Here is a 72,089-nt window from a genome sequence, read left to right on the forward strand (position 1 = left end):
TTTTCTGGGTCATGCCCAGCCTCGAAGATCAACACGTCGCAGCCCTACCTAGGCACAACAGAGAGGTTAGCACGCCGGTCTAAATCCTATGGCGCAGGGGTCTGGGCCCATCGCCCATTGCACACCTGCACGTTGCGTACGCGGCCGGTGAGCAGACCTAGCCTTCCTTATACAAGAGTAGGCGTTCCAGTCCAACCCGGCGCGCGCCGCTCAGTCGCTGACGTCACGAAGGCTTCGGCTGATACCACGACGTCGAGTGCCCATAACTGTCCCATCGTAGATGGTTAGTGCGTATAGGCCAGTGGCCAGACTCAGATCAAATACCAAGATCTCGTTAAACGTGTTATCTTGAAATAACCGCGAACGCCGACCAAGGCCAGGCCCACCTCTCTCCTAGGTGGTCTCAACCTGCCATGTCGCTTCGCCACAAAGATCCACACAGAGGGCTGTCGAGAAAGTATGTCCTTCCAGCCCCCAATTCGTGAATCAACCGCGGGTACTCCTCGAGCCAACCCGACTTTAGTCATCACATGTATCGTGTATAAAGTATATAGTATATACCCATGATCACCTCCCGAGTGATCACGGCCCGATAGTATAGCATGGCAGACGGACAAGAATGTATGGCCACTGATGACAAACTAGCATCCTATACTAAGCATTAGGATTGCAGGTAAAGGTAACAACAGTAGTAGCAAGGACAGGCTATGCATCAGGATAGGATTAACGGAAAGCAGTAACATGCTACACTACTCTAATGCAAGCAGTATAGAGAAGAGTAGGTGATATCTGGTGATCAAGGGGGGGCTTGCCTGGAAGCTTTTTTGTACAGGAAGAAGGGTCGTCGGTGACGTAGTCGTACTCAGTGCCATCAGCAATGGTCTCGGGGTCTACCGGAGAAGAAAAGGGGGAAGAAACAGTAAATACGGAGCAAACAAAGCATCACAAAACATAACGAGGTAATATGTGGTGCCAGGGGTGATCTAACGCAGGGATAGGTGATACCGGCGAAGGGAGGAAACATCCGGGAAAGTATTCCCAGTGTTACACGTTTTTGGATAGATGAACCGGAGGAGGAAAGTTGCATGTTCGCTATGCTGGGGACGTGTGGCTGACAAACGGACTGCGTATACGGATTCGTCTCGTCGTTCTGAGCAACTTTCATGTACAAAACTTTTTCATCTGAATTACGGATTATTTTATATGATTTTCTAAAGTTTTAGCAATATTTTGAAATTACATTTAATTCGAAAATAAAGACTAAATTGCTACATGCACAAACAAAGTGTACACAGTAGAGTAGTACAGAGGCTGGCAGTGGGCCCTGTTGACTGCTGAGTCAGCAGTCATCAGTTAACTGTTGACCGGTTAAAATGTTTGACTAGGGTCCACCTGTCATTGCCCCAACTTAATTAAACAGATCTAGTTAGTTAACCTAGTTAATTAGGGTAGTTAAACGGAGTTAATTACGTTAAATAATTAATTAATAACTAATTAATTTGTTAATTAATTAATTATTTTTATTAATATATTTTAAAACGTCTTTTTCTTTTTTTTGGACAGGGGCGTGGGGCCCCTGGGCAGTGGCCCGGAGCCACCGGGCGGTTATCGGGCGCGGGTGCCAGTCGAGGCTGGGTGCCAGCCGGCCGGGAGCCGCGGCGGGACGCACGCGGGCATCGAGGGGGAGGCGAGGCCGGCCAGTCGGGGCTGTTCCCGGCGGCGGCGAGGGCACGGCGGGGCGGCGCCGGGGAACGGCGCGGGCGAGCGTCGGGGAGCGGGTCGCGGGCGCCGGTGGGTGGGAGCGGCGGCCGACGATGGGGACGCTGTCGGTGTCAAAACCGGCGGATCTCGGGTAGGGGGTCCTGAACTGTGCGTCTAAGGTGGATGGTAACAGGAGGCAGGGAACACGATGTTTTACCCAGGTTCGGCCCCTCTTGATGGAGGTAAAACCCTACGTCCTTCTTGATTTATTCTTCATGATATGAGTATTACAAGAGTTGATCTACCACGAGATCGGAGAGGCTAAACCCTAGAAGCTAGCCTATGGTATGATTGTTGTTGTCCTACGGACTAAAACCCTCAGGTTTATATAGACACCAGAGAGGGTTAGTGTTACACAAGGTCGGTTACAAAGGAGGAGATATCCATATCCGTACTGCCTAACTTGTCTTCCACGCCAAGTAGAGTCCCATCCGGACACGAGACGAAGTCTTCAATCGTGTATCTTCATAGTCCAATAGTCCGGCCAAAGGATATAGTCCGGCTGTCTGGAGACCCCCTAATCCAGGACTCCCTCAGTAGCCCCTGAACCAGGCTTCAATGACGATGAGTCCGGCGCGCAGTGTTGTCTTCGGCATTGCAAGGCGGGTTCCTCCTCCGAACACATCACAAAAGAGTTTGAATACCAGGATAGTGTCCGGCCCTGCAAAATAAATTCCACATACCACCGTAGAGAGAATAATATTTCCACAAATCTTAATCTGCTGACACACTTCGGCAACATGACATCAGGCCATGACTCGGTGATTATTCGAACCGTTTTTCTTCGACCAGCTCCACACATAACGCGAGACGGTTTCTTGACACGTCATGTCAAAGCAGGGATCGTGTCCCCCTTATTACAGGATTCTCATCAATACGGGCGTGGGTAACCCAACCGCGCCATCGATTGCGGCGCTTGGGGAATAAGCGAGTTTTACTAGGCTAGTGGGGCCGCATGGCTTCGGCCGCCCTTATAAAGGGATAAGGTTTAACCTTTTTCTACCCACGCCTTCTTCCTCCTTGCTTATCCGTTCTTGCGCACTCGAGCTCCAACGCCCAAGTCCACATCCTTCCCCTCAACCTTCTCCAAACATGACCGGAGCGGGGGGGCAAATGGATGGCTTCCTCCGTTACGGAGGGGCACATCAAAAGGCTGTGCGGTGCCGGATACTTAGCCGCGAATATCGCGCATCGGCTGCCCGCTGCGGGGCAGATCGTTCCTACCCTGGAACCTCATGAGAGGGTAGTTTTCCTCCACCACTTCCTCCGTGGACTGGGGTTTCCCCTTCATCCATTCGTCCGTGGTCTCATCTTCTACTACGGGCTGGACTTTCATGATCTGGCCCCGAACTTCATCCTCAACATTCAGCGTTCATCGCCGTCTGTGAGGCTTTCCTCCGTGTCCGGCCCCACTTCGGCCTATGGCTGAAGACCTTTAACATCAAGCCGAAGGTGGTGGGAGGCCAACAAGAAGAATGCGGCGGAGCCATGGTGGGCAAGATGCCCAATGTCACATGGCTTGAGGGCTCCTTCCTGGAGACCATAAAGGGGTGGCAATCGGCCTGGTTCTACATCACCGAGTCGCGCGACACCAAATGGGCGGCGGCCCCCGAGTTTCGATCCGGATTCCCTACACGGCTCACTTCTTGGAAAGAGAAGGGCTTGTCGTGGGGTTCATCGGTGGAGCTGGATGGACTCCAGAAATGTATCCGGAGTATGGCAAGCAAGAAGCTCAATGTCGGTGTCAAAACCGGCGGATCTCAGGTAGGGGGTCCCGAACTGTGCGTCTAGGCCGGATGGTAACAGGAGGCAAGGGACACGAAGTTTTACCCAGGTTCGGTCCCTCTCGATGGAGGTAAAACCCTACGTCCTGCTTGATTAATATTGATGATATGGGTAGTACAAGAGTAGATCTACCACGAGATCAGAGAGGCTAAACCCTAGAAGCTAGCCTATGGTATGATTGTTGATGTGTATGTTGTCCTACGGACTAAAACCCCCCGGTTTATATAGACACCGGAGAGGGTTAGGGTTACATAGAGTCGGTTACAATGGTAGGAGATCTGAACATCCGTATCGCCAAGCTTTCCTTCCACGCCAAGGAAAGTCCCTTCCGGACACGGGACGGAGTCTTCAATCTTGTATCTTCATAGTCCAGGAGTCCGGCTGAAGGTATAGTCCGGCCATCCGGACACCCCCTAATCCAAGACTCCCTCAGTAGCCCCTGAACCAGGCTTCAATGACGACGAGTCCGGCGCGCAGATTGTCTTCAGCATTGCAAGGCGGGTTCCTCCTCCAAGTACTTTATAGAAGATTTTAAACACAAAGATAGTGTCCGGCTCTGCAAAATAAGTTTTCCACATATTGCCATAGAGAGAACAATATTTACACAAATCTAATCTGCTGACGTATTCCGTAGCGTGACACACCACGGCCAAGCCTTTATCCGAGTCGTTTCATTATCCCACCTCAGCGCGTTATGCGAGGTGGTTTCCTTGGCACGTCTTGTCAAAGAAGAGATTGTGTCCCCTTATTCCGGGATTCTCATCAATACGGGCGTGGGTAACCCAACCGCTTCTAGGACTCCTAGATCATAGGCAAGTCCAAACGGACACGGAGAGGACGCTCGATATCCACCCTCTTTATAAAGGGACGAGGCCTTTTATTTTTCCCTCCCGTGCTCAACCGAATCCTTCCCCCACCTCAAGCTCAAACGCCCAAAGTTCAGGTCAGGTGCTCCGAACCTTCAGTCATGTCCGGATCTAGCCTTCAAGGCCAATGGGTGCCTTCTTCCGTCATGGAAGAAGACGTCAAAAAGTTGAGGGAGGCCAGATATCTGACCGCCGAGATTCTGCATCGGCTGCCTCCCCGGGGGCAGGCCGTCCCCTCTCCCGAACCCAACGAGAGCGTCGTGTTCGTCTCCCACTTCCTCCGAGATCTAGGCCTTGCATTGGATCCTTTTGTCAAGGGCTTGATGTTTTACTACGGGCTAGATTTCCATGATCTAGCTCCGGACTCCTTTCTTCATATCACGACATTTATTGTTGTGTGTGAGGCCTTCCTCCGGGTTACCCCTCACTTTGGCCTATGGCTCAAGACCTTTGAAGTAAAACCGAAGATGATCAAGGGGCAACATGCGGAGTGTGGAGGCGCCTCAATACACAAGATGACGGGAGCTGCATGGCCCAAAGGTTTCATTCCGGAGGTGTCCGAATTATGGCAACAGGAGTGGTTCTACATCACGGCTCCTAGAAGTGCCAAGTGGGCGGCTGCCCCTGTCTTCCGCCCGGGCCCTCCACCACCGCTGATGTCATGGATTAGCAGAGGATTGAGCTAGGGTCCGGCCAAGGACGTGCCTATACTGCAAAGCCGCATTCAAGATCTCTTTAATGGAGATTTCAGTTTGGTTGCGGTAACACAAGTTATGCTGGTTCGTCAAGTCCAGCCTTGCAAACGCCGGCCTCTTCGCTTGTGGGAGTTCAATCCCGAGGGACCGCGCGCCATTCAAAATTTCCTTGGCCTAACGCACGAGGAGATGTACAAGTCATTCTTCGGACCTCAAGTGGAGTGTCCCGAAATCACCGAGGACGCGGGCCTGAGTAGCAACCGCGCCGCCGAACAGGTAAGGCGACTTCCGACCGAGCGCACTACCTCTCCTTTGATGCGAAGTTATTTCTGAGAGTTCGCTTTTTGACCAGGACTGGCTAACGAAGGCGAAGTTGATTCGGTGCTCGGCCCCCCTCCCTGAGGGTTTGAAAAATCCGATATTGGAAAAGATGCTCCAGACCGCACCCTGCCCGGAGCCCTTGAAGGAAAATGCGGGCGGTCGCGGGCCCCCAGCGTTGGCCGCTGTAGCCGAGGGAGCGAGCGTCTCCATGAAGGAAGATGATCAGAAGAGGAAAATGATTGCGTCCGGGGATTCGGAAGCCGAAGCTTCCAAATGGGAGAAGAAGTCTCCCACAGAGGGTCCTACCACGGGGGGTGCGGTTGCTGCACAAAGTCCGGGGGGGATCAATTCTCCCTCGAGTCGTAAGTGACCCAAAGTACTTTAATAGTACAGATATGCCGTCTTTTCTTCTGAGAAAATAACCACTGCATATATCTTTGCAGTTCGGGCCTTAGCCCCTCTCAGATGAGCTCGTCTTCGGGGGATCTTCTTCTGGAGATGATGGAGAGCGAAACGCCTCCTCCGGATTCCTCCGCTCCGGAAGCGGGCGATCCTGAAGTGTCGTCGCGGAGGGCCTCTCCGGGTCTGGCGAGGCCAGAAGATAATTCCCTCGACCCCCAAAGCTTCCCGTGTCCGGCTCCCGAAGAGAGCAGGCAAACGAGTCCGGCACCGTCTAGTGTACGGTCGGATGTTCTGAGGGAGTTGGTGGGGCGAGCGGCCATCTCAGATGAACACTGTGTGCTGATGAATACGGTGATGGAGAGAATCTCGTCCGCCGAAAGTGGATTGCATAAAGCTTTTATGAGTCTACTAACAGGTTTTGAGGTCTCGCGGAAGTAAAACCATGCCTCTCGCAGAAGCAAACCGTGCATCTCGCGAAAGAAAAAAGGAAAGAGAAAACGTGTTTTTTCATTCCCGAGAGGCACGGCCGTGTCTCTCGTGGAAGCAAAATCATGCCTCTAATGAAAAGAAAAAAAGAAAAGAAAATGTGTTTTTTCATATAAAAAAATAAAAAATTGGTCCGAAAGCTAAGGAAGATCGGTGAAAAGCCGAAAAGCCGAGAAAACCATTTAAAAAGCCAAAAACACATGCAAAAAATAAAGAAAACAAAATTCGGACGAAACGCTCTGCCCATCCCCAAGTGACCCTGGGGGGGGGGGGGGGGGGGGGGTTGGGAACGAGTGCTCTTTAGTTAGTTATACTCCCCTTGGCATCTCCTATTTGGCGCTTCAGACGCCCGTAATATATAAAAGCATAGGAGGCATTTTATAAACTGTCAGCAGCAGGCATATGAAGGCGCTCTAGAGGAAAAATGCCTCAATTTCTCAATAAGATTTACGAAACGTATGAAATATTTTGTTTAGGACCTTCCACCTTTGGAACCCTTCTGATCCTGATCGGTAGTGCGTTAAGTGAAACGTTAGATCGCTGGATCGAATCATATGGTGCATGTTTTTGTTTCTTTATGCGTTAACGTTCAACGCTCGAAGCAGTTTATTTAGTCCCGTGCCGCTTAGCGAAATGAAGTTTCTCCAGTTCAAAAGGAGAGCTGTATCCCCGCAAAAAAAAGGAGAGCTTTTTTTTTTGGTAAAAAAGAAAGAAAGAAACGAGAGCTCTATCATACTACATCTTGTAGGAAATTGTTTTTCTTTAGGAAATCTTGTGGGAAATTGCTGAGATTCACTTTGAAATACGACGCGTGCGATCCAAGTTAGTCCTGGCCCATATTGTCGAGCATTACAATACATCACATGCTTGAGTTGTCTCAAAAAAAATCACATGCTTGAGATTGAAACCTATCAAGTGTGGAGTATGACGGGCCTTGATTTGCAAATTATGCTTGGGTGCAGTTTTGGAGCCGTTTTCAAAAATCGCCTCCACGAACTGAGCATCGGATAACTTGGCATCCGAAATCACTAATTGATCCATCTTCCCGATTACAAAAAGTGACGCGCTGTATATATGTCACTCGTCGTAATATGTGAGTTTTCCTATTTTTCGTAGATCCTTTTATTCAAAACGTGTTATCTCTTATACCGTGCCTCTAAATCTCGAATCGTTTTTATCGTTGGATTCCTCACGTCGAGATCTTCAAAACTAGATAGGTTTTGACGAACTTTTTTTAAGAAAAAAGATGGACGAAAGAATCAAATTGGGAGCATGTTTTTTTTCAAAAGCGGTTTCCGAGAGGTATGCTCGTGCCTCTTGCGGAAGCAAAATCATGCTTCTTGCGGAAGAAAAAAATATGTTTTTTTATTTCCGAGAGGTACGACGGTGCCTCTCGCGGAAGCAAACCAAAAGGCATTTTTTTCGCTTCCGTGTCTGCCTCTCGCGGAAGCAAAACCTTACCTCTCGCAGAAGCAAAATCGTGACTCTCGTGGAAGAAAAAAAAATATGTTTTTTCGTTTCGAGAGGCAGGGCCGTGTCTCTCACGGAAGCAAAATCATGCCTCTCATGAAAAAAAAAAGAAAAGAAAACGTGTTTTTTCGTGTAAAAAAATAAAAATGTTTTGGTCCAAAAGCTAAAGAAGACCGGTGAAAAGCCGAAAACCCGAAAAAAAACATTTAAAGAGACAAAAATGCGTGAGGAAAAAATAAAGAAAACAAAATTCAGACAAAGCGCCCAGAGAGCGACGCATGGCGATGGTGACGCACTCTCAGTCCATCCCCAAATGACCCTTGGGGGGTTGAGAACGAGCGCTTTTTAGTTAGTTACTCCCCTTGGCATCTCCTATTTGGCATTTCAGGTCCCCGTCACAGGAGAATCGAACCCGGGATCTCACGTACCCGATAATCAGCACAAACCACCCGACCACAAAGCCTGACATGATGTGGGCCGGCCCGTTTCGCTTCTTTTTATTTTCTTTTTCTTTTTCCTTTTTTTCGTTTCCTTTTCTTTTTCCTCTTCTCATATTTTTCTTTTTCTTTTATTAAATTTCTTGATCATTTTTCCAAAATCAATGAACTTGCTTCAAATTTGTGAACTTTTCAGAACTGATGAACTATTTGTCAAATCCGGCGAAATTTTTCATAATCGTTGAACTTTTTTTAAAATTCGAAGAACATTTTTTAAAATCAATGAATTTTTTAAATTTCTAAAAAAATTGCATAATTGATGAACATTTTTTCACAATCAATGTACTTTTATTCAAATTCAATGAATTTATTACAAAAATCAATGGACTTATTGCAAATTTGTGATTTTTTTTCAAAATTGATGAACTTCTTTTCAAAATTGATGAACATTTTTCAAACTCACGAACTTTTTCCAATTTGTTTTGTTTTTTCAAAAATTTCATGAATTCTTTCGAGTTTGTGAATTTTTTAAGTATGAACTTTTTTTGCATGTTTGAAATCTGTGAACTATCAAATTTTTGGTTCACATTTAAAAAAACATTTTTTGCGCAATAAATAGCGCGTATGCTATTGTTCTTAAAAGGTCCACGATGTAAATAGTCTTTTTAGTTAGCCTCGTGCTACTGGAGGTCGACAGCATGAGATCGAGTCCTCGTGAGTTACCATTTTATGCGGTGTTTATTAGCGTTGCGATGCGCATTTATGGTTCGGCCTAGAATACGCTACCGCGAGCGTTTGTTGCGTTTCGTGGTGCCAAATAGGAGTTCCCAGAGGCCTTTCCCTTCGCGAATATCTATAACGTCTCTTTAAAAAAAAAATCAAACCCCTTTTATTAAGTGGTAATCAAAGTAGCATCATTTACAAGCATAGGGGCAATGGCACTAGGTGCCTAATCAAACCAAGTACCAGGTGGAGAAAATCTAGCAATCCTCACCAGTTCATGCGCTACAGAATTTCCTTCTCTATGACAATGCTCTTAGTAGATTTGTGATAGATCGCGAGCCATATGATAACAATCGTCGAAAATAGCAGCAGCCAATCCCGAGAAAGTACCACCATCTTGCATTGCAGCGATCACATCATAATTGATGATTAACCTGGAGCATCCGAATGACTGGGCAAGATTCAGACCAGAGCGAAGAACAGTAGCTTAAGCCATAAGAGGATACACATAGCCCCCTGCAACATTATTCCCTATGACTAAGAACATCCCTGAACCATCATGTATAGTAATACAGCACCTACAGTGGCTTGAAGTGGATCACTACCATAAGCAACATCCACGTTAAGTTTTACAAAGCCAACACTAGTGTGAGTCCATAGGATCCTTTTCACCTTCGTCGTAAGCTGATATGCTGCTGAAATTTTTTCCATGAAAGCTCGGATAGCAGAAATTATTTGTGTAGGTTGTTGCGTTTGCTCGCCATGAACCATCTTTCTTCTTTCCCACCATAAGTACCAGACCACAACAGGCATCAGATGGTCTGATCTAACTTGCCCGAGGACACATGTTTCGTTTACAGGAAGACGGAGGAGATATTCAAGCACCGCCTCGCTCGCATGGTCTACTTTACAAGCTCGCTCAATGACATCTTCCAACCCAAACCTCAACCAGGCCTGTCTTGCTTTCTGACATTGGAAAAGTGTATGTTTGACGCTCTTAGGCAACTCGCATGCTGGGCATTTTGTACTTACTTTCATATGTCAATCAGCTAGGGTTACACGACATGGCAAGGTATCATGAAGAGCTCTCCAAAGGAAAATTTTAACCTTGGCCGGGCAACCCAATTTCCACACAACATCCCAAATTGGGTTTATATTCGCCGCACTAGGACAATCTGTTGCAACCCTTGATCCATATTTATCCTTTCAGAACGCATAGTAATCCGACCTAACTGAAAAAGCTCCGGTTTTGGTCAAGTTCCAAGCCACAAAATCTTCCATATCATATGATGGTAGCGGGATAGAAAGTATACGAATCACATCCACTGACCAAAAAGTCTACTCAACTAGTTGTATATCCCATTGGCCCGTGGTCTCTTATAAACGCCCCGTGACACTTTTAAAGACATTTTCTGGTCTTTCAAAGGTGTTTTTAATGCCTTCTACTGTAAATAATACCGTGCTCTTGGGAGTCAGGACGCCACAAGCAGCTGATGCATGCGTACTCGTTTCCGATCCCTGCTCACTCCATGCCAATCCGGATGTTGGCGCCATTTGGACCCTGGAATTGCTACGGCTCTTTCGGCCAAAAGAAAAAGGGAAACATTTATACCTGGCGCGCTGGCCGCTCGGTTCAACTGAATCGTGGGTCGGGCACATTCTGTCGCAGGTCATCCTACGCCCGCGCGCATCCTGCCGCAGGTCATCCCATGGCCGCACGCCGTCCCCGCCTTGCAGGTTCCACCACCCCGCGCCTTCACCGCCGACGGCCACCCTCATAGCCGTGCGTCGTCCCCACACCTCATGTGCTCCATCCCGCACCCCTGCTTTCCCCAGAGCACCATTTTTCCTGCAAGCAACCGGCCTTGGATTTTGCTGGCATCGGCTACGCAGCGAGCTATAACCACGTCGGCGACCTCGACCATGGGTGACGACCTCCATCGGGGGGGGGGGGGGGGGGGCAACGACGAAATGCTTCAAGGGGACAAACCGCTGATGTTGCAATCCACGTTCTTGGAAGCTACAACGATGTGGCAAAAACGCTTCAAACAACGACAACAGATGCTAGAACCGGCCACTGCCGCAACGAAAAGCTTCGAACGGTGTTGCAAAAAGTTTCAACCGCCATCACAAAAAGTTCAACCGACCACAAAAAAGCTTCAAACGTTGATAATGAAGATTCATTTATAGTTGGATTTTGCTACTAACGGCGAAGTCTTTTGCTACATCCACCAGGCGGAGTTGCGACCTCGCGACGACAGCGACAACGATTTGCTGCATCCACTGTCTTTTTTTGCTCTGACCGGTGATGTGTTTTGTTACGTCCATTCAACGGCGGTGACTGACTGTTCCGTGTAGGGAGCATCAATGGCGAGGGGTGGCGGCGGAGCTATGGCCGGAGCTACACTCATCGCTGCTGAAAGCTGCAACTGCAGGTGCAGCTGTTGCACTGGTCGAGGCGGTGACGAGAACATCCGGCGAGGGTGGGGACCGGCGACGAGGACGACCGCCGAGGGTAGAGATCGGCGACGAGGACGGCCACCAATGGGGACATACCGACGAGGGATAGGGACCGGCGACGAGGACGGCCACCGAAGAGGACAGGAGACACGGCGCCACGCACCCTAGCGGGGGAGAGATGACACCGGGGGCGAGCAGGGTTTTATTTTTGACTGGATCTAACGGCTACACGGCTCGCATCCAACGGTTGAGGCGTGTCCGGCCGAAACTTTAGGCGGACGCGCCGGCGCCTATCGGCGCCCAAAGAAAAAGCGGGGCGAGACGCAACGCAGAACGCGTGAAGCTATAGCCCCTGCATACCCGGCTCTCACCAGCACAGAACCGCGTTGCCAGCGAACGCACGGAAGGGCAATGCAACATAGGCACGTACTCCCCGCCTAGGTCCTCCCTGCTTCACGTCTCAAGTTACCTGTGCGATGGATGAATCCGGCAACCGACGCACAAGTCCAGGCGGGCGGGTAATTTCCTTTCTGAAACGGTTGCATATACAATTGCACAAGCCCGGCGTGAAGCGAGGGATAGAGCCCAAGGAAAACGCCACGGCGATCCGGCGGGCGCCGCGTCGGTACTGCCAAGCCGGCCGGCCGGCCGGCCAGGAATTGATGCGCGGGGACCGCCGTAGTAGGGTAGGGTTGGGTACAAGCTAGCATGCAGCAGCGAGCGCTACCCGCGGCGTGGGACGCGGTCCGAGGCTCCGAGTGCTCATCAGTGGTTCCAAAGTCCGCCGGCCGGGCGAGTGCGTGACAGACAGCCAGCCTGACCCCGTAGAGGCACTACGCCACGTCCTTTGCTTGCTCGCTGGTGTGCCGCCGGTGGCGCGACGCAGACGGACGGAGAGGAGAGGACCACGCACGCACGTGAAAGCCGGACCGGACGGCCCGGCCGCGCGCGAGATCGGAGCAGGCGTTTCACCTCACCCACCGCCACCGGCGCACTGCTCCGTCGGTCCTGGACTCGACGCGACTCGACGCTCCGACTGACCTCCAGGCACGCCACGCACGGCAGCGCGCGAGGGATTTATGGACCGCAGTAGAGTAGGTATCCGTATTCTCCCACCCACCGGCGCACGGCTCCGTCGATCGTGGACTCGACGCGAGCACGTAAGCACGGACGTACTGTCTCTGCGCGGTCGCTGCTTAAACGGTTTATTTCTCGGTGAAATCGTGCGCCGACGGCGACGCTGGAAGACGAACAGATAAACAGATGACGTTGGAATCCAACAACGAGATGATCAGTGAGTGTGTGGGTCCCCAAATTCAATCGAGCCGTCGGTGCGCCGGCCGGCAGCTCACCCTTGTCCGATAGAGGCGACCCTGCGCCGGTACGTGCGCGCCCGGTGGTTCCGAGGTCCGGCCGGCCGAGCGCGTGACAGCGTGACCTCGCCTGTGGGCTACGCGCGCTCCGGCTCGATGTGGACGGACGGCTCGCGTTTCCTCCCCGATGGCCGCCGGTGGCACGAGGCAGATGGAGAGGACCACGCACTACGCGAAAGCCGGGGCGCGCGGTTGCACCCACCGGCGCACGGGTCCATCGGTCGTGGATTGGAGGCGAGCACGTACTGTTTCCGCGATGTGCACGGTGGTGGCCGCTCCTCCGCCACTTCAACCGTATTTTCTCGCAGCGAACTTGGCTACGCACTGACGACCACGTTCCAATTCCAACGCCCGGACCGCGAATCAATCTGTGGTTGAGATGGTTAGATGGACAGTGGTATCTTCAACCCACCAGGATTCAAATTCTGATGCTCGTATTATTCCTGAATTTATTTCAGGATTTCCGGCGATGCGCTTTCAGTGAGAGGAGACGTTCCCGTCGACGACGAGGCGCCTAAGGTGACTTCGTAAATCTCAAGATGATATGCCGGCTCAGTCTCTCGGAGATGCTCATAGGGATAGGATGTGCGTGTGTGCGTTCATAGGGATGAGTGTATGCGCGTGTATATGAGCGCTTGTCTCTGTACTAATGCTAAAAAAAAAATCCAACGCCCGGACCATTTTGTCCACGTGTGTTGTGTTCGTCTAGATTCGCGCAGACGAAAAAGAGCACCCAACACAGTCCGAGTGTGTTCGTTTAGGTTCGCGCAGACAAAAGCCAGCACCAAATGATGTGACCAGTTTCGTCGTTTATGTCTGTTTATGACTCATTTTTTCCTAACTTTGAGTTTTAGGTCCGAAGTGGACACAAACTGGATGTCCATTCTATCTGCTATGTCCGTCCGTGTCCACCGTTGACCCACATGAAAACCAAATAAATCACCCATGTCCAACTTTTCTCTCTCACTCTCTCTCTCTCCCATGCACTGCCGTCATGAGCGACCTCCTCCAACCTCACGCCACCGCCGAAACCGAGTGCCTCCAACCTTGCAATGCCGTCCACCGCGCCTCCTCGTCGGAGCACACGCAACGCCGCCGTTCTCTCTACGCCGTCACTTGCCTCTGCAGAGTCGCCCTGCCATGTCTAACCTGGAGATCTGCCGCCACCTCGAGTTTTTCTTTTGAAAGGAAAGAAGGGTTTCCTCCTTCCGATGTCCATTAAGGGAAACCAATAATATGAGCTACAAGCAGAACCACAACCAAACTCCCAAACATCTCACTCCCCCTACTCTCAGGCAGCACACACGCACAAGAGTAACATATGGGAGTTAACGTATCACAAGTCTTAGCAAAAAAAAAAAAAAAAAAAAAAAAACAGGAACATGAACCAAACAAAGGCACTCGACGTAACCTAGACCACTACTACTAGAGAAGAAGCACGCCATCTCCCACAGCTAGCATCACACGAGGCCTTCGAGATCCTCACCCTCCCAGCCTTGGCACGTTGTACCTCCACCCATGTGAAGCTTTATACACATCACTTGCTACATGTTCTAGTAGCCTTGTTCCCAACTCCAACACGATTTTGTTTTGTTTCTTTGTCTGCAAAATAGACCAAGCCATCATCTGATAGTTCATCAGTTTAATCAGTGTCATTGGATCATTGTACGCTTTGTTATAAAAAATAATCCCATTTCTACATTTTCAAATAGTCCAAAACATAGCAGCCACCCTAATCAGGACTAACTTTTTGTACACCTTTCTAAAGGTTTTAATCCATCTCCCAAAGCAATCTTTAATGGAAGAGGGGATAGGTCTTAAACCAAAGGTACATTTAAGTAAGCTCCAGATCAATGAAGCGGCAAAACAAGAGAAAAATAAATGATCGACAGTTTCATCTTTGCCATACGACACACATTCCTTGGGACCTATCCAGCCCCTTTTCATCAGTGAAATCTTTGGTTAGGATACTTTTCCTTAACCAACCACAAAAACACTTTTATTTTGGCAGGTATTTTCATCTTCCAAAGGAATTTTGTGGGAAATTATAGTCCTTGGTGATCATTTTCTTATATAAGGATTTTACTGGAAAATTTTCCATCTCCAGTTAAAACCCACTCCACCTTATCCTTATCACTTCCCATTTCAATCTCTTCACATATGTTTTTTGGACTATTCCACAACTCCAGGTTTCCCCCTGCAAAGTTCTTCTGAATCTGAAACCCAGCCACCTTTTCTGGATAGCCTCAGCTACTATAATGTCATGATCAAAACACAAATCATATAGCCTATGATACTTATCTTTCAATGTCTTATCATCCACCCAAACATCTTCCCAAAATCTAGTGTTTTTTCCATCGCCCAAGTTTTTCTTAGCATTCAATAAACTAGACCAAAACTGGGAATCTCCAGTCCTTCTTTAACTGTAGAAATTCAGCCATCGGGTACATATTTCCATAATAAGATAGATTACAAAAGCCCTTCCTCAGTTTCCATTTTCCAAAACCATCAACTAACAGAGTTTTGTTCATAGTATCTAGATTAAGATTCCCAAACCCCCCAAAATCTTTAGGAAGGCAACATTGCTTCCAATTAACTAAATGGTATTTCTTTTTATCTTCATCTTCTTGCCAAACCAGCCTAGCCCTAAAAAAATTGTGTTTTTTCATTGTACCCACTGGCATGGGATAGAAAGACATCATAAAGAGAGGTATGTTGGTCAAGCAAGCTTCCACCAAAGTTATCCTCCCATCAATGGATCCCAAAAGTCTCCCCTACCAGCAGCTATATCTTTTCTCAGTTTTCTCCACCACCCCTTTCTAGTGCTTATTTGTGATCCTAATGTCAGAAACAAGCATACCCAAATATTTCATGGGCAACTCTCGCATCTTACATGTGAAAATTTTCTGATATATGTCCTTTTTCTTAGTAGCTCTCCCAAAAAGACGTAGCTCACTTTTATGAAAATTAATTTTCAGCCCTGACATTTGTTCAAAAGCACATAAAACGAATTTAAGATTTTTTTGCACTCTCAACATCATCTTGCAACAAAAACGGTGTCTTCAGCATAATGCAACATATTAATCCCTTTAGTACTATTGTTTCCCAACATTCCTTTAACTATGTCATTTTCTCTGGAATTGTTCATAATAACAGCAAGAACATCATCTGCTAAATCAAATAGTACAAGGGGCATAGCATCTCCAAGTATAATTCCATTATAGGTTTTAAAGTAGGCAAATTTTAACATGCTCCCTCTTATCCCCTCTTTTTACTTATGAGATAAGAAGGTAAGAGTTAATCTGACCACTAATTAATGTGATCAGCAGCTCAAATCTACTACATACTCTTACCTCTCATGTGAAAAGAGGGGGTAAGAGAGAGCATGCTAAAACTGCTCTTTAAAGTAAGGCCCAATCATATCATTTACTTTGACCCCTACTTGTCCACCTCTCATGGTCATCATCACCCAGTCACACCATTTGTTAGGGCTTCCCTTCAGTTTTAACATTTTGATTAGAAAAGGCCACTTAACTTTGTCATATGCCTTCTCAAAATCTACTTTTAAGATGAGTGCGGTATGTTTTTTAACTGAATAGAATTTAAAGCTTCATGCAAAACAACCAATTCCTCCATGATATATCATCCCTTCACAAAAGTTGTTTGGGTGGGAGAAATCACTAGGGACACACAATTGCTTAATCTATTCGTGAGGACCCTAGAAATAATTTTAAAACTAACATTCAACAAACAAATGAGCCTGAATTTCTGTATTTGTTTAGCATCAACAGTTTTAGGAACCAAAGTAATAATTCCATAGTTTAATGTAGAACTATCTAGGGTTTCTTTGGCAAAATCATCAATCAAAGACTTCAGGTACCATTTGACCAGATCCTAGAGATCATGATGAAAATCAGCAGGGAAACCATCTGGGCATGGGCTCTTATTTATTCTCATTCCTAATACCACTTCCTTAATTTCTTGAAGTGAAAAAGGCTTAGTAAGCTTTTTAACATCCTCTTCAGAAATTTTAGTAAGATTCTGCTCAGTCAACGAAATGTTGGTCACATCAGGATGACCAAAGAGATTTTTATAAAAATCAGTGTTGTAATTCATTAATTGTTCCTCTCCCTTTATAATCCCTTCTTCTTGTTCTAAAGAGGTAATTATATTTTTCTTCTTATCCCATTTACTTTAGCATGATAACATCTAGTATTCCCATCCCCATCAGTAATTTCTTTGTCTTTATATCTCTGAAGCCATTTAACTTCTCCTTGTTTCAGGAGCCTATCCAATTTTTCTCCAAGATCTTTTTGATCATGTATATCACAAGCAATGAGCCCTTGTCTTTATGCCATCTTATCAATCCCATCAAGTTTTCAATAATCTCAATCTGAATTTTTCTATACCAAGCATCTACATTCTTGTTCCACCCTTTAGCCTTCTTCCTAAAATTCATAAATCTAAGTTTCCATCTCCCCAAATGACCCCCATTTGTATTGTGCATTCCAAATTTTATAAACAAAATCCCTGAAACCTTCTCTCATATTCCAATAGTTTTCATATCTAAAAAAGGGCTCGCTTCTACTATGTTCCCTAGAATCAATGAACATAGGGGTATGATCAGAAATTTCCCTAGGAAAAGCCTGTACAATAGTAAGAGGATATTTTTCTTCCCAATCGGGATAACACAACAATCTATCTAATTTCTTATATGTAGGGTCAGGCAAGTTATTTGCCAAAGTAATTTTTCTCCCACTTAGAGGGAATTCCCTAAGCCCAACATTTTCTATAATAGCATTGAACACAAAACTTCAATGTTCATTACTCACTGGTTTGTTTTTTTAGCCTCTTTCCGAATTATGTTGAAATCACCCCCACTAAAAAAGGGATATTATTATCATTATAAAACCCTAGCCAATTCTGCTAGGAAACCAACTTTTCTGTCAGATTGGGCATCTCCATGTTCAGCAATCAAATTCCAATGGAACTTAGAATTTTTATCATTGTTGAGAAAATCGTTAACTGGTAGCTACTCGGTTGGCTAGCGAGTAGGGGATTAATCGGCTAATCGGCAAGTTAATCGGCCATCTAATCAATTAATCGGATGATTTTTCGGTTTATCGGCTACTCGGTGACCCTATGAGTAGGGATTAATCGGCAAGTTAACTGGTTAATCGGATGAATTCTTGAACATGGATTTTTATCAAAAACAACTATTCTATTAAAGTATTACCCATGTTCATTATGTAACACATCAAAATAGTCTTTATTAACCACAACCAGAATCCCACCAAAGTGACCTCTTGGAAGGTTCCAATACAAAATCAAAATTCTTACCATTACACAAATTGTACAACTCATTCTTAGTGAAATTTTGTTTAATAGACTCCAAAATCCCAATAAAATCCCAATATGATCCATGACCATTTCTCTATTGTATCTTTTCTTGGGATCTTTTCCCATACCTCTAGCATTCCAGAAAACTCCTTTCATTTTGTCACAAAAAAAACAAAATAAGTTTTTAGCAGATAAAATAGAAACAAAGAGGGAAGTCTCACTAATTAGGAGATTTTTTTTTCTTTCTCCCCCTTCTTTTCAAAGGACCAAGAGACACAGAGTGCTTCATACAGTTCGGAACTTGTGAGCAATCTCTATTCCCCCCCCCAAATTCCCCCCTTAATTGCTCAAATTCATCCTCTTCTAATTCAACATCTGAATGCTCCAAATCAGAGCACAGTTCCTCTAAAGTAGTATCTCTAGTATCAATATACGTTGGTGTGCTGGGAACTGTATCAGAAGCTTTAGTTTGTCTGGCTAATTTTTTTAGATAAAACTCTTTTCAGGAAAATCCCATTTCCTGAATAACTTCCAAATTCTTATCGAACATCTAAATAGAACATCATAAATCAATCCCCACCGGAGAAGTCATGTGAAGCAAAGAACTATTAACTGCATAAGGGTCAACATTCTTATCATAATTATCTCTTTCTTCAGCTCTAGTCCTAGCAAGGTCTTCAACCTTTTGGTATTATTTTCCTTTGTATCAAAAGATTCTTCTAAGTTCTTCCTCTCTGTCTTCCTCGTTCCCTTCAATCATTTTCTCTCCATGGATAGTTGTCATCCTTTCTGCAAAGTTTTCTAACTATTGACTAGCATTGTAATCAGTAGGTTCAATGTAGCGTCCTGTCTCAGATCCACTCTTTTTGCTCTCTTTCCTTTTTTTTCAATCTCCTCCAACTACATATTAGCCAACTCCAGTTCACACTGTTCTCTATTGGCAACCTACTGGACTAACTGGTGTAATGCACCATATTGTTTGGCTAATTCTTCTTTCAACTGCAACTTATCAGCCTCAATCTCAGCAACCCTTTTTTCTTCTCTGGCCCATAAAGCAGTATGACTACTTTTTTTTCCTCCTCAATAGTTTGGTTTTTTCCTGTACATGGATATCCTTCTACATCTTGGGCCTCTCAGTTGTTGCCTCCTTTGCCATAGCTCCCATTGTGTTTTCAACAAAAAATTTAACCAACTCATTTCTCATTGATTTTCAATTTGAGCCAGAGACAAGCTTACCACATATATCTGATTTCTATTATTCTCATCCATTCTACTCCCTCCTTCCATCTATATAGGGCCTAATGCATTTTTCAAGGCTAACTTTGACCAAATATTAGAGCAATAATATATGACATGCAACTTACACAAAGCACACCGTTAAATTCGTGTGTGAAAGGAGCTTTCAATGATATAATTTTCACATTGTGCATGTCATGTATTATTAATCTTGTCAATAGTCAAAGGAGGTCTTAGAAAACGCATTAGGCCCTATATAGATGGAAGGAGGGAGTAGCTTTTTTCCTAGCTTCACTCACTTCTTCCTTGTCTTCCAGCTCATTGTTGCTCAACTCCTTTCTTTTATCTTTTTTATACCACCCTAGTTCCACCAGCAGCTCTAACTCAAACTCAATTCTAAACATTTCCCCACATCCACGAGGCTTGCGGGTCAGGATGCGAGGTCCTCCTCGACCAGCACGTGGAGCCGTTGGAGATCCGGGGTGGATGCGCACGACAACTCAACCAGCACATGGGGCCGGTGGAGATAATTGACGCATCTCTCGTGCACCTTGCAACTGCTTGTTCCCGCTCGATTGCGAGTAGGTGCGACCAGGAGGTGGAGTTGGCCTCTGTCGTGTTCTTCATAGCATGACTAGGCCGTCACCGGGAGCATGAGCGGCGTTCTGCCTTGGCCACTACATGGGCAGCGCCATCTTCTAAAAGAGAGGACAACAACATGGTACGATCAGTCTGCATCGTGCAGGTCGTGCTCGCCGACAAGCCTTCCGTGCTCCGCTTCAAGAGAGCCTCACCTTCGATCCAATGAGCAGGCCGTGCCCTCTTCCGTGCTGCTCGTGACGGCAGCTACATGTGCACGGTGCTCATGACGACGTCATCTACATCCGCCCTCGGTAACTGCATACTCGTGACGCCAGGTTGCGTGCTCGTTGTCGACGCCAGCGGCGGCCGCCCCTGCGAGGTGTTTGACGAAATGATGGAGACGGACATCTCACCAAATGGGCAGCACCGTTTGGGTGCATCGCCCGTGTTTGGCTGTCTGTCCGCGTTCGTCTGTCCGCTCGGAGACCCAAACAGACAAGTTTGGGTCTCATTGTAGTTGGCCTTATTGTTTTGAGCCTGACGGCGATGTTGAATGAGTTGAAAGGTGAAGAACAAGAAGAGAACAGACGACCGTATCATTTTTAATCTTGGATTTGGCATGGAACAAGACGATTAGTGAGCGAGTGGATCCCCAGCTCAAATCACCCAAGGACAAGCGATGCCGGCCTGCAGCAGCTGCTGCCGCCGATCCGCCCACGCCGTGTCCGTCCGTGCGTCCACCCGTCCTCTTTTCGAGGGTGGTCATCACGTCACGGCATGTCCAGAGGCGACATTACTCTCTTCATTTTAAAATGTAGTGCGTGTAGATTTTATTAAAAAGTCATATTTTATAAATTTTGATCAAGTTTATAGATAAAATATTTATATATAAAAAACTAAATATATGAGAGATAAAACTAGATCTTACTGTGAATCTAACAATATATGTTTGGCATTCTAGATATAAATATCTTTGTCCACAAGCTTGGTTAAAGTATCTAATGTTTGATTCAATTTTTCGAAAAATGTACTCCCTTTGTTTCTTAATATAAGTCTTTTAAAAGATTTTCAATATGAACCGCACATAGATGTATATAGATGTAGTCCCTCCGTTTCATAATGTAAAACGTTTTTCACACTAGACATTCATTACGAGACGGAGGAAATAGTTTAGAGTGTAGATTCACTTATTTTGTTTCGTATATAGTCCATAATGAGATTTTTAAAAAGACTTATATTTAAGAAGCGAGGGAGTATATGCACAACATTATAAAATGGCGGGAGTATTGCGCGCCTCCAAACCAGCGCGGGCCCACCACCCCGCACCCCATTCTCACCCACCGCAAACCCGCCCTCATCACTCCAGCAGCGCAGTCTTCCCTCCCCTCGTCGGCGCGTTTCCCTCGCCCTCACTCTCACTCTCTCCTCCTCACCTCAAAACGCAAGCCGAGCCGACCAACGGCGACCACGCCCGCCGCCCGCCCGCCGCCCCCTCCTGAAATCCCGGCCCTGCCCCTGCCGCCGGGCGCCCCGCCCGAGGGCACCGCGGTAATTTCCCGCCGCCACCGTACCCCGTCCGGTCTCCGGACCGACCCCGGCTGGCTGTCGGTCGCCGCGCCTGGCTGTCATTATCCACGCAACCTCTCCCCGTCCGTCCGTAACACGGAAGTAATCGCCGGTTACCCGGTCAAACCCATCACGCGGCACGGCGGCACGCGCGGCTCCGATCCGGCCCGGCCATGCCTGCTTATCCCACCTCGCCGTCTGTCACGTGCCGCGCGCGTGGCCCCCTCGGCCGGCGCCCCACCCCCGCCCCCGGCGTGCCCTTTTATTCCAACGCCCCCGACCCGACCCTCACCGCCCGTTCCCAATTCACCCCACCGTCCGTCCGTCCGTCACGCGCACCCCGCGACTTTCTTCCCCTAGGGTTAGGGTTCGTCGCCAGATCTGAGCGATGGAGCTGAGGGAGATGGCCGCGGCGGCGGCGGCGGCTGCGTCGGCGGGAGGAGGAGGAGGAGGCGGCGGGGGCGGGGGCGGCAGGCTGCCGCCGCCCAACCCCAACCTGCCCTACCGCGAGGACTGCTGGAGCGAGGGCGAGACGGCGGCGCTCGTCGGCGCCTGGGGCAGCCGCTACGTCGACCTCAACCGCGGCAACCTGCGCCAGAAGCAGTGGCAGGAGGTCGCCGGCGCCGTCAACTCGCGCCGCGGGGCCGCCGCGCGCCGCCGCCCGCCGCGCACCGACGTCCAGTGCAAGAACCGCGTCGACACGCTCAAGAAGAAGTACAAAGCGGAGCGCGCCCGCGGCGGGCCCTCCGCCTGGAACTTCTACGGCGAGCTCGACCGCCTCGTCGGCCCCACCCTCGCCGCCGCCGCCGCCACCAAGAAGCACCCCTCCTCCGGGCCGCCGGGCCCTCACTTCGCCCTGCCTCTCCACCCTTCCGCCGCCAGGAGGCACCCGTCGCCCTCCTCTTCGCCGTCCCCGCCTCCGCCCATGGCTCTGCCGCTGCCCAACTACCGCCGCGGGGCGCCGCTCCCTGCCGCCGCGTTTATCCAGCAGGCCGCCGCCGCCGCTGCCGCGATTTCTGATTCAGACGACTCCGGTGATCTCGGTGACAACAACAGCAACAACTCGCGGCGGTCACCGTCCCGCTCCGTTTCATCGCACTCCGGTGGTAACAACAAGCGCCGCCGCCGCAGCGAAAGCAGCAGTGGTGGCGATGGTGGTGTCGGCGAGCTGGCGAGGGCGATTGAGGCATTTGCAGAGATGTACGAGCGCGTCGAGAGTGCCAAGCAGAAGCAGTCCCTGGAGATGGAGCGAGAAAGGATCAACTTCATGAAGCAGCTGGAGGTGAAGCGCATGGAGAACTTCGTCGATGCACATGTGAAGCTCGCAAGAATGAAGCATGCCAAGAAGAATGGAGGTTCTGCAGCCAATGGTACCATTGGAGTGGAGCTGGCTTCCTCCGTGGCTGCGCTGCCTTTCCTCTCCAACCCTGCATACCTCTGATGTTGAGGAAGCCTCTAGGTGAAGTTGATTGGTCATTTCAGTTTAGATGAACATTGCTCTAGGTTATTGTTCGTTTCCTTGATCTGTGGCTACTGCAAAGTTTGTAAATCAGTGTTGATGTGCTAGTCTTAACCAATATGTGGCATGAGGATGCTGTTCGTTAATGTTTGGGAATTGTTATCCTTGAAGTATGTAGAGGCGTAATTTTAAATGTGAAACCCATATACAATGACATTTTGATTTAGTCCTGAGTTTTGTCCATAAGAGTGAGAAGGTTGGTACTTTATTTGTCTTGTGTTCTGAATCTGTTACTTCGTGCTTATATTTTTGTGGATTAGGGGAACTTTCAGTTTGCTTGGAAGTGCTGATGTCCTGATAATGTGTTGTGATATACTACCTCTGTTTTCTGAATACAAGACGTTTTGACAGTTAAGATTGAACTGCCAAAACATCTTATATTTAGGAACTGAGTGTAATAGTTTGTTTCACATTTTTCTGTTGGGATACTGATGTCCTGATAATGCATTGTGATGTACTCCCTCTGTAAAGAAATATAAGAGTGTTTAGAACACTAAATTAAACACTCTTATATTTAGTGTTCTAAACACTTATATTTCTGTACAGTATTTAGTGTTCTAAACACTCTTATATTTCTTTATAGAGGGAGTAGTTTTTTCATATTTTTCTGCTGGGATACTGATGCATTAGGTGGTGTAGTCAATCGACTTCTGTTTCTTTTGTCACTAGTCATTGTCTCCCCTGCATTGTACATTTTTTTTCTTCGAATTGAAGAGCATAGCTCCCAATTTTCATTCATCATGAAAGCTGATAATACAGCTGCTGCGAGATCGACCTCCAAGGTTCGATCAAGTTCCTTACATAGCAAACAAGAACATAAAACTTCAACAGCAGCATCTGCGCTAGACCTACATGCACACATGCCTCAACAGCTAAAACAGAGTGAAACTTCTCTTATTACATCAAACAAAAGCCACTCCAGGAGACTAAAATGCACAGTCCACTGCATCACTGGTACCGCCTTTGTCTTTATATTCCAAAAGCACAACTAAACACGCCCCATGCAAAGTGTAAACAATGTTCAATTGTTCCCTCATGATCATAGAACCCCCCCCCCCCCCCCCCCCCCACACGCCAAAACAAGTTGTCCCTGGTTAGATTACTGTTCTTAAACATGAGGCAGAGAAAAAAATATTATCCAAAGGAGCTTTTACAAACCATAAGTTCATAAAGGGTCATTTCACCTGTAAAGCTTTAAGCAATAAATACAGGGACTTAGTAGAAAACATACTAGAAGATGTTAAAGTCCATATACATCTACCTCTATCATAGTATCATCAGTTAAAACTATCCCAACACACAAATATTGTAATTGTTGACAAGCCACAGCTAAATCTCCTCTCAAGCTCCTTCTGAAATGAATACTGCCCAATCCCTCCTCAATCATTCTTGCTACAGTAATATTAAAACTTACATTTACACTATATAAACTACGGAATTTAATGCACAGAGCAGTACCTCCTAACTTTTGTCCTATCAAAATCTACAATTACCCACTTTTATCTTTACAAACTTGTAAAAAATATTCCAACTCAAAACTCCATGAATGGGACCCCACTGGATTACTTTTAACATGAACCAACATATTTACTACAATATTTTTTTCTAACTAAATCCTGCCATAATCCATACTCAATTTTCAGCTTCCACAACCACTTGCTAATTAAGCAGATATTCATTTACTTTGTGCAAATGCCCTTTTGGAATAATAAACATAGGCATCATGAGATATAAGGTACATTACTTAAGCAAAAACGTAGTAAAACCAATTTATCCCCATAAGACATCATCCTTCCTGCCAAGTCCCCAATTTACCTCCATCTTATCCTCTACCTTCAACTCGCGCCGCGGGGCCACCGCGCGCCGTCGGCGGCCGCGCACCGACATCCAGTGCAAGAATCGCGTCGACACGCTCAAGAAGAAGTACAAGGCCGAGCGCGCCCGCGGTGGGCCCTCCGCCTGGAACTTCTACGGCGAGCTCGACCGCCTCGTCGGCCCCACCCTCTCCGCCTCCGCCGCCACCAAGAAGCACCCCTCCTTCGGGCTGCCGGCCCCTCACTTCGCCCTGCCACTCCATCCTTCCGCCGCAAGGAGGCACCCGTCGCCCTCGTCTTCGCCATCCCCGCCTCCGCCCATGGCTCTGCCGCTGTCCAACTACCGCCACAGGGCACCTCTCCTTGCCACCGCGTTTATCCAGCAGGCTGCCACCGCCGCTGCCGCGATTTCTGATTCAGACGACTCTAGTGATCTCGGTGACAATAACAACAACAACTCACATCAGTCACCGTCCCACTTCGTTTCATCGCACTCCGGGGGTAACAACAAGCGCCGCCGCAGTAGCGAAAGCAGCGGTGGTGGCGATGGTGGTGTCGGCGAGCTAGCGAGAGCGATCGAGGCATTTGCAGAGATGTACGAGCGCGTCGAGAGTGCCAAGCAGAAGCAGTCCCTGGAGATGGAGCGAGAAAGGATTGCCTTCATGAAGCAGCTGGAGGTGAAGCGCATGGAGAACTTCGTCGATGCACATGTGAAGCTCGCAAGAATGAAGCATGCCAAGAAGAACGGAGGTTATGCAGCCAATGGTACCATTGGAGTCGAGTTGGCTTCCTCCATGGCTGCGCTGCCTTTCCTCTCCAACCCTGCATACCTCTAATGTTGAGGAAGCCTCTAGGTAAAGTTGATTGGTCATTTCAGTTTAGATGAACATTGCTCTAGGTTATTGTTTGTTTCCTTGATTTGTGGCTACCGCAAAGTTTGTAATATCAGTGTTGATGTGCTAATGTTAACCAATATGTGGCATGAGGATGTTGTTCATTAATGTTTAGGAATTTGTATCCTTGAAGTATGTAGAGGCGTAATTTTAAATGTGAAACCCATATACAATGACATTTTGGTTTACTCCTGAGTTTTGGCCTTAAGAGTGAGAAGGTTGGTACTTTATTTGTCTTGTGTTCTGAATCTGTTACTTCATGCTTATATTGTCGTGGATTAGGGGAACTTTCAGTTTGCTTGGAAGTGCTGATGTCCTGATAATGTATTGTGATATACTACCTTAAATATAAGACGTTTTGACAGTTAAGATTGATCTGCCAAAACATCTTATATTCAGGAACAGAGGGTGTACTAGTTTGTTTCACATTTTTCTGATGAGATACTGATGTCCTGATAATGCATTGTGATGTACTCCCTCCGTAGAGAAATATAAGAGTGTTTAGAACACTAAATAAATGCTCTTATATTTAGTGTTCTAAACACTCTTATATTTCTTTACAATATTTAGTGTTCTAAACACTCTTATAACATCACACAAAAGCCACTCTAGGAGACTAAAATGCACAATCCACTGCATCATTGGTACCGCCTTTGTCTTTATATCCAAAAGCACAACTAACCACGCCCCATGCAATGTCAACGAGCAAAGTGTAAACAAATGCTCAATTGTTTCCTCATGATCATAGAACCTGCATTTACCTACCCACCCAAAGCCCCATTTAACAAGTTGTCCTTAGTTCGATTACTGTTCTTAAACATGAGCCAGAGAAAAACTTTTATTATCCAAAGGAAATCTTACAAACCATAAGTGGTCATTTAACTTTTAAAGCTTTAAATACAGGGACTTAGCAGAAAACATACTACAAGATGTTGAAGTCCATATACATCTACCTCTATCATAGTATCATCAGTTAAAACTATCCCAACACGCAAATATTGTAATTGTTGACAAGCCACGGCTAAATCTCCTCTCAAGCTCCTGAAATGAATACTACCCCATCCCTCAAACACTCTTGCTACAGTAATATTAAAACTTACATTTACACTATATAATCTACGTAATTGAATGCACAGAGCGGTACCTTCTAACCTTTTGTCCTATTAGAATCTACAATTACCCACTTTTATCTTTGTAAACTTGTAAAAATTATTCCAACTCAAAACTCCATGAAATAATGGGACTGCACTGGATTACTTTTAACATGAACCAACATATTTCCTGCAATATTTTTTTCTAACTAGATCATGCCATATTCCATACTCAATTTTCAGCTTCCACAACCACTTGCTAATTAAGCAGATATTCATTTACTCTGTGCAGGCCCTTTTGGAATAATAAACATAGGCATCATGAGATATAAGGTACATTGCTTAAGCAAAAACGTAGTAAAACCAATTTAGCCCCATAAAACACCATCCATCCTGCCAAGTCCTCAATTTACCTCCATCCTATCCTCTACCATCTTCTAGTCCCTATTTCTTAGTTTGACATTATCCGCTGGTATTCCATCGTGAGACATAGAAAGAACTCCAGCAGCACAAATAAAAATCTCCCTATAAATTGTTTTTTAGCCGAGACAATGTTCATAATACATAAGACACTCTTCAAGTTTGTAGCATCTTCACCACTAGCTCTTGAATTGAAATTGAAAAGAAATGTAGCCCCGGTTCCTTCGGAAATGACAAGATCTTTTTATCACAAAGTTGTGTCATCAACATACTGTCATGTGCGGATTCCACCTTCAACTAAATGTGACACTACACCTCTAATCAAATAGCTTGTTTAGCTCTTTGTATGAGTTCCTGTAGCACATCTACCGCAAAAAATTGAAAAGAATGGATGAGAGGGGTAACAATTGAAAAGAATGGGTGAGAGAGGAACCCCTGCCTCAACACCTTTCATGTTTTGGAATATGGACCTATCTGTCCATAAACATTGGTTGCAACATTACCCCCCCCCCCCCCCCGAACAATTTTATTAATCCAACATATGTACTTCTCTGGAAAACCTTTCATACTAAGAACGGAGAAAAGGACTTGACAACTTATTTTATCATAAGCTTTCTCAAAATCTACCTTAAACATCAATGCACTTTATCCCCCTATAAACCTCATGTAATGTTTCAAGAACCACTCCATTCAATATGGAAATGTCCTTCAATGAAAGCATTCTGCAATGGAGCTATTATTTTAGATGCCAAGCTAACTGTTCTATTGTTAACCAGCCTAGTCAACCACTTGAACAACACATTAATCAAGCATATGGGCCTCAACATCTGAATTTTGTCAGCTTCTAGGGTTTTATGTAAAAAAGAATCAATAGCATAATTCAACCTACTAACACCTAATCTACCATGAGAAAATGAACTAACAACTATAAACACAATACTTTGTCAACTTCCATTAATGCTGGTAAAAATTTGCAGGCAACCCATCAGGACCAGAAGTTTTTTTTCATTTGGCACAAAGCACTTTTAATTTCTATGGATTGAAATTATTTATAAGCATCTCTCTATTAGCATCATCTAACGCACTTGGAACTGGCAAATCCCGATAAATTTCAGCAGCTAAAGCAACATGACCAAATAAGTTCTTGTCAAAGTCTGTAGCATGTAACAATAACTCCCTATCACCCTCAGTTACATCTTTATTATGCTTCTGCGAAACAATATAATACGTCTACACCTGACACTAACTTTTGCCATAAAGAAGTCAAAGCACCTCCAACATCTAATATGTTCTTTTGATCTCTCTATCCATCTAATTTCCTCTTCTCCAGGGCTTTTTTGTAGTTTATTATCTATGGAGGAGCTATATTATGTGGTTTTCCAGATGGAAAGACATAAACGTTATGGGCCTAATGGTTTATTTATTGAATTCCAAAACTTCTGGGAATTAATTAGATGGGATCTCAAGGCTTTGCTTGATGATTTCCATGAGGGACACATTAGCATTTGAAGGAATAAATATCACATTATCATTTTGGTGCCTAAAATAAAAGATGCTAAACAAATACAAAAATGCAGGTCCATCTTTTCTTATAAATGTTAGTTTTAAAATCATTATCAGAAGTGTTGATGAATAGGTTGAGCAAGGTGGTTGATCCAATCATCTCACCTAGACGAACTTCCTTTATTAGGGTTAGGTATATTATGGAGGTAGCAGTAGTGCTGCATGTGGTAGTTGATATGATTCATCATACAAAAACATAATGCTCTCCCTTTCAGAGTAGATTTTGAAAAAAAAAGTCTGTTGTAAAATATATTGGCCCTTTGTAGACCAAATGTTAAAACTAAAAGGATTCCTTGATAAATGATATGATTGGATCATTAGTACTATGAGAGGTGGTCAAGTAGGGGTGATGGTAAATGATGATATTTGCCCTTATTTCAAAGCTCACAAAGGGTTGAGACAAGGAGACTCCTTGTCTCCTCTCCTTTTTGATTTAGAAAGAAATGCTTTAGCAATTATAATGGATAAAAATCAAAGAAATCCCATCTTTGCTGCTATTGATAGGGTTTTCTCATCCACTTCTTGTGATGCGCACTTTTCTTTGACCACCTTACATGAGTGGGGAGTGATCATGCCCCCCTTTTGTTGGATTATAGGTACAATAATAACAAGTTAAATGGACCATTTGATTTGAAAAGTGGTGGTTGTCCCAACCAGGTTTTAGTGAGTTGGTTGCTCAAATTTGGGCAACTCACTCCCCTTTTTCTATAGCTACTGATACCTAGATTTTTAAAACCAAACTCTTTAGAAAGAAAGTTAAAGGATGGAGCATCAATATTGATGCAGCTATCAAGAAAAAGAAAAAAGAGTTGCCTACTAAATTTGATATTCTTGATGTGTTTTCTGAACAAAATCTTGTCTCAAAAGTCAAAATAGGATCTTAACAGAATGAAAGAAATTCAGGATGAACTAAGGGATATTTGGATATTGCCATGTGGAAGAGATCTAGGGATAGAAAAATCCTTGAAGGAGACCAAAATACAACCTATTTTCATGTTGTTGCAAATCAAAGAGAGAGAGAGAAAAAACCATCTTGCCTTGTTAATAGGTGAAGATGGTCCTGTAACAATTGATACTGATATGCTACAAGTAGCTACCAGCTTTTATACAAAACCTTTTGATTTTGAACGTAAATGTGGTATACATTCGGGGGAGGCCTTTTGGTCCGAGGAAGATCAAATTAATTCTGAGGAGTTGGAAAAACCTTTTACTAAGGATGAAATTAAAAGTGCTATAATGGGTTCCTATGCTTGTGGGGCACTAGGGCTAGATGGTTTATCTTATTCTACCAAAACTTTTGGATATTATCAAGTATGATTTCATGGCTGTTGTGAGGGATTTTGAAAATGGTTGCTTAGACTTGGCTCACCCGAATTATGTCATTATCACCTTAATTCCTAAGGAAGTACATGCAAAAGTGATGAATTTTTTAGATCGGTTAGCTTGAGTAATTTCTCCATTAATATTTTAGGCAAAGCTTTGACTACTAGGGTTTTTTAACTAGTAGGGTTTCCCCAATTAGTGATAGAGAACTATCTTACCGCCAACATTCTTTTGTCAAAGGGAGATATATTCTTGAAAGTGTTGTTACTGCCCATGAAACAATTCATGAACTATAATAGTCTAAACTTTCTGGGATTGTCCTCAAATTAGACCATGAAAAAGCCTATGACAGAGTAAATTGGGGTTTCTTAGTAGAGATGCTTTATTCAAGGGGTTTTGGGAACAAATGGATTAGTTGGGTGACCAGTACTATTTAGAATTGTTCTTGTTGTGTTAGAGTGAATGATCAAGTTGGCTCTCTTTTTGTTAGTGGTATAGGCCTTAAACAAGGGGATCATCTTCCCCCCATTCTTTTCAATTTGGCAGCTCATGTTTTTTCCATAATGTTACTAAAAGCCTCTTTGAATAACATTAATTCTACGGTTATCCCACATGTTGTTTATGGTGGGATCATTAGCCTACAATATGCTGATGAAACCTTGTTATTTTTTGACCCTAGTATTTAAAATGCTATAAATGTTAAATGGTTTCTATCTTTCTTTGAGGGTTTATCTCGGATGAAGATTAATTTTTAAAAAGTGATTTGTTGACTATCAATGTGGAAGAGGAGGTATCCTCTGGTCTATAGAGGGTGTTGGGTCCCCCTCTTGGAAAGGTTTTTCTTCGGCTATAGTTGGAGTTAGACCATTTTATAAATGGAAACTGGGAAATGTGAGTAAAATTTACTTTTGGCATGATGTCTGGGTTGGAGACATTTCCTTGAAAACCCAATTCTAGAATGTTTTTATTTGTGCCAACAACAAAACTATACTGTGTAACAGGTGTTGGATGGGCATACTTTGAAAAAGACTTTTAGGAGTGTGTTAATGTTTTCTTTTTGGAACAGTGGAATGCCTACTTTCCATCCTTCACTGTACTCACCTCTCTGATGAATTGGATGAACCTGTTTGGATTCTAGAAGTTTCTGGCAATTATTGTACTAAGTCTTTTTTTATAAAAAAATCAATTGGGACGGAGTTACTACTCCCATTTGGGAAAAGTTTTGGAAAATCGAAGTGCGTCATAGATATTTGGTCTTTGCATGGTTAGTAATACATAACAAAATTTTAACCAGGGACAACCTGAGTAAAAGGAAAAATGTAGAGGATGCCTCTAGCTTATTTTGTAATTAATCAGAAACTGTTAACCATTTGCTATGTGAGTGCATTGTAGCAAAAACATCTGGCAAACTGTATCTGAAGTATTTGATTTCACGGTTCATATCCATGTTACTGAATTTCCTCCCCTATGGGACTACAATAATAATAAAAAGAGTATTATATTGGCATTATAGTTATGACTACCATGTGGAGCTTATGGACAACTTATAGTGATATCTATTTTCAGGGAGCTGTCTGGTGGGGTACCCGGATTATTCTAGGGGAAATCAGCAAGCTACTACTTCGCTGGTTCATTCTGTGCCCGGAGGAACAAACATAGGTGATGAAGCAACGTGTGGACAAAAAAAGAGGTGAGATCCTAAGGATTGCCTGGCGAGGGGAAATAAATGGGACGCGGGACATGACAAGCTAGGCTTCTATATGAGGGCTCATTCTCACTAGGGGTGTGCGTCTTATGGTAGTCTTCTAGTCTTGTTGAACCTCCTGCCTAACTATTCCGGCGCCTATGCCAGCTCTCTTAGCACTTTCGTTGAACTTGTAGCTATGTTTGGTTCAACTACTCTAGCTGTTGGTTGAGCGCTGTGAACAAGAACTGGTCGTTGTTTTGCCTTGTTTTAATAAAATGATGCTAGGGAAAACCCCTTTTTGTAAAAAAAATATAATGGATAGAGCCAACAACATAGGGTAGTTAAAGGGGTTCTATAACTAACTTTGGAATATGTTGTAACATTACAATATGTAGATGATATGATTGTTTTGCCTCGAGATGATGAATTGAATGCAAAAAGTGAAATTTATCTTATGTGCCTTTGAGCAAATGACATGGCTTACAATAAGTTTCTAGACAAGTAAGCTTTACCTATTTGCAGAAGCCACTAATAAAGTTGAAATCTACCAGGATATATTTACTTGCAAATTGGTTGAGGTGCCTTTGAAATATCGGGGCATTCCTACCTCTGATGTGAGGATAAGGAACAAACACTGGAAAGAGGTAGGAAATAAAATAGAGAAGATATTGTGCCCGTTTGCAAGGGGAAATTGTTTAGTATTGTTGGGAGGCTGATGTTGGTGCAAGCTAGCTTGAGTAATATACCATTATACATGATGTCATTCTATCCCATTCCTGTTGGGGTATGAAGAGAGCTTATTTCTTTAGATATAGATTTGTTTGACAAGGAGATGCAGATAAGAAGAATATCACCTGGTTAATTAGAAATATGTTTGTAGACCAAAAGAATAGGGAGCTTTGGGGGTTTTGAATTTGGAGTTTATGAGCAAAGCTTTGATGGCAAAGTGGTTTTGGAAGCTAGAGACTGAACAAGGTTTATAGCAATATGTGAAATAAATACGTAAAAAATAAATGCTTGTTTGGAATCAAAGCCAAGGGGGGAGATTCTCAATTTTGATCTAATTTGGTGAAATTTTTGTTGGTATTGCTGCCATCTTATCCGTGAGCCGCCCTCACTGGCATACGATGGCATCATTAGTGACCTTGTAATGGCCTGAGGTTACCCACCTCGAAGCTCGACGAGCCAAAGTAGCACCACTCGTAGGATGTTATATTCGGGATTTGGCCATCATCTCTCGCGGTTGGACCAGTGTGTGGGGGACGACGAAGTTGTCATGGGAAAAGTAGGATGGGGATGCCACACATACCCAAGTAGCCATTCCCCCATGTGAGTCCATTCCCACTCGCCACCCGCAAGAAGGCAAAGATTTGGTGGATGACAAATGTAAGATTAAAGACTAGAAATGTTTACATCCGAGTTTTTGTTTTGCCATGAAAAGGCCGGAGGGGCTAGGAGCTTCTCGGAAGTGTAGTTTAAACATTTTTTGTGGCTTGATGTAGCATGATGGAATCGTTGAGGAGGTCGAGGATCAGGTACGCACACCGTTCGCCCATATCTCTTCGTCGTCAACGCCTGCCGTCCGCCAACTGTTTGTTCCTCCGCGCAGCTGCTGCGTATGTTCACCATGTATCGGCGCGACAACCAAGACGCCGACTTCAAGCACCTCCACGTCTACAAGCGCATTGACAAGTGCGAGAAATGGGCGGAAGTCCGACGTACCCTCGACAAGGCCAGGGAGACATACAAGCCGGACGCGACGACTCCGGGCGCGTCAGAGGGGCGGCCGGACGGCCACAAATTGGCAAAGAAGGGGAAAAACGCCGACGCGGCAACCGCGCAAGTGCAGGAGTTCATCGAACATTGCCTCGCCGACGCCCAGGCCCGGGCCGTCCTACGTGAAGAGAAGACCGAGGCGCGGTGGTCGTCGTTGATGAAGAACAGCGCCATCAAGCTCGACCTACTCCGGACGAACGTTGCCGCGAAGAAGAGGAACACCGACATGGCTTTTCTGATGGGCGGGGCGGACATGCTCCAGATCAAAGACGAGCAGCTCAGGGCGTGGTACATGGTGTTGGAATTTTGCTAGCAGGCCTTTGGCCCAAAGCCCAACTAAAATTCTGAAATTCTCTTGGCCCATTCATGCACACATGTGAGTGGAGTGAGTGAGGCTAAAGTTTAGTCCCACCCCGAAAGTTGAGAGAGAGTTGCACCTCTTTATAAGGTGAGCTCTTCTACCACTTGTATGAGCATGAGAAGAGGAGACCTACACGCGCGCTCCTCCTCCTCGCTCGCCTCGCCACGCCACGCCTCATCACGACGCGCCGCGGGTTGCGGGATTGAGCCGAGCCAAGGACAGAGCTATGCATGTTGTCTATATTTTTGCTGCATGGGAAAATTAATGAGTCATTAATTAATAATTAACGGACGCGTTAATTACTGAACCGTTTCCGATTCTCTTGGATCATGACGACTCGGACGTGGGGTTTACTCTCACGACCTACCCGGCCCGCACTATATAGTCAGGCAGACGTCTACCCTAGCCGTCGCCGCTTCGTATGGTTTCTCACCACCGTTCCAGATCATTGCGCCGCCAAGCAAGTCTTCTCCATCCCTCCTTCCGGCGTGCACCGCGAGAAGGGACAGCAGGCCTCCGGAACCCCGCCTCTCGTGATCCTGTATGGGAGAGGGGCGATCAGGTTTTTGGGGAGCGCACTCGCGCGACTGCTGGCAGCGACGACTTCGCGAACGACGACTTCTTCCCCGACCTCGGTAACCTCGTCCTCGACGACATGGGTGACAACGTCAACGCCGGCGGTGCTGCACCCGCTGCACCGCATGTGATTCTATCCTTCCTGTTCGAGATCGTGGTAGAATTCATGCTTCTAGTATGTGCCCTAGATGTGATATGTTCATCTGCTATGCTAGTTCGCATGATTAGTTTAATCTCTGCTGCTGTGGTCATGATTTATCTTCTGTTTATTCGGATTAAATCTCGTAGTAATTTGCTCATATTTCCAACAATCCAAAAACCTGATTATAGGCAATTTACTCCGAGTGGTTTTGCTGCGCATCTGAAGCCGCCTGCCTTTAAGGGGGCGCAATATAAGAGGTGGTGCACAAGAGCAGTCTACTAGTTTCAGACCATGGGCTGCTATGATGCCACCAAGGGCAAGCCTGAGGGCGATCTTAATCCAGCACAGCTGGAAGCTTTTGAGAAGATCGATACCCTCTTTAAAGGTGCTCTTTTGAGTGTTCTTGATGACTCCATTGTGGATTCGTATATGTCGTTTGACAACGGCAAGGACATGCGGGCTGCGCTCGAGGCCAAGTTTGGTGCCTCGGACGCCGGCAGCGAGTTGTACGTCATGGAGCAGTTCTATGACTACAAGATGACTGATGAGCGCCCTGTTGTACAGCAGGCTCATGAGATACAGTCGCTCGCAAAAGAACTTGAGTACTTCAAGTATGTGTTGCCAGAGGCATCATTGCCAAGCTTCCACCTTCGTGAAACAATTTTGCTACTTCCCTGAAACACAAGAGACAGGAGTTTTCCGTTGCGGATCTCATTGGTACTCTTGATGTTGAAGAGAAGGTGAGAGCAAAGGACACACGTGCTCGAGTTGCTGAGGGAGGTTCTAGTGCCCACATGGTACAGAAGAAGAACTCCCAGCCCAACAAGTTCAAAAACAATAAGAACAAAACTCAGGGCAAAGGCAAGTTTGATACAAAGAACAAGCCATCACATTCTACCAACTTCAAGAAGAATTCTCATAAGAAGGGGAAGGGACTTTGCCATGTCTGCGGTGATCCTAATCACTGGGCTCCGAAGTGTCCTAACCGCTTTGAGGAGCGCGAACATGAGAAGAGCGGCAAGTCCGCTAATGTTGTCATCGGTGATACTGATATGAAGGAATCAGGGTACGGTATTTTTCCTACCATCCTTTCAGTATTTCAATCCCCTGATTGGTTAATTGACACCGGTGCCAATGTACATGTTTGTGCTGACGCCTCCATGTTTTCTTCTTACCAGGCAACAGGACTTCACCCGTGCTGATGGGGAACGGGTCACATGCCATCGTTCGAGGTGTTGGTACGGTCGATCTGAAGTTTACTTCAGGGAAGACTGTGTGTCTGAAGAAGGTTCATCATGTGCCGTCCATCAATAAAAATCTCGTTAGCGGTTCCCGTTTATGTCGAGATGGTTTTAAGTTGGTTTTCGAATCCAATAAAGTTGTAATTTCTAAGTTTGGACAATTTGTTGGAAAAGGCTATGAGTGCGGAGGCTTATTCCGCCTATCTTTGTCAGATATTTGCACTAAAGTTATTAATAATGTTTGCCACAATAATGAGTCTGATATTTGGCATTCACGACTCTGTCATATTAACTTTGGTTGCATGACGCGGTTAGCCAATATGAATTTAATTCCGAAAATCTCTACTGTCAAAGGCTCCAAGTGCCAAGTATGTGTGCAAGCTAGGCAACCTCGCAAGTCCCATAAGACTGCAGAGGCAAGAGACTTGGCGCCACTAGAGCTTATACATTCTGATCTTTGTGAGATGAATGGCATGTTGACAAAAGGTGGAAAGAGATACTTCATGACGTTGATTGACGAATCCACTAGATATTGTTATGTGTATCTTCTGAAATCAAAAGATGAGGCTTTGACTTTCTTTAAAAACTATAAAGCTGAGGCAGAGAACCAACTTGATCGAAAAATTAAACGGCTTAGGTCCGATCGTGATGGAGAGTATTTTTCCAATGAATTTGATCTGTTTTGTGCGGAACATGGTATAATCCATGAGAGGACGCCTCCCTACTCACCCTAGTCAAATGGGGTAGCCGAAAGAAAGAACCAAACTCTAACTGATATGATTAACACCATGTTAGACACTTCGAGTCTATCCAAGGAATGGTGGGGGGAGGCGCTAATGACTGTGTGTCATGTCCTAAACCGAGTTCCCACAAAGCATAAGACCATGACTCCATTTGAGGAATGGGAAAGGAAAAGGTTGAAACTCTCTTACCTACGTAGTTGGGGTTGTTTGGCGAAAGTCAATATACCAATTCCCAAGAAGCGCAAGCTTGGACCAAAAACCGTGGATTGTGTTCTTCTGGGCTATGCTTTTCATAGCATCGGCTATAGATTTTTGATAATAAAATCTGAGGTATCCGACATGCATGTTGGTACGATTATGGAATCAAATGATGCAACTTTCTTTGAGGACATATTTCCTATGAAGGATATGTCGAGTTCATCAAATCAGGAGATACCTACTCCATCTAGTGAGGAATTCACTGTAATTCCTGAACCCACCATTGCGATGGAACACGTTGAGAATCCTATTGATGGTAACAATGGAAATCCTGTGAGGAGTAAGAGACAGAGGACTGCAAAGTCTTTTGGTGATGATTTCATTGTGTACCTCGTGGATGACACACCCAGGACTATTTCAGAAGCCTATGCATCTCCTGATGCTGACTACTGGAAGGAAGTTGTACGTAGCGAGATGGATTCCATCTTAGCTAACGGTACCTGGGAGATCACTGACCGTCCTTATGGGTGCAAACCTGTAGGATGTAAGTGGGTGTTCAAGAAGAAGCTTAGACCTGATGGTACGATTGAAAAGTACAAGGCACGGCTTGTGGCCAAGGGTTATACCCAGAAAGAAGGTGAAGACTTCTTTGATACTTACTCACCCGTGGCTGGACTGACCACAATTCGGGTGCTACTATCACTGGCTGCCTCACATGGTTTTCTCGTTCATCAAATGGACGTTAAGACGGCTTTCCTCAATGGAGACTTGAAGGAGGAAATTTACATGGATCAGCCAGATGGTTTTGTAGTACCTGGTCAGGATGGGAAGGTGTGCAAGTTATTAAAGTCTTTATATGGCCTTAAACAAGCTCCTAAGGAGTGGCATGAGAAGTTCGAAAGAACATTAACTGCTGCCGGCTTTGTGGTAAACGATGGTCACAAGTGCGTGTACTATCGCTATGGTGGGGGCGAAGGAGTTATTCTTTGTCTGTATGTCGACGACATATTGATCTTTGGAACCAAACTTAATTTAATCAAGGAGGTTAAGGATTTCTTCTCTCGCTGTTTTGAGATGAAGGATCTAGGAGTAGCCGATGTTATCTTAAACATCAAGTTGTTGAGAGATGAGAATGGTGGGATCACACTGCTTCAGTCTCATTATGTGGAAAAGGTCTTGAGTCGTTTTGGGTATAGCGACTGCACGCCTTCTCCAACTCCATATGATGCTAGTGTGTTGCTTCGAAAGAATCGACGAATTGCTAGAGATCAACTGAGGTATTCTCAGATTATTGGCTCGCTTATGTATTTGGCGAGTGCCACGAGGCCTGACATCTCTTTTGCTGTGAGCAAGCTGAGTCGGTTTGTGTCAAAACCGGGAGATGATCATTGGCATGCGCTTGAGAGAGTTATGCGCTATTTGAAAGGCACCGCGAGCTATGGGATTCACTACACCGGGTATCCAAGGGTACTAGAGGGTTATAGTGACTCAAACTGGATATCTGATGCTGATGAGATTAAGGCCACAAGTGGTTATGTTTTTACACTTGGTGGTGGCGCTGTTTCCTGGAAGTCTTGCAAGCAGACCATCTTAACGAGGTCAACTATGAAAGCAGAACCCACAGCATTAGACACTGCCACTGTTGAAGCAGAGTGGCTTTGTGAACTCTTGATGGACTTACCTATGGTTGAAAAACCAATACCCCCTATCCTGATGAACTGTGATAATCAAACTGTGATCGTCAAGATAAACAGTTCTAAGGACAATATGAAGTCCTCAAGGCATGTGAAGAGGAGACTAAAATCTGTCAGAAAATTGAGGAACTCCGGAGTTATTACGTTGGATTATATCCAAACGTCGAAAAACTTGGCAGATCCCTTCACAAAGGGTCTATCACGTAATGTGATAGATAATGCATCGATGGAGATGGGTTTGAGACCCACCGCATGAGTTGTCCATAGTGGTAACCCACTCTATGTGATCGGAGATCCCGTGAAGTAGAAGTGGGAGACAAGTTGTTGGTCAGCTGGGAGGAGAGTATCCCTATATTAATTATCCCACTCCGTGAAGTGCAATACTCTCCTGATCTGCATGGCAGGTTGATACTTATCTTAATGTGTTCCAAGTGGCTTATTCGGGTAAGCAGAGATGTTGTCCTGCAGAACATCTTCTGAGGAACACACCTATATGAATTTGACTGTTAACATCGCAGTCTGTGAGAATTGGGCGTTCTCTAATAAATTCATGAAAGGCCCTGGAGTATGACGTATATGCTCCACCCGCGGGGAAGCCTTGCGGCAGCCCGGTATCGGTCAAGAATTTGTGTGAAACTAGTTTCACAGAAAACTTGTAGTTCAAGGCATAGTCCACTATTCAAGTTGTGATCTAGTGTAGCATAAATTTCTAAGTGGAAGTTCAACTTCACAGTCTCCACTAAGCACCATATATAAAACAATGTTTTGGAACTAAATGATGAGATGTGCCAATGAGACTTTGTGGGAGATTGTTGAAATTTTGCTAGTAGGGCTTTGGCCCAAAGCCCAACTAAAATTCTGAAATTCTCTTGGCCCATTCATGCACACATATGAGTGGAGTGAGTGGGGCTAAAGTTTAGTCCCACCCCAGAAGTTGAGAGAGAGTTGCACCTCTTTATAAGGTGAGCTCTTCTACCACTTGTATGAGCATGAGAAGAGGAGACCTACACGCGCGCTCCTCCTCCTCGCTCGCCTCGCCACGCCACGCCTCATCACGACGCGCCGCGGGTTGCGGGATTGAGCCGAGCCGAGGACAGAGCTATGCACGTTGTCTATATTTTTGCTGCATGGGGAAATTAATGAGTCATTAATTAATAATTAACAGACGCGTTAATTACTGAACCATTTCCGATTCTTTTGGATCATGACGACTCGGACGTGGGGTTTACTCCCACGACCTACCCGGCCCGCACTATATAGTCAGGCAGACGTCTACCCTAGCCGCCGCCGCTTCGTATGGTTTCTCATCACCGTTCCAGATCATTGCGCCGCCAAGCAAGTATTCTCCATCCCTCCTTCCGGCGTGCACCGCGAGAAGGGACAGCAGGCCTCCGGAATCCCGCCTCTCGTGATCCTGTACGGGAGAGGGGCGATCAGCTTTTTGGGGAGCGCACTTGCGCGACTGCTGGCAGCGACAACTTCGCGAACGACGACTTCTTCCCCGACCTCGGCAACCTCGTCCTCGACGACATGGGCGACAACGTCAACGCCGGCGGTGCTGCACCCGCTGCACCGTATGTGATTCTATCCTTCCTGTTCGAGATCGTGGTAGAATTCATGCTTCTAGTATGTGCCCTAGATGTGATATGTTCATCTGCTATGCTAGTTCGCATGATTAGTTTAATCTCTGCTGCTGTGGTCATGATTTATCTTCTGTTTATTCGGATTAAATCTCGTAGTAATTTGCTCATATTTCCAACACATGGCGGAGCGCGGCCTCATCCTAAACCAGATGCAGACGGCAACGCCGACGACGCCGACGACGCAAGCTCCCGCGCCCACGACCACACGGACGCCAAGCCCGAACGACGCCTCTACATCGCCGCCCAGCAGTGCCGAAGCCGCGCCGACACAGCCCAGCACCGAAGCAGCTCCGACACCGCCGAGCCCGCGCACGCCTGGAGCCGACCCCGCCGAGTGAATCATTGCGCACGCGAACTTGCGGCGTGCGGCGCTCTGTTTTTTGTAACGCCAGACTATGTCCGATCGCCGGATTTGTGACGTCTTTTGAGAGCGGGAACGATCAAGTTTAAATTTTCCGCATCCTGGGGCCGGCGCTTGGGGGCGTGACTGGGAGCTAGGTCGCCCTCAGGGGCCGAACTAGCGCCGGCATGCCCCCAGGCCGCTCTATTTAGGCGCCCTGGGGGCCGAACGGCTGGAGATGCCCTAAACCAAACCAGCGGGAGGAGTATTTTTCAGGTGGATGACATATGTAAGATTAAAGACTAGAAGTGCTTAGATCCCAATTTTTGTTTTCGCATGAAGAGGCCGGAGGACCTAGGAGCGTCTCGGAAATGTAGTTTACACATTTTTTTTGGTTAAGAAAAGTGTAAACTACATTACCTAAAATGTAGTATAATGTTGTTTCCACTTTCCACTACCATAATAAAGGGCGGGAAAAATTTCATTGTGGCCTGCTTAGAGCATCTACAACCACACCCCGTATCCGCCACAAATGCTCGCCTGCCTGGTCACTATCTAGATGAGAAATTGTCACCCAACTGGGCGCCCCGTATTCGGTCCAAACGTCTGGACTGACCGACAACCCCATATTCAGCCAATATGTGGGGCAGATATAGGGATGCTCGGACGCACCCACCATGTTGGATTCGACCCACTCTGGCCTATCCGACCTCATATAAATTGGATCCTATCCGCACTCCGGACGAACCTTAGCCGCATTCCACTCCACTCCACTCCCCTCCCCGCCCCTCCCCTCCGGCCACAAACTCCCGTCCAGCGATCTCCCACCTTCTTTGGCATGGCGGCATCGGATGCGAGTCCTACACCTCCAGATCCGTTGACCCAGAGCTCGTCCCACGTGGCCCCTAGGAGGAGATTGCCTTCTGCCTTGCTCTGCGCTGCTCCCGGGAGGAGGCTGGCCGACATCAGCGGTCGAACTCCTTCCGACAGGAATCCATTGCGTCCACCCAAATGGCGCATGGATCTTGCGCGAGGCGTGCCGCCGCTGCCTCACCGAAGGCAGTGCAGTCCTTTTAGCGTCCGAACGCGGTGGCGGATGTGCAACCACTTCATTTGGCGCGCCGGGGCAAGTATGGCATGTCGTGTCTGCCGTAAAAGGCAGCAGGTGTGGGAGGCGCCGGCAGCCCTCCCGGTGGACATTGGCGAGGTGAGTCACACTCTCCGACGCCGCATATGGTTCACGGCCACCACAGGTGCCTCAACTGCGTCGTGATGGGCGTGGCCGGCTCCGACCTCGACGGATCTATCATCGATGTCTCATCCACCGTCTAAGTGCAGGCGACGGGTTCCGACGAGGAAGAGCAGGGCATGGGAGATGGCGGTGACTCGAGTTCCGTGAGCCGGTACGTGTCCCATGTCCTACTCTACCTTTGCTTGCGACCGGAGCAACACTTCGAGCGGCGCAGACGGCTGCCGGACATGCGCACGACGGAGCTGCACGAGGTCCGTTTAGATTAGGTTTCACGTGTAATAATAATAAATATGGATGTGATGATTTAAAAATGGGATATTCGACCCTGCTCCGCACAAGAGAAAACACATAGTAAAAAAGTCAGTTTTTAAGAAAAGACCATCATGGCTAGCTTTATTAATAACCTTACTAAGCAATGTTTTTGCACGGTTTGCGAGGGTACCTAGTAAAAACTTGGAAGGATCATGGTCGCAGGTACAAGACGGTTTATAATTTTAAAAAACAGTTTGCACATTCGTTTCCATTTTTCTAAGGCTCTAGAACATGGCTCTGGAACCGGTGGTTCCCATCGCTCCGTCCATGTCGACGTAGCAAAGGCAGGCAGGCAGGGCAAGGAAGAAGAATGGAAACCTTCCCCTTTCGGTCCACGTTTGTTGGCTAGCGTAGGAGTGAAGCTGGGAGGAATCCCGGCGCTCGCTCGCTTTCCTTTTCGCCCGCCCGATTCGCTCTCGCTGGGCACGAACCAGGTTTGGTTGCCCGAGTTGGGCAGGCAAACCCAATTCTGTTCCGCACGCACAGACGCACCGCCCTGCGTTCGGTAGCACTGTGCTACTGTTTTTTCAGATTTCTTTCTCTCCATTCCGTGCAGGGAGAAAATATCAGGAGCGAGCGAGCGAGCGTCAGCTGGTGGGCCGCTGGCACGAACGAGTTGCGTTATATATAAGCGGAGGGGAACAGTACAAGCATCGACCATCTCCGGCTCGTTCGTCGCCCACCCCACCCCACCCTCTCATCCTCCCTCCCCCCCCGACCGATTTTGACGACTCCTTTGACCTCTCGCGCTGTCCCTCCCCCGCCCCGCCCCGCCCCGCCTGCGTCGCCGCGCCAAGCTCCAGGCGCCCCCGCCCCCGCCCCCTGGTTGGTGGATTCCATGGCCAACAGCAACCTCCCCCGCCGGATCATCAAGGTGCGTGCGATTCCGATCGCCCCCTCCCGCCAGATCTGTCCCCCGTTTCGCTTGTAATCTGTCCGCGCCGCGCGCCTAACCCTTTCCGAATTTGGATCTGCGCCTGCAGGAGACGCAGCGGCTGCTCAGCGAGCCAGGTTTGTCCTTCTCGCACACAGAGAATTCTGGTCGATTTCGGCGCCTCCCCGGTGTTTGTTGTTCTGATTCGTGCGTGTGTCGATCCGTGCAGCGCCGGGGATCAGCGCCTCGCCGTCGGAGGAGAACATGCGCTACTTCAATGTCATGGTCCTTGGCCCCGCGCAGTCGCCCTACGAAGGCAAGATAGATATATGCCTTTTTTCTCCATAATATAATATATCGTTTGTTTCCCCTGCTGAAATAGCGTGTCTCCCAGTATCATCTATGTGCTTTCTATCCTGCAATGCTATGGGGGTACACGGATGTATGGTGTCGGTGTCCTTCCTCGACTGCAATTGTTGTTGCTGTATTCTGATTACTTGTATTATTATTATGTTGTATCTGTTTGTGGCCTTTCTATGTGCTATCTTCTGCTTGTAAAAATTTCTGCAGATGTGTTGTAAACCAGCATAGATGGTAATTGATCACATAGCGCCGTTGCTCTAGTGATGCCGCAGCTCTACACCTGTAAACCTATGTTGTCTGAGTACTGAATAGCTTAGATTGGTAGTGTCACCATCATGTGCTGCCTTATTTCCATTTTGTTTTGGTTCATCCTGGTGGTTGTCGTGCTCCTAGTGTCCTTGTAAGACAAGTTTACATATCCGTTGTAAGAACTGTTATTACATATACATATTGAGCTTGCGCTTTGTTTGTTATACACCAAAATTGCTTTACATGTCCATTCTGGACGGTCGTCACATAGGACTGCAGGAGCTGTATTGAACCTGCTTTCGACTTGTACAAGTTATGCCACATAGGAACATCACCGTTTGCATTTACGCCTGCTATAAGTGTACTCATGATATGTGGGACAAGTTTTGATTCTTTCATGCTAGATCTATGACAATGTCATATTAATCAATTGGCCCATGCAAATTGACCATATATTGGTATCATAAATGTTGCGTGTGTAATTAATAAATGGCAGAAATAACACCTTGTGTTCTATTGTTGGATGGAGAGTACCATTTGTCACTTAACTGCTTAAGCTTATGGTGCACTCTAATTTTAATGGTGACACTTTTATGGCAAGCCACAAATTGTCTAAGCTTAGCTGTGGCAAAACTAGTCTTGAAAACATGTCCTTAGTTCACTTGTCTTGCCACTTGGTATGTCATATCTGATTATGTTAGACATTTTTATTAGGGCAAACATTTCTTTTCCTTATTCGTCTATATCTGGTGTCCTGATTTTGTTTCTTCTGCCATGTCTTGGACAGGTGGAGTCTTCAAGCTTGAACTTTTCTTACCCGAGGAATATCCGATGGCTGCTCCTAAAGTAAACTTTTATTTATCGAGAATAAGTTAGTTTTGGTTTAAAGAGCTATTAGTTGAAACTTATAGTACTGTGATGGATCATGGATGTGCTTGTCTTGGTGAAGTTCTTGATGTAAATTTCGGTTGTTTCATAGTCGTCATCGCGAATCACTATTTTCGAATTCTATCACGGTGATCTTGGCAAAGTTTGTATGGCACTAAAATTCGATAATAGGAATGGGCTGCCATCTCCTTCTCCTTTGCCTGGTCTCCTTCGTACTTATGCCCGTGGCTAACTGAACTGAGAAAATTGTTTCTGTTGTAGTAAAGAACTATGCTGCATAGTTATTCCAACAACCATAATACACAATGAAGTTGGAATGTGACATCACTATGCGAATCTTCCTGCTATGTTTCTATCTTGTTTCATTCATGTATGTTATTTACATCTGTTGCGTGGTGCCATTGCTTGTTCTTGAGATGTTCTATTCTTTGACTTGCACACCATCATGGTGACCAGGAATACGGCGATAGTCAGTAGTAGCATCCTGCTAATTCTTGTAATTTCAATACCAGTAAATTTGTCTTTCTGTTCACTTCGTTCATCCTCTGTACAGTGTTCATCACTTTACTTATTTGGCAGTGTTATATGGAACTCTCTGTACATGTGAATCGTAATATAACGAGTAACATCTCAGAATGCCAGTTGCTATCATGTTAAATAAGAGGTACCCGTGTAGCTGAGAATCTAGTTGTGGTTTGCGAAGTATTGTCTCTTTTCTGCAATCTTTTCTATTTGTTGTCACTGTTGTGTGAGGCTTTCTGATGGACATCATTCTTTGGTTGTTCCTGATGCAGGTTAGGTTTCTCACAAAAATATACCATCCCAACATTGACAAGGTATGCAACTGATATTATTAGCGGAACACCATTTTGAAAAAGAGCATCTCATTTCTGATGGATGTAAACTGCAGCTTGGTAGAATATGCCTCGACATCCTAAAGGACAAGTGGAGTCCAGCTCTTCAGATACGCACTGTTCTTCTTAGGTAACCACTGCTGACTTCCATTGCACCTTTGCCAAGTACTCCATCCGTCCCATGATGTGTGTCAAAAAACATCTTACATTATGGGACGGAGGGAGCAGTTTTGTGGTAGTTGACATATCATGCCTTCATGGTAAATATCATACTATCGTATTTCCAGAGGGATGTTTCTGGTATTTCTATTGTCGACGATGTTAGTGTACTACTTCACTGCCACTTGACAATATTTCGTCTGCAGCATTCAGGCACTGCTGAGCGCCCCAAACCCAGATGATCCTCTCTCAGAAAACGTCGCAAAACACTGGAAATCCAATGAAGCTGAAGCTGTTGAGACAGGTACGTGGAGACGCTGTCAATAAAGCTACACGCTGAAACTGTGTTTTATGCTCCACTATCCATTTTCTTGATACCCACCTGACATGCCGTTTTCCTCCATTTCTGATTTTCGTGATATCTTAACATATCATTTCTGCACTTTGCAGCGAAGGAATGGACTCGTATGTATGCCAGTGGCGCATGACAAGCTAACGCTGTTATGGATGTAATAACACCGTGTCATAGTTGGGCCTAATCGAAAACCATTTGCTTGATAAAAACACACTTGAAATGATTTGCGATGGACGAATGTATCCAGAGCGGCATCATTTCTAGTTGGTGGTTGTATTTGTGGTGCGTGTTCTGGCACGCTTCATAACTTGCTGCTTATAGAACACGCTCTGTTTCTCGTTCATCTTCAATTGTTTCTCCAATTAAAAATATCTGTTATGATCCGATTATGTAATCTCTCCAAATGATAATAGTGGCTCTCTGTTTGCATTTCTCCCCCAAACCTTTGATGATTTGGTTTTCTTTTGGATTTTTTAGCAATGTTCATTTTTTTTCAATCTCCAGTTGCTTTGGTTGCTTTTTTTTTTCCTTTCCTTTTTGGTGTGTTGAACTGCACATACTTATGATTTTCCAAATCAAATGGTTAATGTATGAATCTCAATGAGTAAGATTGGTTCTGAATTAGGTAAGGTGGGGAGTGGTGTCCCTGTCATACTTTTTGCACGTTCTTATGAAGATTGTAGATCAAACCCAGGTAAGACATCATATGCGAAAAGAAAAAGCATATCTGTTGCAAACAATATTATTTTTCTAGGAAGTGCCACACGTGTGGCATGAACACATGGCAATTCCGAACAGGTTTTTTTGGGTTTGTTTTGTCCTTTTGGAAAGCAACTTTAGTTGTAAAAAAATGTCAGGGCGGGATTGCTCTGTGCCACACGTGTGACACTTGTCATTTGAGTTTTTCTAAGTAAGGAGCAAACATTGTTTATGCAATGTGCATATCTTTTTTGACCGGAAACATTTGGAGTTTATTCCTAATAGTATATTTTTTCTATTTACTTAAACAGTTTTGTACAAAGGTCAAGCCTGGGGTAGCCCTTGAAAAAGAAAAACAGCTATAAAGGAGTGAAAATTACTAAAATATATTGGTTCATTCTTCAAATGGGCTTTATTCTTCATTGATAAAGACCCCATTTATTACTAAAATATATTAGGATGTTTTTATTTTATCAATAAATATCCATAAATTTAAAATAAATCTGGGTTTCTTAGGAAAATCGATTAAAAAAACTATTTGGACTTCATACCAAAATGTTCAGATTTTTTAAAAGATAATCACAATAGGTTTAAATAGTGTTCACAGTTTTAGAACATGTTCTTTTCTTGAAAGTATTTCACAAATACTTCTCAATTTTTGAAAAAGCATTGTTGAAAGAAAATAAAAAACAAAATATACAGAGAAAAAAGAAAAACAAGTCTATAGTATGTTCACTATACGGGCCAGCCTAGTCGGACGCACCCTGTTTGATTGGCATATGTATATATAGGTTGGGTTTTAATATTATTGAATATGTAGTTATTGCTACTGAAACTTCAGCAAACAAGGATGCAAGTCTAAGGAAAAACAAACGGAGGGGAGGGTCGTTTTGGCTCTTGGGTGCATATGCTTCCTAATGGACAGTTTTTTTTTTGCGGGTAGAAATTTGTATTACTCAAAGCATCAAGTCCTTACAATCCATCGCAGCCAACTCCAAAGCATTTGGAGGTCCCGAACTAAGCCAAGTCATGGTTCTACCCTCGCTACGAGCAAAATATGCTAAACTATCACTAACTTTATTTTAGCTACTACTCCCTCCGTCCTGAAAAACACGTCGCAGGTGTAGTTCATTGCCAGTTTTATAAAAAAGCCCTCGTAGTTTCAAAACAATTACAAACAAGCCTCTCCACCCTGTCTTCTTCCTCCGCCGTCGCCCGTGTGTCTCCAGGGGCCGGCGCCGCCAAGCTGCGCGATTTGCAGCCCACCAGGAAGTGTTCCGCCTCCGTCGCCACGTACCTTCAACGCCGCCGCTGTCGCCAAGTACTTACTTCGCCACCGCCCGCCACGATCCCATCCCGCGGCGATTACCTGCGGGCGTCGCTGGAATTTCAACCACGATCCGGTGGAGCAGGAGCTCCCTCTCATCGTCCTCGAGCTCCCGCGAGTCCTCCTCGTGCTCCTGCGAGTCCACCTTGAGCTGCCTCCCATGCGCCACCGCGATCCCTCCCGCCGTGATCCACCTACGGGCATTGTCGGAGCCGGCCTCCACGATCCGGTGGACAGGAGCTCGCGCGCGTCCTCCGTGGTCTCCCGCGAGTCCTCGTCGAGCTCCCACGCGTCGCCGTGGTGCTCCTTCTCTGCCTGCGTGCCCGCCGGTGGTGCTAGCCCGTGCTGCTGCATCTTGTTTCTCCTCTGTTTCTCCCCTGCCGCCGGTGGAGCTAACCCGTGCTGCTGCTCCTCTTCCCGTGTTGATGCTACTGCTCCTTTGCCTGTGCTTCTGTTGCTGATCCGTGCCGTGTTGCTGTTGTTGCTGTTGACTCCCGCCGTGACTGCTGCTGCTGGTGCTATTTGCACTCTGAAGAAGGTACTCCATCAGAGTACTGCTACCTGACAATTTGTGAAATTGATTTACTGTTAACTAAAAGCTTTCAATTAATAGCAAGGCCTTGAGTAAATTTATGCAATTGCCTTGTTTGCAAATACTCCAATGATGATCAAATGAAGTGTTTGTTTCCTTTGTGCATGGTTCTTTCCAAAATGTGGGAAAAACTAACGGAAAAAAGCATGATCAAACATTTACCATGGTTCTTTCCAAAATGATGATAAATTGAAGTGTTTGTTTCCTTTGGGAGTAATTGTTTCAGACATATTAAAACGTTAAGACTGCTGACTGTTGCTCCTTCCCAAATTGTGGGAAAAACTAACTGAAAAAGGAGAATATGGACAAGTTTCTGAAAACACTTCTCTGGATGAGCATACCTATAGTTAGGAAACAAACACTTCAATTCTAGCATAAACTTCAGATCTCACTGCTTCAGAAATGATTTCAGAGCCACAATGTACTCCATGCCAAAGTATTTCCTGCAGAGAAAAAACAAAAATAAACAAACATAAATTACTTAATGAAAGCTTGGGTATAAAGTGGAGTACATATAAATTCAGTTATTTGAATCATTCAAATTCAAATGCATGCATGTTGGTTACACAAATGCATGTTGTATGCCTTGTCTAATCCTTGTATATAAACTCCTTGTTGGAATTTATTTGGATTAATTTGAATTAATCAGAATAATCTGAAAATTTTGATCACTGCAGGGCCACTACACTACTATACATGGCCACTACACCGCTCCATGTCAGTACTGTTCAGAAACAAACTTGGCTGAAAATTCAGTTATTCTAAAATTTGCTTCAGTCAGTTTACTCCTAAAATTCAGTAAACAACTACTCTGCATACATGCTGGAGATCAACATCAACAGCTACTCTGCATATTTTCCAAGATGTTTCAAACATATGCACACTACTGTACTTGGCGGAGTATGTCTAACATTTGCAGCTACACTCATTTATAAGAAGAATGCATTTTTTTTCTTCTTTTTCAGTTTATTTCCATTATATACCCAGTCACCTAGGCAATACCAAAATGATAGGCAACAGCTAATTTGGTTAGTTGAATTTGTTTCTGATAAGAATAAACCTAAAGGACAGGAAACTTCACTGGAACTAAAACTAAATTTGTGATGCACACAACAAACAGAACTTTTTTGCATCTAAGAAAACCTCATGGATTGTCCTAAATACTACGTGTCAATAATTGGTTTTATTTAGTTAAGAGGTCCATTTCATGCTATCAAGGACACTTCCAGTTTTTCTTAGTTTCATCAAAGGTTCATCAATACAGATGCTAAAATCTAGCATATCTCATGGAATGGATCAGCTTAAAGCCTAAAATAAGAAGTCTAGATAGGAACACTTAAAGACCATCTCCAGAATAATCACACAATAATTTGCAAGAAATAATACTTTCTATACTTTACTAAATAAAATGACTTACTCCAAAGATAGGTTATTGCTACTGTCAAAATTTGTTTCAAACAGTTTTCTGTCAACTTGTGAGCAGGAAAATGGCTTCAGAAAATTCAGTTAACTGAGACTACAGTGAATATTCAGTTTTCTATCAATTTAAATGGATCCATCCAATATCTGTAGTCCAAGTTTAAATGGGCTGCAGTCATGTCCAAGTTTAACTGAATATGTGCGTGCATGTCTACACTGTTCTGCTCTGCATTCATCCAACGACATTACCGATGTTGACTTGACGCCTAACCAAAATGATTTTGCCATCTCCCATCTGTATCCAGCTCCACAGATAGATGGAGATAGCCCCTCCTTGATATCGACCCGTGTTGGGAATGACCTCTCACGTTCTATTCTTCAACAAATATCACCGGCCGGCAATAACCAGCTTACACACATTGCAGAAGATAGATTTTCCTTTTTTACTGTTATTATTAAAGATCACCTATGCTCTCTCTCTCTCAGTTCATCTATTATCTGAAACTGCATGCACTAACAAGACAGACATCTAGTATCTGAAACTCCAAAGAAACAAGAAATCTTTGAGGATTGATGGAGTCAAGCAAAACAGCAAGTACAAAAGCCTTTGCAAAATACACTATCCTTACAAACATAATTCCCTTCCTGACAAGAAGCATTTAAAAATTGTAGAAAGAGACGTGTTAACTTACCCTAAGCAAAAGTATAACCATACTCTAAACTCAAGCACTGTCAAAATTAGAGAAGACATGGCTGTTCCAAAACCACGCCCACCAAGAAAAACTGTATCTGCTTCCTGCCCAGAAGCAGTTTGTAGAGTACTGTCAAAATTCAGAATGGTGACTGATTTTTTCAGTAAAGTTCATATGGGAAGGTAATAAATCAGTTTTGATTCTATTGACAGAGTACATTGAACTCTGTCAACACAATTAGACATGAATAAGAACTCTGTCTAGACATCCAGTTTTGTCATAAATAAGAACTCTGCCTAGACATGAATAAGAACTCTGTCTAGCATGGCCATTGACATGTTGATGGCACTTTCTTTGACAACTGAATTTTGACGGTAGTAAAAATGAAAAATTCAGACTTTACCCAATGCAGACTTGCAGAGCACTTGTGCACGAGTCCGATGAGCATGAGGAGGAGCCGTCGTCGTCGATGGGCTAGACCTGCAGAGCCACAATATAATCCATGATTCAGTACTGCGCAACAATGAGCAAATCTTATTGAACTTTGAGACAGTACTAATTTCAGAGTCAGAGTTCATGGATGAATTTTGAGACAGTACAAATCTTACTAAAATGTTGGATTTGGGTCGCCTATGTGTACAACTCCGTCAGTAAAAATCATCAGGACAAAGAAAGAAGGAAGATAACAGAATAGAGCATGCCACGGGAGGGGAGGGGAGGGAGGAGGGCGGACCGGAAGAGGGAAGAGCGGCTGGTGCTGCCGGACTTGTGAACGAGCCCGTTGGAGCGGGAGCTGCTGGGCGACAAGGACAAGCTCCTCCTCGGCCACAATCCGGTCCCCAAGAAGAGGGGGGAGGGAGCGTGCTGCGGCGTAGCTCCGACCGGCGGCTTTGGGTTGGGCGGGAACGGCTGCTCCAGGGAGGGAGTCGCGGCTGAGCGAGAGTGGATGGTCCGGGAAAGCAGGAGGCGTCGCGGAGAGCAGATTGACGACGGGAAGGGACAGCTCCAGCTGGCCAAGCTCGGGGAAGGCCGCCGCCGTCGGAGAGCAGATCAAGAAAAAAAAATCGAGCCTTCTCCTTCCCGTGGTTCACCATGGGGAACGAGCAAGGGAACAAGGAGAGGGAAGCAACGCTCCGGCGATGCGCAGGGGAGCCGAGCAGGGGAGCTCCAGCGCGGGGGGAGCCGAGAGGGAGGGCTCCGGCGCACAGGGGAGACGAGTGAGGCTGCGAGGGAGACGACCAGGGACCGCGGGTTGTGTCGGGAATTCGCAGAGGGGGTTTTCGTAAAAATGTCACTGCGACATGTTTTTCGGGACGGAGGGAGTATTAACATGAGTAATACAAAAATCACGAAGGAACAAAAGATATCTAATCTCCTTGATGATGGACGAGTAGACCGATCTATCAATATCTGAAGCTTGAATTAATTTTACTGTTATTAGGGAGTCCATCTCAACCTGCACTGGCAAGTCGCTTCTCTGGATAGAAAATGATAGACCTTTCATGCATGCACATAGCTCAGCTTCGAGCGCGTCTCGACAGTGAAACAATTGCCTACAGGAAGAGAAGATGATGGCACCTCTCTCATCCCTTAACACCATACCTGCACCAGTCGAGCCATCCTCAGCAAAAGAACGGTCAGTGTTTAACTTGACAAATCCAACACTAGGAGCAGCCCACTTGGGGTCTGCACTTTTGTCCATAAGAGGCCGAGTTGCTCCATATAATATCAGGGATTTTCCTTTGGACGGTTCAGCGGCAAGATTAGACTTTATGCCAATGATAGAGTCCAGGTAGCTCGTAAAAAATCTGCGTGAAACTTCCATGGGTGGCGGGGCTTTATTATGAACAATCTCGTTGCATATTCCTAATGGACAGTAAATTCGAAATAAATAGTAAATAAAATTTAAAGATTCTGATTTTTTTTTGTAGATGTTCTTGTTAGTGTAACAAGTGTGCTTGCCAATTTTCATGCGAAACTGGAAGACGGTGCTTCATCGGTGAAAAAAACAAATATAAGTGTAACATTTGTTGTTTGACTTGTTTTTTTTTGCATAGATCAAAATACTTAAACTTTCCTCCTAAAAATTTGTAGGAAGCGTTTTGGTGTAACAATGATCACATCTTTTCTTCAAAATTTTTTGACATTTGAATTTTTTTTGATGGGTAGGAGCATATGCTCCAAGAGCCGAATTGACGCTTGGTTTGACTAAATGGTTGCCGAACGTATAAGGGCGCGCCTTATGGGTCGACCCCATTGAGTGTGTGGCACGGTTCGCCTTACCCAACTATGCGTATAGTCTTTTCACGATTTTCTCTTCGGTTTTAGGTTTTTAGACGGTTCTAGTTAGTTTTCCATGTCTATTTTTAAAATGTATTGTGAGAAGAAAATCACAAATGAAAAAAGATGCATGCACTCTAGAAACCTCCACCTGTTTTACATCTTAACTTTGGTGATGTTTAAAGATACGAAAAGGGAGGGGCGGTTTGGCTCCCGGATGAACAGTACCACCAAAAGGTGGACTTATGTTTTCAAAAAAATTCTGATTTTTTTGGATGTTTGCGTTAGTGTCGCAAGCATGCCTGGCAATTTTAATGCGAAATGGAGCAATAGTGTTTCGTCAATGAAAATAAATAAATTTTGGGTAACATTTTGGGGTAACATTTGTTGTTCAAATTATTATTTTTTGCATAGGCTAAAATGTTTAAACTTTTTTCCTAAAACTTTGCAGGTACCATTTCGATGTGAATGCAAAAACATAAAAAAAAACTGTTCAGATTTTTTTGACATTTCAAAAATTATTTTTTCTGCTCGGGAGCACATGCTACCGGGAGCCAAATTGGATTTCTGGAAAACAGATACAAACACTTGTATATATATGCAACTCACCTAACTAGCACTAACTTTTATACAAAGACATGTTATTCTGTTTATTATTATTTTATTCTCTAGAGACACTGGATATACCTCTCCCACCCGCACCAACGCAAAGAGGCAATATCTAAGAAACAACTAACATGTTTTTGGTTTGCAATAATAATTTTCAATTTAGCATTTATTTTTAGTACGGTACTTTTTTTCATATTTTCCTGCATTTATTATATTCTAACCTTTTAGTCTAATAAGAACTTATAATAGTTTAAAGCACATGTTGAGCGATTGGGTCATAAAAAGTAAAAAATAAAATAAAATAATGCAAATACATGATAGCTATTTGTTAATTCACTATCTGACATTTTATTTGAGAAACTCAGTCGATTACCATGGAGTAGAGTATCTAAAGCTAGTGGCGGGAATCTGTTATAAAGTCTTAAGTCATTACATCTTCCTGTTACATGCACATGTATGATTTAAGACTTTATAACGCCGCCACTTATAACTAACTCCGGCACTAGCTTTAGATACTCTACTCCATGGTAATTGACTGAGTTTTATTTCATCTTCAATCATAATTTTGTAACTACCAAAATACTACCTACAGGTTTTCTCCTTCACAACTTCGCCATATCTAAAAATTATTCTTGCCTCCACCACTGTCTAAGCTGTCATGGGTTTTCTAAGAACAAGCTTGGAATGTTTTGTGATTGGCAATGTGTCCGGAGCGATAACAGTTCAAGTTATTAGCAGTGCACTGGAGTACATGATTTAGTATTATGCGAGTCTACCAAAATACATTAATGCATATGCGAAATATGTTTTTTGTGATATAAAAGTATAAGCTATCCAAAATATGATAGCCGGATCCCAGTTTGTATTTCAACCATGGAAGATTTGAGTTTACTTCAGTTATTTAAAAATAATCAATATGTTTTTCCAGTGAATTTATGATATATCCCAGCACTATAAATAACTAGGCATACATTTAAGAACTCAACACTCGACTTTGCATTAAAATGTTTAAAACCATTACTTTCTCTATTCTACTTTTAAGACCAACTAGACCCGGGTAGAAAACTCAATTCTTTGATTTTGTATTAAAATCATAATTTAGATATTTTTCAAGATGAAATGGAACACCGTTGCTATCATGTATGATTGTCATGGGATTGAGGGTGCTCCATCTTTTCAAAAAAAAAATTGCTTGGTCTTACGCATTGTTCTTTGGAATCCTATAGTTTGTGCCGGTGTATTCTTGAATGCTTCATTTGTTAATCTTTATCTGCACAGCTGGAAGCAATGTGTTCTCAATGTTTGTGTTTTGGCATGGATCTAGATGGAGCATGAAGTGATTATGAACCACTATCATGAATCAATATGAGGCAGGCGTTGAGTAAGTTGCTTGTTACAAGTACAACTTCATGACATTCACATATGAAGTGCCAAACATCATGTTGTGTCCTTTGTAAACATGGGAGTGTATCAGAATATGATTTTCATGTTGGTTTTGTTAAGAAAATTATATGTATTGAGAGAAGTAACCAAAACCAATGTTCGGGGACAGCCTGTGTGATTTCTTGTACATGCACACTTGTAGAGAGAGAGAGAGAGAGATGCTAAAAGAACCATAGCAAAACATTTTTCAGAAATACTACCCAAAAGAGAGAGAGGGAGATAATATTTTCCCCAACAGTAAAACCTTCAGATAGAAACCTACCGAAATGATTTATTTTAAATAAACAAAAAGTTATTTTGTTGATTAGGTGAAACACATGGCAATTTGGTGTCAGGTGAACATATCATGGACATTGACTAATATGAAATTTTAGATAATCAAAATTGTAATAGTTTTTTTGTTGAAAAATGATATCTATCAAGCAGGAGGTTGACACAAACTTTAGTCTTGTCGACAATACATCAAGATTTCATCATCAATCATATCCATGTCTATATTTGTAGAATCTTGTTTATCTAAACTCAAGTTGTTGAATTTCTACGACGACACAAGAAAGACCGTTGATTGGTGACGACGGAACTTACAGATGCTGACTTCAAGAAGATTACTTATGAAGATACAATTGAAGATTTCATTTAAAATAAATCAAGATAGAATATGCTTTTCAATGCAATTTGAGGCCAGTTCGTGTTAATTTTGAACAGCACATTTACTCTTTTTTGCATTGGCATTTGATCTGCTGCTAAATAAGAAATAATATAATGTATGTAACATAATTAAGTGAGAACATGATTTGGTTATCATTTCTCTATTTTAGGGACTCATTTTGCAGTTTGCACTTGAGCCTCATACATGTGTAGTCTGGTAGCAAATGACAGACATTCAAAAAAGAACATGAAATAGCTTGCAAGCTTTGCATCAAACAATATCGCCAATATCATGCTTTGACGAACTCCATGCACACATAAAAAACAATACAAATCAGATAACTTTAGTTTCAATGGCGTTACCCATAGCACAAGACATGAATTGAACTAACAACAACATCTAACATTTAATTTTTATTTTAGCAAAAAGCATTTAGCCACATGGAGGCACTACCTTTATGGAATTCGTTGTGAGCTATACACGGACCATAAAAGTCTCAAATATATCTTCACATAAAAGGAGTTGAATATGAGGCAAAGAAGGTGGTTAGAACTCATCAATGATTATGACCTTGGTGTTAACTACCACCCAGGAAAGGCTAATGCGGTGCTAGATGCTAGACACCCTTAGACAAAAAGCTCATGCAATCATGTCAGGATGCCAACCTATGATAAGCATACGATATGAGAATTAAATTGGTACATAAATCCGTTGAGAAAAGCCTAGCCACATTAACAATAAAACCCAATCTGTTGGACTAAATCAAGGAAAAATCAAATCAAAGATGAGTTTATTTGTGAGGAAAAGCATATAATATAAGATGGTCGAATATCATAATTCTGAATAGAAGAAGAGGAACCACTTTGGTATAAAACACGAATATGTGTGCCAAATATCCTTGATATTAAGCAAATAATACTCAAGGAGGGACACAACATCCCATACACACCATACACTCAGCTAGCACAAAAATGTACCGCGATACCAAGAGTACATTTTGGTGGAGAAATATGGAAAATAAATTGCTCAGTATGTGGATGAATATGACACTTGTAAAAGGGTCAAGGCAGAGCACCAACACCCCCCAGGATTATTACAACCTCTCCAAATTCCACAATGGAAGTGGGAGGAGATCCACATGGACTTTATCATTGGATTTCCCAAGACAAGAACTAAATCTGCTCATTTTATCCCTTTAGCCCCGGGATGTTCTAGGGAAAAACCGGCAGAGCTATATCCACAGGATAGTAGCTTTACATGGAAGACCTTCCAAAATTGTGTCAGACCGTGGATCTTTGTTTACTTCCAAGTTCTGGGAAAAATTACAGGAAGCACTAGGAGAAAAACTAGATTTTAGTACCGCATACCACCCCCACACTAGCGGTCAAGTTGAGAGGGTATAGCAAATCATAGAGGACATGCTAAGGGCTTGCATACTAGATTTTGGTGACTCGTGGAGCAAGCACTTGCCCTTAGCAGAGTTCACATATAACAATAGCTATCAAGCTAGTATTGGTATGTCCCCATTTGAGGCCTTATATGGCCGAAGATGCCAAACCCCAATATGTTGGGTGGAAACCGGAGAAAAGAAACTCTTAGCACCCGACTTGGTCTAAGAAACTGAGGAAAAAGTTTGCCTAATTAAAGAGCGGCTCAAGACGATGCATAGCCGGCAAAAGAGTTATGCAGATAAGAGATGACGCGACATACAATATCAACTCAGTGACTTTGTTTATTTAGAAATCTCACCAAAGGGGTCAAGAGCTTTGGAGTACAAGGAAAATTAAGTCTCAGCATATTGGTCACTATCGGATTTGAAAAAGAAGAGGGGCAATGGCGAACAAATTAGAATTGCCAGCGCACCTGCAAGGGGTTCATGATTTATTTCTACCAATTGCGCATGCAAGAGCGTAAAGGCATCATTGGAAAGAGTCTCGTAGGATGAATTAACCCTTCAAAAAGACCTAACCTATGAGGAGCGTCCTAGTTGGATTCTCGACATAGAAGAAAAGAAACTCAGGAGTAAAATGATAAAATATTGCAAGGTGCAATGGGGAAATCATCCAGTACGAGAAGCGACCTGGGAAAAACAAGATGACCTCTGAGAAAAAGATCCTTACTTTCAAGGTGGAACTTAAATTTCGAGGACATGATTTTTCTAAGTGAGGGCGGGGAGGGGGATGTAAAACTATATAAACTAGATAACAATAATTTCAACGACGTTACCCGTAGCACAAGACATGAATTACACTTATAGAAACATTTGACATTTAATTTTTATTTCAGCAAAAAATATTTAGCCATGTACAAATTTTTTTCTCCAAACCTCCGTATATTTTACAAATTTATAATCAAACCCTTGTCCCATGTCTTACACGCACAAAAATGCCAACTAATATCCAACCAAGCACTACATACTTGTCCATTGGACAACTCACAAAGACACAAATGGAGGCCTGCATGCGATCCGAACCACGCATGCAAGCCACACGTACCGCTTCCCAAACTGACATAGCCATTTCCAAATTCATTGATAATTGTGCACATTTCTACCTCTCTCACACACTCATACGCTGGAGTAACCCCACCATCCACCTTTTCACCTTCTGTCATTGCTATGATTCACTACTGTGTTGTTCTTTTAGTTGCATGCGTTGCCACCAGGCAAGATTTTAAATCAAGGCCGATATGACTGATATAAAGGCCGATATATCACTTTTGGGGTTGTACCGATATATACATAACATATCATTTTGTAAATATCATTTTCAAACATATCACCTGATATGGACCGAAATATCAACCGATATGGCCGATATCTAGCCCGATATGTCCATCGATATAGCACGATATGTAGATAACAATAGTTCTTTATTAAATAACAGTGAAATAAGATTATGCACTTACAACTTTAGCATATATTAACAAAGTCATGCATAATGTTTCGTACAAATGCATACATATCATACTTTTTTAACCATAGAGTAAGAATTTTGTGAATCTTTCCTTAATAGTTTCTTAATCAACAAGTTAATAAACTACCAATCTAAACGTGTTATGTTGAAGCATTGACATCATACATTTTGTTTTACTAAAAATAGATGTTTTGAACAAGAATAATGAAAAAAAACTAGACATGTTTCCTCCGACATATCTACATATCATCTGATATATCACCCGATATCCGATATCTGATATGTCGAAGCCAAACCGACACAAACCCGATATCTGATATTTTGAAGCTTGCCACCAGGTACTAAGAAGTACCTTGTATTGTTAGCCCTCCTTGCTTGATGTCTTTGCTATCTTCACCTCTGTTTGAATCAGAATATGAGCATATGATTTTTGACTCTAGTTACTCTATAAAAAGAAGAATGATGGTTAGTAAAATAAAACACATAAATTAGATGAAGACAAATAGGTACATTGTGGTTTAGTGAAGCATGCGTAGCCGTAAAAATTTCTGTGAATCTCTCTGTCTCGTACTAGATCTGCTAATAGCCATGTCATGCTGAGAGTTAAATCCCAAATATTAATTTGTTGAGATGATTTGCATGTGTAGCTATCAGGTCCAACTTTTGTGTGTACTATTTGTCTTAGTGTTCCCACTTGTCCATTTATAGTGATCATTGGTTGGCAAATGGTCATAATCTGTTAAATACTTAGATCTAATTAGTAGCACGTCCACACCATAGATTGAATCTTGATTAATTTCATGGCCTTGAGATTAACAAAGAGAAAGATGACAATATAGTTGTATGGGGAATAGTGTATCAGGCCAGAGATGAAATGAACAATATGGAAAAAAATCTACACACCACGTTCACATCTAGCAAGCATTTGTTGTGAAATTTACAACACTACATGGAGAAGGAATTAGGATTAGTACTTACCAATAGTATAGCAGTACCGTGGACATGACCGCTGAATTTTGGTGACTTACCAGTAGTACGCCTCGTGGGTGTGTCTGTGCTAGTAGAGGTGAAGGAAATATGCCCTAGAGGCAATAATAAAGTTGTTATTTATATTTACTTATATCATGATAAATGTTTATTATTCATGCTAGAATTGTATTAACCGGAAACTTAGTACATGTGTGAATACATAGACAAACAGAGTGTCACTAGTATGCCTCTACTTGACTAGCTCGTTAATCAAAGATGGTTAAGTTTCCTAGCCATGGACAAAGAGTTGTCATTTGATGAACGGGGTCACATCATTAGAGAATGATGTGATTGACTTGACCTATCCGTTAGATTAGCAGTTTGATCGTTTAGTTTACTGCTATTGCTTTCTCCATAACTTATACATGTTCCTATAACTATGAGATCATGCAACTCCTGAATACTGGAGGAACACTTTGTGTGCTATCAAACGTCACAACGTAACTGGGTGACTATAAAGATGCTCTACAGGTGTCTCCGATGGGGTTTGTTGAGTTGTCATAGATCGAGATTAGGATTTGTCACTCTGTGTATCGGAGAGGTATCTCTGGGCCCTCTCGGTAATGCACATCACTATAAGCCTTGCAAGCAATGTGATTAATGAGTTAGTTACGGGATGTAGCATTACAGAACGAGTAAAGAGATTTGCCGGTAATGAGATTGAATTAGGTATTGGGATACCGACGATCGAATCTCAGGCAAGTAACATACCGATGACAAAGGGAACAACGAATATTGTTATGCGGTTGGAACGATAAAGATCTTCATAGAATATGTAGGAACCAATATGAGCATCCAGGTTACGCTATTGGTTATTGACCGGAGATGGGTCTCGGTCATGTCTACATAGTTCTCGAACCCGTAGGGTCCGCACACTTAACGTTCGGTGATGATCGGTATTATGAGTTTATGTGTTTTGATGTACTGAAGGTAGTTCGGAGACCCAGATGTGATCACGGACATGACGAGGAGTCTCGAAATGGTCGAGACATAAAGATCAATATATTGGAAGGCTATGTTTGGACATCGGAATGGTTTTGGGTGAGTTCAGGCATTTACCGGAGTACCGGGGGGTTACCAGTGTTGGGGAACGTAGTAATTTCAAAAAAATTCCTACGCACACGCAAGATCATGGTGATGCATAGCAACGAGAGGGGAGATTATTGTCTACATACCCTCGTAGACCGTAAGCGGGAGCGTTATGACAACGCGGTTGATGTAGTCGTACGTCTTCACGATCGACCGATCTTAGTACCGAAAGTACGGCACCTCCGCGATCTGCACACATTCGGATCGGTGACGTCCCACGAACTCACGAGCAGAGTGTCGAGGGAGAGCTTCGTCAGCACGACGGCGTGATGACGGTGATGATGATGCTACCGGAACAGGGCTTCGCTTAAGCACCGCTACGATATGACCGAGGTGGATTATGGTGGAGGGGGGCACCGCACACGGCTAAGAGATAAAGGATGAAGGGAGGAGGAGGCCGGCCCTCATAGGGCGCGCCCAAAGTGTGGAGTCCTACTAGGACTCCCTAGTCTTAGTAGGATTCCACCTCCTTCATGGAATAGGAAAAAGGGAAGGGAGAAGGAGAAGGAAGGAAGGGGGTGCCCCTTTCCCTAGTCCAATTCAGACCAGTGCATGGAGAAGGGTGATACGTCTCCGTCGTATATACTTTTCCAAACACTTTTGCCCTTGTTTTGGACTCTAACTTGCATGATTTGAATGGAACTAACCCGGACTGACGCTGTTTTCAGCAGAATTGCTATTGTGTTATTTTTGTGCAGAAATAAAAGTTCTTGGAATGACCTGAAAATCAACGGAGATTATTTTTGGAATATATAAAAAATACTGGAAGAAGAATCCACGTTAGGGGGCCCACACCCTGTCCACGAGGGTGGGGGGCGCGCCCCCTGCCTCGTGGACCCCCTGACGCACCACCAACCTCAACTCCAACTCCATATATTCGTGTTCGGGGAGAAAAAAATCAGAGAGAAGGATTCATCGTGTTTTATGATACAGAGCCGCCGCCAAGCCCTAAACTCTCTCGGGAGGGCTGATCTGAAGTCCGTTTGGGGCTCCGGAGAGGGGAATCCATCGCCATCGTCATCATGAACCTTTCTCCATCACCAATTTCATGATGCTCACCGCCGTGCGTGAGTAATTCCATCGTAGGGTTGCTGGACGGTGATGGGTTGGATGAGATTTATCATGTAATCGAGTTAGTTTTGTTAGGGTTTGATCCCTAGTATCCACTATGTTCTGAGATTGATGTTGCTATGACTTTGCTATGCTTAATGCTTGTCACTAGGGCCTGAGTGCCATGATTTCAGATATGAACCTATTATGTTTTCATGAATATATGTGAGTTCTTGATCCTATCTTGCAAGTCTATAGTCACCTACTATGTGTTATGATCCGGCAACCCCGAAGTGATAATAATCGGGACCACTCCCGGTGATGACCATAGTTTGAGGAGTTCATGTATTCATTATGTGTTAATGCTTTGGTCCAGTACTCTATTGAAAGGAGGCCTTAATATCCCTTAGTTTCCAATAGGACCCCGCTGCCACAGGAGGGTAGGACAAAAGATGTCATGCAAGTTCTTTTCCATAAGCACGTATGACTATATTCGGAATACATGCCTACATTACATTGATGAATTGGAGCTAGTTCTGTGTCACCCTATGTTATAACTGTTGCATGATCTTTCGCATCTGGCATAATTCTCCATCACTGATCCATTGTCTACGAGCTTTTCATATATTGTTCTTCGCTTATTTACTTTTCCGTTGCTATTGTCACAATCACTACAAAACCCAAAAATATTACTTTTGCTATCGTTACCACTACTATCATATTACTTTGCTACTAAATACTTTGCTGCAGATATTAAGTTTCCAGGTGTGGTTGAATTGACAACTCAGCTGCTAATACTTGAGAATATTCTTTGGCTCCCCTTGTGTCGAATCAATAAATTTGGGTTGAATACTCTACCCTCGAAAACTGTTGTGATCCCCTATACTTGTGGGTTATCAAGACTATTTTCTGGCGCCGTTGCCGGGGAGCATAGCTCTATTCTTTGAGTCACTTGGGATTTATATCTGTTTATCACTATGAAGAACTTGAAAGATCCAAGAACCAAGATTTATCCCTCAACTACGAGGGGAGGTAAGGAACTGCCATCTAGCTCTACACTTGATTCACCTTCTGTTTTGAGTAAGCTTGCGACACCTAAGCCTGCTTCTGCTATTAATTCTGATATGTCACATGTTATTGATGATGCCACTTCTGCTGTGCATGATACTTATGATGAAACTACTTCTATGCTTGATACTACTGTGCCACTTGGTGAATTTCTTGATGAACAACTTGCTAGGGCTAGAGAGAATGAAATTATTGAAACTGATAATATTGATGAAAGTGATGATGAAGATTCTCCCCCTAGATATGAATTGCCTGTTGTGCTTGAGGGTTATGTTATGGATGAAGAAACTGCTAGAAAATTTCTTGCCTGCAATGATAGAAGTGATCTTAAGAAACTATTAGCTAAGTTGAAAGAAAAATCTTTGAATGCTAGAATGAAATATGATCCTGCTTATGCTACTTCGCCTATCTTTATTACTAATAGGGATTATGATTTCTCAGTTGATCCTGAGTTAATTACTTTGGTTGAATCTGATCCTTTCTATGGCTATGAATCTGAAACTGTTGTGGCACATTTTACTAAATTAAATGATATAGCTACCCTGTTTACTAATGATGAGAAAACTCGCTACTATTATATCCTTCAATTATTTCTGTTTTCATTAAAGGGTGATGCTAAGATATGGTTTAATTCTCTTGATCCTGGTTGTGTGCGTAGTCCCCAGGATATGATTTATTACTTCTGTGCTAAATATTTCCCTGCTCATAAGAAACAAGCTGCTTTAAGGGAAACATATAATTTTGTGCAAATTGAAGAAGAGAGTCTCCCACAAGCTTGGGGGAGGCTTCTCCAATTACTTAATGCTTTGCCTGATCATCCTCTCAAGAAAAATGAAATACTTGATATCTTTTATAATGGACTAACCGAGGCTTCCAGAGATTACCTGGATAGTTGTGCTGGTTGTGTTTTCAGGGAAAGAACTGTTGATCAAGCTGAAATTCTATTGAATAATATGTTGACCAATGAAAATAATTGGACACTTCCTGAACAAACTCCTAAGCCAACTCCGAAGAAAAGGGGTATTCTATTTCTTAGTCCTGAAGATATGCAAGAGGCAAAGAAATCTATGAAAGAAAAAGGAATAAAAGCTGAAGATATTAAGAATTTACCACCTATTGACGAAATACATGGTCTTAATTTGCTGCCTGTTGAAGAAATACATGGTCTTGATAACCCGACACATGTAGTAAAGGTAAATTCCCTCTATAGATATGATAAAGCTGAAATCCCTGCTGCTATGTTTGCTAGCCAATGTTTGGATGAATTTGCTAACTTTATGGTTAAGCAAGAAGATTTTAATGCTTATTTTGGTAGACAATAGAAACACAATGCTTATATGATTGAACACTTGAGTGAATATATGGCTAATACGTCTCCAACGTATCTATAATTTATGAAGTATTCATGCTATTATATTATCAACCTTGGATGTTTTATATGCATTTATATGCTATTTTATATGATTTTTGGGACTAACCTATTAACCTAGTGCCCAGTGCCAGTTTCTGTTTTTCACTTGTTTTTGAGTTTTACAGAAAAGGAATATCAAACGGAGTCCAATTGACGTGCCAATTTTTGATGATTTTTTATGGACCAAAAGAAGACCCCAGAGTAAAAGAGTTGGGCCAGGAGAGTCCCGGGGCGCCCACGAGGGTGGGGGGCGCCCCCCAGGCGCGTGGGCCTACCCCGTGGACGCCTCGGGCACCTCCTTGACGTGAGACCAACGCCAAAAATTCCTATAAATACAGAAACCTCGGAAAATTAACCTAGATCGGGAGTTCCGCCGCGAGAAGCCTCCGTAGCCACCGAAAACCAATCTAGGCCCTCTCTGGCACCCTGCTGGAGGGGGCCATCATCACCGGAGGGCATGGAGGAGGATCCCGGAGGGGCCATAATCACCATGAAGGCCAAGGACCAGAGGGAGAACCTCTCCCCATCTAGGGGGGAGGCCATGGAGGAGGAAGCACAAGGTGGAGAACCTCTCCTCCTCTCTCTCAGTGGCACCAGAGTGCCATCGGGAGGGGAATCATCGCCGCGGTGATCGTCTTCATCAACATAACTGAGGGAGTCCTGGATTAGGGGGTATCCGGACGGCCGGACTATATCCTTTGGCCGGACTGTCGGACTATGAAGATACAAGATTGAAGACTTCGTCCCGTGTCCGGATGGGACTCTCCTTGGCGTGGAAGGCAAGCTTGGCAATACGGATATATAGATATCCTTCCTTGTAACCGACTCTATGTAACCCTAGCCCCTTCCGGTGTCTATATAAACCGGAGGGTTTAGTCTGTAGGACCAACAACAACAATCATACCATAGGCTAGGTTCTAGGGTTTAGACTCTTCGATCTCATGGTAGATCAACTCTTGTAATACTCATATCATCAAGATCAATCAAGCAGGAGTAGGGTTTTACCTCCATCGAGAGGGCCCGAACCTGGGTAAAAACATCATGTCCCCCGTCTCCTGTTACCATCCGCCTAGACGCACAGTTCGGGACCCCCTACCCGAGATCCGCCGGTTTTGACACCGACAATCACCATCATCATCTCTTTTACGCGGTCCACTCTCCCGCACCCCGCTGTAATCCCTACTTGAACATGGTGCTTTATGCCACATATTATGATCCAATGATGTGTTGCCATCCTATGATGTTTTGAGTAGATATCTTTTGTCTTTGGGTTGATTGATGATCTAGATTGGTATGAGTTGTATGTTTTACTTTGATGCTATCCTATGGTGCCCTCCGTGTCGCGCAAGCGTGAGGGATTCCCGCTGTAGGGTGTTGCAATACGTTCATGATTCGCTTATAGTGGTTGGTGAGTGACTGAAACACAAACCCGAGTAAAGGGGTTGTTGCGCATGGGAATAAAGAGGACTTGATGCTTTAATGCTATGGTTGGGTTTTACCTTAATGATCTTTAGTAGTTGTGGATGCTTGCTAGAGTTCCAATCATAAGTGCATATGATCCAAGTAGAGAAAGTATGTTAGCTTATGCCTCTCCCTGATATGAAACTGCAATAGTGATTACTGGTCTTGTTAACGATTGCCTAGGACAATTCCGCACACCGATCCACCATTATTCCACACTCGCTATTTATAATATTTAGTAATATATTCTAACTTTATGATAACATCACCTACTTTTATATTTTAGCTCTCCGATATCATACAAAGTTTCCACTTCATACCCACAACATAGTTTTATTTCTCGTTGCTAGTTGGAAGCAAACGTTCAGTGTACGTAGAGTCATATAAGTGGCAGATAGGGCTTGAGAGAACATTGATCTTACCTTTAGCTCCTTGTGGGTTCGACACTCCATACTTATCACTTCCACCTTTGGTGCCATACTGGCAACCAACCCAATCCTGGCCGCGCCGAACATCGGCGAACCAATGCTGTTGTACATGGCGGCAACTCATCAGGTTGTAAGCGCAATGCTCGTCGTCGAACGAGAAACGGACGGACATAAATTCCCCCTTCAAAAGCCAGTATATTATGTATCCACTGTCCTCACTCCATGCAAATCACGATACCCACATTATCAAAAGATAGCCTATGCGGTATTCATGGCATCCCAGAAGCTGCGACACTACTTTCAACAGTGTTCAATTATAGTAGCCTCGGAAGTGCCACTTAATGATATTATAAACAACCGCGACGCCACAGGCCGGATTGCCAAATGGGCCATTGAGCTCCTCCTGTTCGACATAACGTACAAACCCCGGCGAGCCATTAAATCGCAAGTATTGGCCGACTTTGTCGCCGAATGGACGGAAGCCGAACTCCCTAAAGAGTACGACGCATACTCCAATTGGATCATGCACTTCGACGGCTCCAAAATGCTGGCTGGTCTGGGGGTTGGCGTCGTCCTGACATCCCCAACCGGAGATACAGTTCAATACGTACTACAGATACTGTATACAGACTCCAACAACGCAACCGAATACGAAGCCCTGTTACATGGTCTTCGGATGGCAGTTTCCATGGGCATTCAACGCCTGGAGGTGCGTGGGGATTCGAACCTCGCAATATCCCAAATAAATGGAGACTACGATGCCAAGGATCCGAAGATGGCGGCCTATCGCAACGCCGTCCAAAAGATGTCAGCTCGGTTCGAGGGGCTCGAATTTCACCATGTGGCTCGGGAAAACAATCAGGCGGCGGATATCCTCGCCAGCATCGGCGCAAAACGCGATGCGGTCCCCCAACATCTTTTTAGAGAGGTTGTTTAAGCCATCCGTGGTATGGGAAGGGGACACCGGTAACAATAGTCCGGACCCGGCCAAAATGCCCGATACCGAACACTCTGACATAATCGGAGGCTGTTCCACCGAAATAACACCTTCAGTCCACGTAATAATGGCCATCATCGCCCCGTGGACAGAACCATTCCTGGCCTACCTAACTAGGCAGGAACTTCCCGAGGACCAAAATGAGGCACGCTCATAGTGCGGCGATCTAAAGCCTACAGGGTCCACGAGGGAGAGCAGTATAAAAAAAGCACTACCGAAGTCCTTCAAAGGTGCATCTCCGAAGAGGAAGGGCGGAAGCTTTTGGCAGAATTCATGCCGGACTCGGCGGCCACCACGCCGCAGCACGGGCCCTTGTAAGCAAGGCCTTCCATACAAGTTTTTATTGGCCGACGGCCCGGGTAGATGCACAGGACTTGGTCCAACGCTGCGTCGGTTGCCAGCTTTTTGCAAACCAATGCCACATGCCACCCATCGCCCTCCAAACAACCCCCATTACCTGGCCCTTCGCGGTCTGGGGGCTTGACATGGTTGGACCCCTTAAAGGGGGAACCCATAAGAAAAAAATACTTACTGGTCATGGTGGATAAATTCACCAAATGGATAGAAGCCAAACCTGTTAAAACGGCCGAATCCGGACCGGTGATAGACTTCATATCCGGGGTTGTACACCATTATGGTGTCCCCCCACAGCATCATCACTGACAACGGCACGGACTTCACGGCCGACGAGGTAAAACTCTGGTGCAGCAACATGGGCATTAAGCTCGATTATGCCTCTGTCTATCACCCACAAACTAACAGCCAAGTTGAGCGAGCAAATGATCTTATCATGAGCGGCATCAAACCAAGATTAGTGCGGTCCTTAAAGGAGTCTAACACACACTGGGTAGAGGAGCTCGACTCTGTACTCTGGGGGCTGCGGACCACGCCGAATCGTACTACCAGATACACACCCTTCTTTATGGTGTACGACGCAGAGGCGGTTCTGCCCTGCGACATAATTCATGACTCACCTCAAGTGTGCATGTACGAAGAAAGAGAAGCCGAGCTCGATCGGCAGGACAGTCTGGACACCCTGGAGGAGGAGCGCAACGTGGCAAAAGCCTGTTCCGCATTCTATCAGCAACAGGCTCGCAGATACCAAAGCAGAGAAGTACGGGCCAAAACTTATAACGTTGGCGAGCTAGTTCTATGCCTGCCGGAGAAGAAAAAGACCAAGCTCGAGCCCAAATGGGAAGGTCCCTTCATTATTGACCAAGTTCTGACCAGTGGAGCGTACCGTCTGCGGGATGCATCGAATAATCGACTTGAGCCGAACCCATGGAACGCAGCCAGGCTCCGAAGATTCTACGCCTAGTGCCGGACTCTATGTTCGTCTCCTTCCTGTATCCATTTTTTTCATATACATTATCTGTCTTTTTTCTCTTTCTTTCTTTTATTCTTTCTCAAGGCCTTCAAGGGCCAACTTGTGCCTTGCTTGCACACTATTGACGCGCTAACCGCGCTCATTATACCTGGGGGCTTCTTACACAGAAGCTTAATTATTTATCTGGGCTTCATGCCCTGCACATGTGTTATTCTTCTGCATGTACCTTTTCTTCGCCATTATATGCATCGATATGACTTAATTTTTTGCCAAACTGGGTTGCCTGGCTCTTGTATTTATGCCCTACGTTCCCGTTAATTCGGCTAGGGCATAAAGGGAGCAGCTCTGCGATTGTTACTGCCGGGTCAGCCGGATGTGTACCTCAGACTGGGTGAAGCCGAAAGCTAGCGTTCTTAAGGGAATATTCGGTCGGTGAACAAAAGATGATTTTTATTTATTTTCCATATGTGCCCCCAGATGTTTTTGCCCGCGTCTCCTCTCGCAGTACGGACATGCACTTTAGGGCATGCGTACCTAGGGAAAGGAACCCTTAACGGAACTATTCTCCCTGGAAGATGTTTCTTACTACCCATGTAATATAACATAACTAGTTGGGTACTTGTCTGTTCAAGCACTAATGACCCCTATGCCTTGTTTCCACGCATACCTCGGTTCTTATATAACTGAGCGGGTATTTGGATACACTCCATACTATCGGGTCCCGAGGTTGAAGCGAAAAGGTCCGCCATGACAAATGATTTACAATCTGGCTAGAAGGCATTATACATGTCACTTTAATTACATGGTCATGTAGACTGAATAAATTCCTCTTCTATACCATCCAACAGGCTGTCTAGCCTACAATCGTGTTGGGAATACTTTGCGGCTAGTTCTACTTGCCCATACACTAAGCTAACAGGGATCTCTTTCCCATCGGGCCCCACAGGTCCGACCTCGTCCATGTGGTTTGGGTCAACCTTGGTATACCGCGTCTTCACCATGGCCCAGGCTTCCCTGGCACCTTGACGGCAGGCCGATATCTTCCATAATCGGAAGCGCCGCTGTGCTCCCTTGAGCTTCTCTGAAAGCTCTCCAATGCCTGCTGGCGGGGAGATGGATGGCCACAAGGCCTGGGCAATACCTTGCATCACCTGCCGAACTTGTTCGTGCAGTTGTGAGAGCTCAGGTAGAAGATCACCCGTAGATCCGGGCATCTTCTCCGCGGGACGACCCGTCAGCATACCTGCAGACATAACTCTGTTAGCCGGCTTCTCCGCTGCACTCTTTTAAGGGTTCGTTCAAGCACTTACTGAAAATGCCGCGTCAAAGCCGCTTATTCTCCTTCATGGAGTCCGTAAGCTGGGCTCGAACATCTTTCAGTTCCACGCTCAGCTTGGTATTGGCGTCTTGGAGATTGTTTTTCTCCCGCATGACCTTAGTCAGCACGCGTTCGCCAACCTTTAGCTGTCGTACGACATGCTGGTCCTCCGGATTCTCTCCGGAGTCATCTGCAATATCTATTGTTAGATCTGCAGCCACGCCGCACACTATATGGTACCTATCATTCTTTGAAACAAATGTTACCAGCTGGGGACTTTTCAGGTTCCTTCAATGCGGCAACGGCGGCCCAAAGTTGGGCCTTGCATTCCTCCAGCTCCTGTGACAGTCGAGTATTCTTCTCTATAAGAACCTGCACAATACATGATCCTTAAATCAGTTGTGCCAACTGTTTCAAGTCTCAGGGGCTACCGATATATATACTCATCAAATTTTCTTACCCGTACATCCTTTACATACTGGTCCGTGGCTCTGGCTAGACCATTTTGAGCAGCACGGATGTATGCATCTCCCGAGTTGAATGCATCAAACGCCTCTTGGGAGAAACAAGTGTCACGGAGTACGGCTCGGCGACGCCTGTGATTCATGGCGCTCTCCACTTTGGAATTCGTAGCGGATATCTTATCCGCATCCTCTGTAGAAGGAGCATCCGGTGTGTACCTTGTGTTAGCTTCCGCCTCTGTGTCCGGCCCTGGAGCCCGACTGCTAGAGGCATGATCGGCGACCTCTCCGGATATTGTCCGGCGAGCATTCTTCCTTCTAGGAAACACGGGTGTTATTATGTTTTTAAAGACGACAACCACAGAGTGAGGTGTTGCATCATACCTCTGCGCTGGCGTCTCCATCCGGACCGCCTTCCTTTTTAGCCTGTCCAGCTTTGAAACCCCTTGTTGGCGAGTCGCCGCGGGCTCGGCATGGCGTCCCAAGGGCCTTCCCTATAAAGCACCGTTTGTATACGGTAGGTGAAGTGCATAAAAGGAAATCCTTTTCAAAGGTTCGGACTCCGGTCTCATTTACCTGCGAGGCTGGGAGTAGCCCAGGGTAGTCGGCTATAATGGCCACCATGGCGTCATCACAGCTTAGCTGATAGAAAATCCTATCAATCAGCTCCACGAATATGTTCGGATCCTCTTTCAGGCCGGGGTCGAGGACCCAATCAGGATCCTCCGGTTGTGGAGGTGGGCTATTGATCTCCCCTACCGCTTTACACAGTTCCTGCGATGAAACAACAAGGTAAATATTTATCACGAAAACAAGGGTAGGATGGAAGTAAAAAGAGCGGAAGCTCACCTAGCTTTGAGGGTTGTTCATGGAGAATCCATCCCGTGGCTTCATGCGGAGGAACTCCTCTTCTTCCCCCTTATGCAGATCAGATAGAATTTTTGCTAGAGCGGCAACTGAGTCCGGTCCCTTGCGCCCGCAGCGAGTGGCATCATCTTCCCCGTTGAAGTGCCACATGGGGTGGCCTCGATATTGAAGTGGCTGCACCCCCCGCATAATGCATATTGCCATAACCTTGATTATGGTCAGTCCTGATTTAGCCAGCAACTTTATCTGGCCCATCAGATAAAATACGTCTCTATCATCTTCCTCCTATGGGCTCCGCCGGCGCCAGCTTAGGCGTTTCTTCAAAGGGGCGTTGTCGAACTCAGGAAGACCAATCCGGATAGGATCCGGGAGAGGAACATCCTCCATATAAAACCACTCCGAAGGCCAGTCCTCAGACGTCTTCTTCGGGGTACTGGATAGGTATCCGGTCCCGGCGATGCGCCATACTTCGGCTCCACCCACTTGATATATTGATCCCCTCTGTGTACGGGGCACAAGGCAGAACAACTTCTTCCACAACGCGAAATGAGCTTCGCAACCCAGAAACAGCTCGCAAAGGGCTACGTAACCAACGATGTGCAGTATGGAGGCAGGGGTGAGGTTGTACAACTGGAGGCCGTAGAAATCCAGGAGCCCTCGGAGAAATGGATGGATTGGAAATCCGAGTCCCCTTAACAAATAAGGGATAAGGCATACCCGCTCTCCCTTAGAGGGGTTGGGAAAGCTCTCTGCTTTCTCCCCGCCATTATAGGTGGCGAGCCCGGCTCGAACCGGGACCATATACGCTGGAGGGAGGAATCCCTGGGTCTGTAGCTTCACTAATTGGCTGTGCGGGATGGAACACTTCTCCCAGTCTCCGGGCTTGGGGCTGCGGGAGCGAGAGGAGGAGCTGCGCCGGCCGGCCATGCTGGGATGGATTTTTTCGGGCACGCTCCAATGAATGCTCGCTGAGGGAGGATGGTGTGGTTTGGATCTGAGGATCCTCGTCTCTTTAATAGAAAGTTCATTCACATAGATGGGGTGGTAAATGTAAAAACACCCTGGGTCCTCACATTCGCTTGACACGTGGAAGATGGGCATTATTGGACGCAGAAGCCAAGAAGC

The 72,089-nt window shown here is 44.8% G+C and overlaps 4 protein-coding genes across 4 annotated transcripts; 3 read left to right on the forward strand and 1 right to left on the reverse strand.

Moving 5' to 3' along the window:
• Positions 1–21,322: 21,322 nt before the first annotated feature.
• Positions 21,323–23,188, forward strand: LOC125528809 (trihelix transcription factor ASIL1). Its single transcript, XM_048693249.2, has one exon. It carries the CDS (start codon positions 21,892–21,894, stop codon positions 22,942–22,944), a length of 1,053 nt encoding a protein of 350 aa, XP_048549206.1. The 5' UTR covers positions 21,323–21,891; the 3' UTR covers positions 22,945–23,188.
• Positions 23,189–24,743: 1,555 nt separating this feature from the next.
• Positions 24,744–25,801, forward strand: LOC125533109 (uncharacterized). Its single transcript, XM_048696880.2, has one exon. It carries the CDS (start codon positions 24,746–24,748, stop codon positions 25,670–25,672), a length of 927 nt encoding a protein of 308 aa, XP_048552837.1. The 5' UTR covers positions 24,744–24,745; the 3' UTR covers positions 25,673–25,801.
• A 17,016-nt stretch (positions 25,802–42,817) lies between these two features.
• On the forward strand, positions 42,818–46,176 carry LOC125528820 (ubiquitin-conjugating enzyme E2 36). The gene is made up of 8 exons (XM_048693259.2): positions 42,818–42,965; positions 43,075–43,102; positions 43,195–43,281; positions 44,365–44,423; positions 45,260–45,301; positions 45,376–45,449; positions 45,685–45,782; positions 45,929–46,176. The coding sequence occupies exons 1-8, from the start codon at positions 42,930–42,932 to the stop codon at positions 45,964–45,966; spliced, it is 462 nt and encodes a 153-aa protein (XP_048549216.1). The 5' UTR covers positions 42,818–42,929; the 3' UTR covers positions 45,967–46,176.
• A 7-nt stretch (positions 46,177–46,183) lies between these two features.
• LOC147992609 (uncharacterized) lies at positions 46,184–52,387 on the reverse strand. Its single transcript, XM_087539084.1, has 6 exons — positions 52,165–52,387; positions 51,296–51,608; positions 50,966–51,042; positions 50,563–50,662; positions 48,793–48,894; positions 46,184–48,420 (listed from the first exon to the last, which is right to left on the reverse strand). The coding sequence occupies exons 1-5, from the start codon at positions 52,385–52,387 to the stop codon at positions 48,840–48,842; spliced, it is 768 nt and encodes a 255-aa protein (XP_087395210.1). The 3' UTR covers positions 46,184–48,420; positions 48,793–48,839.
• Between the last annotated feature and the right edge of the window lie 19,702 nt (positions 52,388–72,089).

This window comes from Triticum urartu, chromosome 1A, assembly GCF_056163025.1.
Source record: "Triticum urartu cultivar PI428250 chromosome 1A, HENAU_Tu73, whole genome shotgun sequence".
Lineage (NCBI taxonomy): Eukaryota > Viridiplantae > Streptophyta > Magnoliopsida > Poales > Poaceae > Triticum > Triticum urartu.

Bases quoted from the DNA above. Each gene is read 5' to 3' on its own strand.
- LOC125533109 (XM_048696880.2), top strand. From the start codon at position 24,746: ATGAGATATAAGGTACATTACTTAAGCAAAAACGTAGTAAAACCAATT.
- LOC125528820 (XM_048693259.2), top strand. From the start codon at position 42,930: ATGGCCAACAGCAACCTCCCCCGCCGGATCATCAAG. The intron at 44,424-45,259 runs GTAAACTTTTAT...TTCCTGATGCAG, and splicing joins ATCCGATGGCTGCTCCTAAA to GTTAGGTTTCTCACAAAAAT. The intron at 45,302-45,375 runs GTATGCAACTGA...TGTAAACTGCAG, and splicing joins ACCATCCCAACATTGACAAG to CTTGGTAGAATATGCCTCGA.
- LOC125528809 (XM_048693249.2), top strand. From the start codon at position 21,892: ATGGAGCTGAGGGAGATGGCCGCGGCGGCGGCGGCGGCTGCGTCGGCG.
- LOC147992609 (XM_087539084.1), bottom strand. From the start codon at position 52,387: ATGGAAGTTTCACGCAGATTTTTTACGAGCTACCTGGACTCTATCATT. The intron at 51,609-52,164 runs GTATGGTGTTAA...TTTCTTGATCTG, and splicing joins GGATGGCTCGACTGGTGCAG to CTCTCCGACGGCGGCGGCCT. The intron at 48,895-50,562 runs GTAAGTTAACAC...TTTTCTCTGCAG, and splicing joins TGGTTATACTTTTGCTTAGG to GAAATACTTTGGCATGGAGT.